A 72,089-nucleotide genomic window follows, 5' to 3' on the forward strand; every position below is an offset into this window, starting at 1 on the left:
GTGCTTTTATTTGGAAATAGGTCTTTGCAGATGTCATCAAGTCAAGATGAGGTCATACTGGATTACAGTGGGTCTTAATCCAATGGCTGGTCTCCTTATAAGAAGAGAGAAATGTAGACAGAGGCACACAGAGAGGAGAATGCCATGTTAAGACAGAGACAGCAATTGGAGAGACCTGGAGTGATGCGTCAACCAGCTAAGGGTTGCCGGCGACCATCAGAGGCTATGGAGGGGCGTGGAGAGGAGTCTCCTCTAGAGCTTCCAGAAGGACCCAGTCCTGCTGCACCTTGATTTTGGACCTGTAGCCTCTAGAATAGTGAAAAAATAAATTCTTGTTGTTTTAAGCCATGCAGTTTGTGGTATTTTGTTACAGGAGCCCTAGGACTCTATAGCCCTCTTCCAGACTTTGCTAGCCAGGTCTGAGGCTGCCCCCAAAGGCCGGAGAGGCAGGGCTCTTTCTGGTTTGGGGCTGTTTCCCACCTCATGCCCATCCCTGCTCTTGGCCATATTGATGGTTGAAACATAGTCTCTCTCTCTCTTTTTCTTTTAATCTTCATTTCATTGATTACTATTTAAACATCTTCTTATATTTACTGGTCAATTGAATTTCTATATCTGAGTTGCCTATTTAGATTTGTTGTCTGTTTGTAAATTCTTTTTCTCATTGTTCAGAAACCCTGTAAGGTTAAGGTGTACAATGTGTTGATGTGATACACTCACACATTGCAACTTATATACTGAGTTGATTTGTGTGTGTGGTATAAGACAGGAGTCCAGTTTCATTCCTTTGCATGTAGCTGGCCAGTCTTCCCAGCACCATTTATGGAAGAGACTATCCTGTCCCCATTCTAATTTCTTGGCTTCTTTGTCACGAATCAACTGACCATGTATGTGTAAATTAAATTTTAAAGGAGACAAATTAGAATTTTTTTCCTTTAATATATATATATATATATATATATATATATATATATATATATATATAAGAAAGGCTTTTCTACTCCAATACCTTAAACATCATTCTCCTATACAATTTTTTTTTCTTATTTTCATAGTTTTGTATTTTATATTTAGGACTTTAATCGATGTGAAACATTTTTTTTAAATTTGCTTATTTTATTGAAATATATTTGATATACAATGTTGTGTTAGTTTCAGCTGTGAATGTTGTAATCTAGGAATTTAACATTTTTCCCCCAATAGCTTGCTAATTTTGCACAAACCATTCATTACCTGTCCACAATTCCTTTCTTCCCTTCCTTCCCCCAATTTGAGGTAACACCTTTCACACAGACAGTGCACTAGAATATAAGCCTCAGGAAGGAAGGGATTGTGTCTATTTTCTTCACTGCTGTATTCCCAATGCAAAAAACACAATGGCTGTCAATTTTTATTGTTATTTATTCTTGAGTGAACAAATAGATGAGTTTCTGGGCTTTATCTGTTCTGCTGAGATACTCAGCTCCTCCTGAGTCCACCCATCACTATATAAATTTGAAATTTTTTAGGCAGAGCATATATGGTAGAGCAAAACTCCCCTCTCCATTCCTCTTTTTAAAGGTCCTAGCTATTTTAAAGGTCCTGACTATTTTTACACAATTACCCTTCCATTGTACTCTTTTTTTAAAAAATAGATCTTTATTGGAGTATAATTGCCTCACAATACCATGTTAGTTTCTGTTACACAACCAAGCGAATCAGCCATATGCATACACATGTCCCCATACCCCCCTCCTTCTTGAGCCTCCCTCCCATCCTTCCTCTCCCACCCCTCTAGATTACTGCAAAGCACTGAGCTGATCTCCCTGTGCTTCCCACCAGCCAACCATTTTACATTCAGTAGTGTATGTATGTCGATGCTACTCTCACTTCGCCCCAGCTTTGCCCTCCTACCCCATGTCATCAAGTCCATTCTCTATGTCTACCCCTTTATTCCTGTCCTGCAACCAGGTTCATCAGTACAATTTTTTTAGATTCCATATATATGCGTTAGCATATGGTATTTGTTTTTCTCTTTCTGACTTACTTCACTCTGTATGACAGACTCTAAGTCCATCCACCTCACTACAAATAACTCAGTTTCGTTTCTGGTTATGGCTGAGTAATATTCCATTGTATATATGTGCCACATCTTCTTTATCCATTCATCTGTTGATGGACATTTAGGTTGGTTCCATGTCCTGGCTATTGTAAATAGTGCTGCAATGAACATTATGGTGCATGTCTTTTTGAATTATGGTTCTCTCAGGGTATATACCCAGTAGTGGGATTGCTGGGTCATATGGTAGTTCTATTTTTAGTTTTTTAAGGAACCTCTGTACTATTCTCCATAGTGGCTGTATCAATTTACATTCCCATCAACAGTGTAGGAGGGTTCCTTTTTCACCACACCCTCTAGAGCATTTATTGTTTCTAGCTTTTTTGATAATGGCCATTCTGGCCAGTGTGAGGTGATTCCTCATTGTAGTTTTGATTTGCATTTCTCTAATAATTAGTGATGTTGAACATCTTTTCATGTGCCTCTTGGCCATCTGTATGTTTTCCTTAGTGAAATGTCTATTTAGGTCTTCTGCCCATTTTTTAAGTGGATTATTTGTTTTTTTGTTTTTGTTTTTTTGATTTTGAGCTCCATGAGCTGTTTATATATTTTGGAGATTAAGTCTGTTGTTTCATTGAAAATATTTTCTCCCATTCTGAGGGTTGTCTTTTCATCGTGTTTATGGTTTCCTTTGCTGTGCAAAAGGTTTTACGTTTAATTAAGTCCCATTTGTTTATTTTTGTTTTTATTTCTTTTACTCTAGGAGGTGGGTCAAAAAAGATCTTGCTGTGGTTTATGTTAAAGAGTGTTTTTCCTCTAAAATTTTTATAGTGTCTGGTCTTACATTTAAGTCTTTAATCCATTTGGAGTTTATTTTTGTGTATGGTTTTAGGTACTGTTCTAATTTCATTCTTTTACATGTAGCTGTCCAGTTTTCCCAGCACCACTTATTGAAGAGGCTGTCTTTTCTCCACTGTATGTTCTTGCCTCCTTTGTTGTAAATTAGGTGCCCATATGTGCATGGATTTATCTCTGGGCATTCTATCCTGTATCATTGATCTATATTTCTAGTTTTGTGCCAGTACCATACTGTGTTGATTACTGTAGCTTTGTGGTATAGTTTGAAGTCGGGGAGCCTGATTCCTCCAACTCTGTTTTTCTTTCTCAAGATTGCTTTGGCTATTTGGGGTCTTTGTGTTCCCATATGAATTGTAAGATTTTTTGTCCTAATTCTGTGAAGAATGCCATTGGTAGTTTGATAGGGATTGCATTGAATCTGTAGATTGCTTTGGGTAGTATAGTCATTCTCACAACATTGATTCTTCCAATCCAAGAACATGGTATATTTCTCCATCTGTTTATGTCATCTTTGATTTCTTTCTTCAGTGTTTTATAGTTTTCTGAGTACAATATTTGCCTCCTTAGGCACGTTTATTCCTAAGTATTTTATTCTTTTTGTTATAATGGTAAATGGAAGTGTTTCCTTAATTTCTCTTTCTGATTTTTTGTTGTTGGTGTATAGGAATGCCAGAGACTTCTGTGCATTAATTTTGTATCCTGCAACCTTACCAAATTCATTGATTACTTCTAGTAGTTTTCTGGTGGTATGTTTAGGATTTTCTATGTATAGTGTCATGTCATTGGCAAACAGTGACAGTTTTTCTTCTTCTTTTCCAATGTGTATTCCTTTAATTTATTTTTCTTCTCTGATTGCTGTGGCTAGGACTTCCAAAACGATGTTGAATAAGAGTGGCGAGAGTGGACATCCTTGTCTTGAGTGGAAATGCTTTCAGTTTTTCACCATGATGCTTGCTGTGGGTTTGTCATATATGGCCTTTCTTATGTTGAGGCAGGTTCCCTCTATGACCATTTTCTGGAGAGTTTTTAACATAAATGGGTGTTGAATTTTGTCAAAAGCTTTTTCTGCATCTATTGAGATGATCATATGCTTTTATTCTACAATTTGTTAATATGGTATATCACATTGATTGATTTGTGTATATTGAAGAATCCTCTCATCCCTGGGATAAATCCCACTTGATCATGGTGTATGATCCTTTTAATGTGCTGTTGGATTCTGTTTGCTAGTATTTTGTTGAGGAGTTTTGCATCTATGTTCATCAGTGATATTGGTCTATAATTTTCTGTTTTTGTGTTATCTTTTTTCTGGTTTTGGTATCAGGGTGATGCTGGCTTCATAGAATGAATTTGGGAGTTTTTCTCCCTCTGTAATTTTTGGGAAGAATTTGAGAAGGATGGGTGTTAGTTCTTCTCTAAATGTTTGGTAGAATTCACCTGTGAAGCCATCTGGTCCTGGACTTTTGTTTGTTGGAAGATTTTTTTTTTTTGGAAGATTTTTAATCACAGTTTCAATTTAATTACTTGTGATAGGTCTGTTTATATTTTCTAATTCTTCCTGGTTCAGTCTTGGAAAATTGCACCTTTCCAAGAAATTGTCCATTTCTTTGTGGTTGTCCATTTTATTGGCATATAATTATTTGTAGTAGTCTCTTATAATCCTTTGTATTTCTACAGTGTCAGTTGTGATTTCTCCTTTTTCATTTCTAATTTTATTGATTTGTGTCCTCTCCATTATTTTCTTGATGAACCTGGCTAAGGGTTTATCAATTTTGTTTATCTTCTAAAAGAATCAGCTTTTAGTTTCATTGATCTTTGCCATTGTTTTCTTCATTTCTATTTCTTTTATTTCTGCTCTAATCTTTATGATTTCTTTCCTTCTACTGACTTTGGGTTTTCTTTTTTCTTCTTTCTCTAGTTGTTTTAAGTGTAGGGTTAGATTGTTTATTTGAAATTTTTCTTGTTTCTTGAGTTGAGATTGAATTGCTATAAACTTCCCTCTTAGAACTGTTTTCACTGCATCCCATAGGTTTTGGGTCATTGGGTTTTCATTGTCATTTGTTTCTATGTTTTTAAAAATTTCTTCCTTGATTTCTTCAGTGATCTCATGGTTACTTAGTAGCACACTGTTTAAGCTCCATGTACTTGTGCTTTTTACAGTTTTTTCCTGTAATTGATTTCCAACCTTATAGCGTTGTGGTCAGAAAAGACGCTTGATACAATTTCAATTTTCTTAAATTTTCTGAGGCTTGATTTGTGACCCAAGATTTGATCTATCCTGGAGAATGTTCCATGTGCACTTGAAAAGAAAGTGCACTCTGCCACTTTTAGGTAGAATGTTCTATAAATATCAATTAGATCTATCTGGTCTATTGTGCCATTTAAAGGTTGTATTTCCTTATTTATTTTCTATTTGGATGATCTGTCCATTGGTGTAGGTAGAGTGTTAAAGTCCCCTACTGTTATTGTGTTACTGTCAATTTCTCCTTTCATGGTTGTTAGCCTTTGCCTTATGTATTGAGGTGCTCCTATGGTGGGTGCATAAACATCTATAATTGTTATATCTTCTTCTTGGATTGATCCTTTGATCATTATGTAGTGTCCCTCCTTATCTCTTGTAACATTCTTTATTTTAAAGTCTATTTTATCTGATACAACTATTGCTACTCCAGCTTTCTTTTGATTTCCATTGGCATAGAATATCTTTTTCTATCCCTTCACTTTCAGTCTATATGTGTCCCTAGGTCTGAAGTGGATCTCCTGTAGACAGCACATATATGGGTCTTGTTTTTGTATCCATTCAGTCAATCTGTGTCTTTTGGTTGGGGCATTTAATCCGTTTACATTCAAGGTTATTATCGATATGTATGTTCCTATTACCATTTTCTTAATTATTTTGTGTTTGTTTTTGTGGATCTTTTTCTTCTCTTCTGTTTCCCACTTAGAGGAGTTTCTTTAGCATTTATTGTAAAGCTGGTTTGGTGGTGCTGAATTCTCTTAGCTTTTGCTTGTCTGAAAAGCTTTCGACTTCTCCATCGAATCTGAATGAGATCCTTGCTGGGTAGAGTAATCTTGGTTGTAGGTTTTTCTCTCTCATCACTTTATGTATATCCTGCCACTCCCTTCTGGCCTGTAGAGTTTCCACTGAAAAATCAGCTGATAACCTTATGGGGATTCCTTTGTATGTTATTTTTTGTTTTTCCCTTGCTGATTTTACTATTTTTTCTTTGAATTTAATTTTTGTTAGTTTGATTAATATGTGTCTTGATGTGTTTCTCCTAGGGTTTATCCTGTATGGGACTCCCTGCGCTTCCTGGACTTGGGTGACTATTTCCAATGCCATGGTAGGGAAGTTTTCCACTTTAATCTCTTCAAATATTTTCTCAGACACTTTCTTTTTCTCTTCTTCTTCTGGGACCCCTATAATTTGAATGTTGGTGCATTTAGTGTTGTCCCAGAGATCTCTGAGATTGTCTTCAGCTCTTTCCATTTTTTTTTCTTTATTCTGTTCCTCGGCAGTTATGTCCACCATTCTGTCTTCCAGGTCACTTATTCATTCTTCTGCCACAGTTATTCTGTTATTGATTCCTTCTAGTGTATTTTTCATTTCAGTTATTGTGTTGTTCATCTCTGTTTGTTCTTTAGTTCTTCTAGATCTTTGTTAAACATTTCTTGTATTTTCTCAATCTGTGCTTCCATTCTATCTCTGAGATTCTGGATCATCTTTACTATCATTACTCTGAATTCTTTTTCAGGTAGATTGCCTATTTCATTTTCATTTATTTGGCTTTGTAGGTTTTTACCTTGCTCCTTCATCTGTGACATATTCTTTTGCCATCTAATATTTTCTTTTATGAGTCGGATTATGTTTCTGTTTTACTGGTTGTTTGGCCTGAGGCTTCCAACAGTGGAGTTTGTAGGCTATTGGGTAGAGCTTGGTCTTGGTGCTGAGATGAGGACCTCTGTGAGACCTCACTCTGATGAATATTCCCTGGGGTCTGAGGTTCTCTGTTAGTCCAGTGGTTCTCTGTTAGCTCCAGTGGAGCTCCCACAGCAGGAGCTTCCTCCTGACCCTGGGCTCATGAATCAAGATCTTGCAAGCCGCATGGGGTGGCAAAAAAAAAAAAAAAAAAGAGAGAACAATAGCATAGTAAAAAATAAAATTAGACTAGGAAACTAACAGGTATGTTAGAAAGAATATAAAAATAAAAATGTAGATGAATCAATAACTGGAAGGTACATCAGTACCACAAGAGTAAAAAAGAGGAGTAGGGGCTTCCCTGGTGGTGCAGTGGTTAAGAATCTGCCTGCCAATGCAGGGGACATGGGCTCAAGCCCTGGGCTGGGAAGATCCCATGTGCCATGGAGCAACTAAGCCCATGTGCCACAACTACTGAGCCTGTGCTCTAGAGCCCACGAGCCACAACTACTGAAGCCCGTGTGCCTAGAGCCCATGCTCTGCAACAGAAGCCACCACAATAAGAAGCCCATGCACTGCAACGAAGAGTAGCTCCCGCTTGCTGCAACTAGAGAAAGCCCAAGTACAGCAACGAAAACCCAATGCAGCCAAAAATAAATTAATAAATTAATAAATTAAAAACAACGAAAAGAGGAGGACGGAAAAGAAAAAAAAAATGGGCGGGGGGAGACCTTGGCTGTGGAGGGAGTGGCCTAAGCAAGGGTGCGGGTTAGGTGGTGGACGGGGCCAATGCTCAGGACCCACAGGGTGGAAAAGGCCTGGGGGCTGTGGGGGGAGGGGCTTAGGCTTAACGAACAGAAGGGGCCCATGTGTGCCCCCCACTGCTGGTATCAGAGGGCAGGGGACCTCACCTGGGAGACCAGCAGGCTTCCTGTGCCTGAGTGGATGGTGCAATCGCTCTCTGCTCCTCTCCCTCTCCTCCTGGAGGGCCCCTCCCATCTGCCTCTCCTGATCTCCCCAGACTCCCTCCTCCGCCCCCAGGACCCACGCTACCTGGAAGGGGCTTTGGAGGTGGTGAGGTACCAACCTGGGAGCTCAGCAGGCTCCCCGGCCTGAGTGGGCCAGGCGATTCCCTCCACTCCTCCCCTGCTCTTCCCGGGGAGTCCCTCCCACCTGCCTCTCCTGATCTCCCTGGCCTCGGGGGCACTGATCCTGTCTGGCCTCCACTTCTCATCTCCCCTCAGTCCCCCTACATCCTACCGGTTCACTCTGGGGTTCCTCCCATCTCCTTGGGCATCAGAGTCCCCCAACAGCAGCTGGCAGGCGCCCTAGTTGTGAGGAGACCTAACTCTGCATCTTCCCACACGGCCGTCTTGACTCCACCTCCCATTATACTCTTAAACTCAGCTTGTTCAGTTGCTTTAAAACCTTTGCACTGTTGGGTCTTTTCATTTGTGAACAGTCCATCCCATAATATATTCTGGTCTTTCAAAAATGTCTGTCCATAAGGTCTTATGGTGCTCTCTGTAGAAGTCGTACCCAGTTCTTGTTAAGTTTATTTGTAGATTCATTGTTTTAATTTTTATTAGTCAAGAGACTGTTCCTTTCTATTACACACCTAATTGGTTTTTTAAAGTGTGTAGAAAACTTGATATTTAAAAACATGTTGATCTTGACTAGGACTCTCTTTATAGCTATTGTTTCAGATACGATGATCTATTTAAATGCTATTTTCTAAGGGAAATTGTGCAGATTTTACGAGGCAGTGGAACCCCAAACAGTCAGGCTTGCACACGTGGTGAAGGAGTTGCACCGTGCAAAGATGTAGGGCGAATGCAGGAAGCAGAGGGACTCCTTTTTGGAGGGAGGGGCTGGATAAGATGGGAGTTCACACTGGGAGACTGTGGCATAAATGTGTCCTCTGACGCCTGGTTCTCAGACGGGTCGGGATGGGGGGAGTGTGGGGAGCCGGGCACCCTGGGAGCAGGGAGATCAAGGTCCCCTCCAAAAGAGGAAGCTGGAAGCTGGGTGAAATCCCATCGCGTGATCGACTCCCGCTGTTCTAAAACACCCCAGTTGGTGGCTATGTCTGTCCAGGGCTCCAGAAGAGCTAAAAAGCAGAAGGCGGACCAGTGCTGTGGTCCCCGTTTTAGAGATGGGGAGAGCCAGGCTGCGAGAGGGCACATCGCCCGTCCAGGACCGCTGGGGGTGAACTCCACAGCGCCTGAGTGCAAAGTGCCTGCCACTGTCCCCACTCTGAGCCCCCGGCACACACAGACCCTGCAGCTGGTCACCATCGGAGTCCAGCTTTAAGGCTGCACTTCTCAGGTTTGCTCAGTATGAAGAATCCCTGGAGCACTTTCTAAAAACGCAGACTTGCTTTTTTGATTCTAGAGACACTAATTCTGTGGGTCTGGGGGTAAAGCCCAGAGCTCTTCATTTCTAAAACACACCCCAGGTGATTCTGAGGACGGCGCTTTAAGAAATCCTGGGTTAAGTTTCATTCTCTTTGACAATTTAAAGGTGAATTCTTAATTTGGCAGGTTAAATTGAAAGATAAGACAGATATGACACATTAACCGAAAGATGCCTTATGTTTCAGAGAACTGCTATCTGGTTCATCTGAGCTGTGCTAATAGTGATGCCACAAATGACAGGAATGAAATAAAGCACCTAGTGTGTGCAAGAGGGGGTTTACAAAGACTGTAATGGACGTATAATTTGCCTACTTAGTCGTTGCCAAAAAGTGAGTTGACTTATAATAGGGCAATTTAAAAAAGACCATGGAAAGAGGCAATGAATAAGGGATGCCAGGCGCCCACAGTGAGTGGGGCTTAAAATCAGTTTTCTATCTCTTTGCACCGCTCCACCCACCCGCCCACTAACTCTAGGCCACAGCAGAGTATGGGCTCCCATGGAGGGCAGAGCCAGGGTGCGTGTGTGTTTATGTATGATGTGGTTTGGGTGTGTGGTATGTGTGTTTGTGGGGGGTATGTATGGTGTGTGTGTGTGTCTGTGTGTGTGAGGTATGCCAGGGCCCACGGACTAGGCAAACAAGTGTCATCTGGGCTTGTCTAGAAACACTCAGTGGCCGTTCTCATCTTGGCTACACGCCAGTTGCTTCTGGTCTTAAAAGAAATCAAAGAGAATTACATAAACATTCCATGCACAGCATAAATTATGGATGACTATTCAAATTTCTGCTTCTGAATGGAAAATAGTGCATATAAAACACTGCAAAGAAGAGGCTGAGTGTGGAGACAGATGTATTGGAACAATCTAGAAAGCAAGGAAGAATGGGTTGGAAAGCTGCCTATAGCCATGGGATGATGAAATGGTGGGGTCAGAGGTCCCCCGGTGTCAAACAGTCCTGCCTCGCCCCCCAACCCTCCCTGTGCGCGTCTGTGTGCTCCCCCGGGGTGGAGACGGACACCTGCCTGGGAATGTCTCCCTGCCTTCTGACCCGAGCCCCTCCTGCTGCAATGAGAGCCCCCAGCCTACCAGCACACGTCACTTACTTAACCGAAGATGCAGGGCTTTCTTCTCAAAAGTGCAGCTCTTGAGTGCGTGCGTTGGTGGTCATGAGGGTTCCGGGAACCAGACACTCTGGGCAGAGATTTTGACAGCTGCAGAGATGAGTGGGCAGCCCCACCCATCCTGCACCACCTAGAGCATCACACAGGGGAAAATCCATTTGGAGACGTCTCCGAGGACCAGAGGTCTGCTGTTGACACCTTAGAATTTATTTTCTCAGAGTATTTGGGATTGGGCTAAATTGAAACATGGAACTTTCAAGTAACCATTATTTGCTACAATAGAACTGCATGTGTCCTCCTCAACTAAATTCTCAAAGGCCAAAATTTAAATATAATTAACTATTACCATTTTCTTAATTGTTTTGGGCTTGTTTTTGTGTGTCCTTTTCTTCTGTGTTTCCTGCCTAAAGAGTTCCTTCAACATTTGTTGTAAAGCTGGTTTTGTGGTGCTGAATTCTCTTAGCTTTTGCTTGTCTGAAAAGCTTTTGATTTCTCCTTTGAATCTGAATGAGATCCTTGCTGGGTAGAGTAATCTTGGTTGTAGGTTTTTCTCTCTCATCACTTTAAGTATATCCTGCCATTCCCTTCTGGCTTGCAGAGTTTCTGCTGAAAAATCAGCTGATAACCTTATGGAGATTCCTTTGTATGTTATTTTTTGCTTTCCCCTTGCTGCTTTTACTATTTTTTCTTTGGATTTAATTTTTGTTAGTTTGATTAATGTGTGTCTTGGTGTGTTTCTCCTAGGGTTTATCCTGTATGGGACTCCCTGCACTTCCTGGACTTGGTGACTATTTCCTTTTCCGTGTTAGAGAAGTTTTCCACTCTATTCTCTTCAAATATTTTCTCAGACCCTTTCTTTTTCTCTTCTTCTTCTGGGACCCCTATAATTCGAATGTTGGTGCATTTAGTGTTGTCCCAGAAGTCTCTTAGGCTGTCTTCAATTCTTTTCACTCTTTTTTCTTTATTCTGCTCAACATCAAAAAAATCTAGAAACAATAAATGCTGGAGAGGGTGTGGAGAAAAGGGAACCCACTTGCACTGTTGGTGGGAATGTAAATTGATACAACCATTATGGAGAACAGTATGAAGGTTCCTTAAAAAACTAAAAATAGAACTACCATATGACCCAGCAATCCCACTACTGGGCATAAGCCCTGAGAAAACTATAATTCAAAAAGACACACGTACCTCAATGTTCATTGCAGCTCTATTTACAATAGCCAGGACATGGAAACAACCTAAATGTCCAATGATAGATGAATGGTTAAAGAAGATGTGGTACATATATACAATGGAATATTACTCAGCCATAAAAAGGAATGAAATTGGGTCATTTGTAGAGATGTGGATGGACCTAGAGTCTGTCATACAGACTGAAGTAAGCCAGAAAGAGAAAAACAAATATTGTTATTAACGCATATACATGGCATCTAGAAAAGGCATGCTGGGTGCAAAGGGGCAGGAGCCGCCCACCTCTACTACTGCATTGCTGAATGCAAGGCAAGCATTGCTGTATGTAAGGCAAGCATGACCAATTTTCCACTTTTTAAGGACAGCCTGAAATCTGGAATTTTGTGAGACATTTTCTAATTTTTATGTGTTAGAAACTATAGGCATATTTTTTTTTTATTGTGTTTTGCTTTATTGCAGTTCACAGACACTGTGTTTTTTACAAATTGAAGCTTTGTGGCAATCCTGCGTTGAGCAGGTCTATTAATGCCATTTTCCCAATAGCATTATTTTTAATTAAGGTACGTGCATTTTCTTTTTTAGACATGATGCTATCACACACTCAATAGACTACAGAAGAGTGTGAACATAACTTTTATAAGCACTGGGAAACCAAAACATTCCTGTGACTCACTTTATTGCCATATTCGCTGTTGCAGTGGTCTGGAACTGAACCTGCCATATCTCTGAGGTCTGCCTGTAGTTAGAACATTTGTAGACCCTTGGCAAGCCAAGCAAAGCAGAATAGCAGCTCAGAGTTGGACCCAGGCTTATAATTTACCATGTTTGTTCTTGGGTTATCATGGAAAACCTTATCAATTTGAGCCACCAATTCAATGGGTTGCAGGTGAGAAAATGAGATGATTAGGATAATCTATCACCACTCCTGGCAAACCGAGTTCAGTCCACGGTTGACCAATGGCAGGTCTGTGCATCATCTCACAGGGGGAGGACACTTCATCGTCACAATATGATGTGCAATCATTTACCATTGGAAGACCTCGCAAGGAAGCCCATGAGTCAGGCTTCCCTGGCCTCTCCCAGGGACCCCCAGCTGGTGGTGGAACAGGTATTGTATAAAGAAAGGTGATTCCCTAAAAATAAGACATCCGTCACTAAATACAAGAGCTTTCATGCTCTCAGGGTGGGTTTGATCAACATACACCAGTTATTTTCAGTGGGGATGATTCCTCCCACCCAGGGGCATTTGGCAATGTCTGGAGGTATTTTTGGTTGTTACAACTGGGGGGCTGCTCTTGGCATCTCAGAGGTGGAGGCCAGGGATGCTGCTAAACACCCTGCAATGGACAGGGCAGACCTCTACCACAAAGAATGATCTGAACCCAAATTCCAGCGGTGCCCAGGTCGAGAAGCCCCAATCTAGAGCTATGGCCTGGATTGCCATGGTAATAAAGCCAGGTGCAGAAGTGACACATAAGTCTGTGTTCTATTCAGCGAGTGCAGTGACATTGAGCATGGTTGGTGGGCTCTAGAGAGTCAGTTTAATTCACTAATTCTTAACCTCTTTTGAGGAACAATGTTGCCTTTGATGTGTTCACAGCCTATCAGGAAAGCTGGGCCAGCTGCTACATCCTGGTACCCAGGGGCTCGCACCCCTACCCTGGGGGGAGGCGGACCCACAGAGGAGGGAGCACCACATGACTGGGGTCAGGGATCTGGCCTCTTGAGCAGTTTTGGAATTTTACTTCATTCATTTAATTTAATGAAAATGTCCACTGTTTCAAAGGATTTGCTTAAACTTTATATGTGAACACAATGACTTGCAGGGAGCAATGGTTGAAAGTGAAAACACCAGTGACAGGATGAGTAGCAAGTTGCTTTGTACATGTGTCGGTGGAACGTTGGGGGAGAAGCTTCAGTTCTCTCTGGCCCCAGGTGCCACTGGGGGCGTGGCCACCACCGAGTTCTGCGGGCAGGACTTTGATCAGTGCTGTGCGAAATAGAACAGACCATGGAGAGGAGAAAAAACCTCTCAGTCTGTCTCATTTTTCCATCCCTATTGAGTTTATAGTATAAGATATAACTCTTTTTCTTGGACTTATACACTGTCAATGAGACAAGAAAGTCATTTGAGGGAAATGTACTGGCAAAGAGAATTTCATTCACTTCCCCAGGAGAATCACTGCGTGTGTGTGTGTGTGTGTGTGTGTGTGTGTGTGTGTGTGTGTGAGAGAGAGAGAGCAAGTGTCTGCACAGATTAAAGACAGGAAGTGAAAGAAATAAAAATCTTTATGTTGGAGCTTCAAACAAGCCAAGTATGACCTGTTTAATCCCAGGCTACTTGTAAAACAGTGTTTGGGGGAATTCCCTGGTGGTCCAGTGGTTAGGACTCCGAGCTTTCACTGCTGAGGGCTGGGGTTCATTCCCTGATTGGAGAACTAATATCCCACAAGCCACATGGCTCAGCCAAGAAATAAAAAAAAAAAGAAAAAAGAAAAAAAAATAGCTTCATCTTATTAAAAAAACAAACAAAAAATAAAACAAAGAAACAAACCAGTGTTTGGGATCCACAATACTGGTTCCCTGCAACTGGGGAGTAAACATCAATCAATACAGCTGATCAAGTTATCAGCCATTTGCTACTGACATCAGCTTAAATCCTACTTTTGATTGTAAATGTGATGTGCATGTTCATAATAGCACAGTTGGAACATATAGAACACTATAAAGATTACCAAAACCTCCTAGAAGTCCAACATGCGTTGATAACCATTGATAACTGTTAATAACTGTTGGTGTATTTTAGGGCATGGCTCAGTAAACTGTGGCCCGTTGGTCACATCTAGCCTGCTGCTTGTTTTTATAAATAAAGTTTTATTGGGATGCAGCTACAGATATTTGCTTACGTATTTTCCAGGGCTCTTTTCAAGCTGTGGTGGCAGAGCTGAGTGGTTGTGACAGACACTGCCCACCCAGCAAAGCTTAAGTTATTTACTCTGTGGCCCTCTGTAGAAAAAAAGCTTGGCCACCCCTGCTTAGGGCAGTCTTTATCTTGGGGGGTGGGGTGTGAGTACACATGTGACAGACACATTGAATTGGAGACGAGGAACCAGGAACCAGAAACTAGTTTCAAGATTTCTGGGGACACCTGAGCTGAGTTTTGGCCATGCTGGGTGTGAGGTAGGTGCCCCGGAGAGAGCTGGGGAGATATTCCTGGGGAGTGGAGCCAGGAGAGTGGTCCGGGAGGGCATGGAGTGTCCTGGGAATGGTGGAAGCTGGGGGCGTGAACGAGGATGGACCTTCAGAGTGAAAGGAAAGACCAGTGACGGGCTATGGGGTTTCGATGTGGTGAGCTGTTCTTGTGCAGGAAGTGGGTCCGAGAGGAAGGGGACAGGGAACCCTACCTCCCGGGAGGGGAGTGTCACCAGCAGTGACAAATGCTGCAGACAAGGCAACGGAGCTGAGTGTGCAGGGGCCGCGGGACTGGAAATCAGTGGGCGGTTAGCGAGATGTGTGTTCACACATGCTACACAGAAATGCCTGCCAGATGGCGGTGAGGAGAAGGGTGCACAGATGAGGAGGTGGTAGGAGCAGCCAGAATGTTCTGGAAGACAGTACGTGTTTCGTGGAATAAAAAGTGTGCTGAACAATTGTGTGCCCAAAGCGTAAAAATCCACCCGTAAAAGATTTCTTCCATGGGGCTAAATTCATTTCTGTAATGGTGCTAGCCCCTGATTCGGTGGCATTAGCTACTGGAAGGCTCCTTTCCCATTACTTTAGTATCGATCTGAGTGTAGTCTTAGTGATTTACAGATCTATTTAGAATCAAGATGCTGCTTCATATATTAAGGAATTTTAATATGGTATTATTCATTGATTTACATATAGGTTCTGTTGCCTCAATGTGCATATAGATAAAATCTATATTTTTAATTGCCATAAAGAATCACAAACCCTAGGGAGAGAAATTTTCATACAAATCATTTTACAAAGTTGGTAATTGCAACCCAATTTTGTGTGAATCTGTATTTTAGCATGGAGTTTGACTTAAAGAGATGCATATCTTAAGAAGTTTAGGTGGTAAATGCTTAATTTTAAAAAGGCATTGAAATGAACTTAGTTTAGGATTTAACGAAAAATTTCCCCCCATTTAAAATAAATAAATGGTGGTCCAGTGGTTAAGACTCTGCACTGCCACTGTAGGGGGTGTGGGTTCGATCCCTGGTTGGGGAATTAAGTGGCCCAGAAAAACCCCCAAAAAACAAAAACTAGAACTGGATGCCAGTATTTTGAATGTTTTAAATTTAGGGCCACCTAATGAGGTAGTTGTGTGATTTTTTTTTTTTTTTTTTGTGGTACGCGGGCCTCTCACTGCTGTGGCCTCTCCCGCTGCAGAGCACAGGCTCCGGATGCGCAGGCCCAGTGGCCATGGCTCACGGGCCCAGCCGCTCCGCGGCATGTGGGATTCTCCCGGACTGGGGCATGAACCCACGTCCCCTGCATTGGCAGGCGGACTCTCAACCACTGCGCCACCAGGGAAGCCCCAGTTGTGTGATTTTTAACTGTTCCGTCATTTTTCTTAGATCAAGTGTTAAAGGAATAGTAGTTTTTAATTTTTAAAAACCCCTCAAGGCCAGCAGGCCAAGTAGAGGGGTCTCAGGGGTGACTCTGAGAGAGGAGGGATGTATGTGAGGGGTCAAATGTCTCTACCTGTGGAAAGAGCTTAGTGGGGGATGGGGGATGGAGGATGGAGGATGCTTTAGAGAAGCTCCTTGAGGAGGTGAATACCTGGAATTTCACCACCGAGAGCCCACTTTACATTCATCGTGCAGTCAACAGGCCTTGAGTTTTCTAATGATGCCACCACAGGATGGGGTGTGCTGGGACTGGACTGGGAGAATTACCTGAGCCCTCCCTCCCTGAGGTCATCAAGAGGGGAGGGCTGCAGAGAGGTGGCCAGGAGGCAAGGACGCACTGTCTCACCTGCCGTGGTTTCCCAGGGAGCTAGGAGGAGCTGGGGAGGCACCAGGGCGACTCCTCCAGGCCCGGCTCCCTCCTGGCTCCGTGGAAGAGCCTGTGAGGACTCTGGGCCACCTGCCAGGTGGGTGTCGCTCTCAGGACCCCAGGAGCAGGGAGGCTCTGCAGGGGCTTCCAAGGGGTCTCCAGCCCAACCCAGAGACCAGACTCCACAGGGGTCTCACGGCAGAGTCCCTAACCCCGTCCGGGGTGAGGACCCTGAGCCAGTCAGGAGAGGTCCAGCCAGCAGGTCCCTCCCAGGGAAGCTACCCCTGGCCTGGGAATCTCTCCCGGTGGCTAAACCCAGAGATGGCGTGCAGTGGCAATGCCAGCTCATCCCTCCCGGGAGCGGGAGACATGGCCCAGGGGCTGCGTAACTGCTGGGTTTTGGCTGAAGTCGGATGTTTAGGTGTGACTCTCCAGCCTGGGAATTCTGGGTGTCGGGATGCGCAGCACAGCCGAGTCAGCGCCGTGCCTCTGTGGAGAGATCTGCAATCTTGACTAAATTTATCCAGAGTTTCCTGCTGTGGCAGATCCATTTCGACTTTGAACTTTAAGAAAACAGCTTCTCGGGTTATGTAACTGGCATCGCACTGGATGTGGGATGGAAGGAGGTGAAAGGAAACCCTGGACACGGAGTAGAGAAGCTGTCCTCCTGCTGCAGGGCCGCTGGTGACGGGCTGCTGACCCCGTGGGGCTGGGATCCTGATGCCCCGCCCCCGCCCTGGTCAGGAGCCTCTGGGAGGCAGGGCCCCCATGTGGGTGGAGCTCTTCCACTTCCCACAATGCTCACTCCAACAAAACTCACCCCTCCACGGCGCAGGGCTCTGCAAAGGGGCTGGCAGATGGTTTTGAAAGGAGCCGAAGTTAAGGCTGTAAGAATGTGATGCATCCGTTTTCTCATCACACTCACCTGGGGAGCTGGTGATGCCACTGCTGCGGGGCCTCATCATCAGAGACTAGGATGGAATCAGGTTGAGGTTGAGCCTGGGTGTCAATGTTTCAAAGCATTTCTGCTGTGCAGCTCGGGCTGAGCCCCACTGATCCGAGGCGTTACTTTCCCAGATAACATTTGTGGATCCACAGACACCTCAGAGCCTCAGCTTAGGAATCTGCAAACTGAGGATCTCGGATCCTGTGATCTCCCGAAGTGGCTAGTCCCAGTGTTTTATGATCCTGATGTTCAAGCGCTATGGGAATCCTAACAGTGCTGGAGGCCACAAAACTTCCCCAAATGGCATTTTAATTTTGGCTGTATTAAGAAGCCTACAGGGGAATGTCTAAAGTCCTGGTGAGCTCATTTATGTGTTGTTTCTTATTTCCCTGATCATCGAGCATGCGGCCCCGTGCATTTTCGCATACTGACAACATGCATGTCCCTATCTGCTGGCCAGAGCAAGATATGAGCTTTGCCAGCCCCCAGAAGGAAAACCAGACATCTCAAGTTAAGGAATTTAGCACTTTTCTCTATATGGGAGGATGCAAGAGTCTGGGCTTACTGAAATCGTTCCTTTGAGATGCACCTCAGCTGTCTGGGGCCAGTAACCTGTGCTTTCTCATCCTGAGTTTCCTCAAGCTGCACCCCATTGGGGGTGGCTGCAGTCTGATGACTCCTAGATGGTGGGCATTCCTGTTTCCATCCTGAGTTCCCTCAGGGCTCACTGTTGTGGGTGGCTTCAATCGCTGATGGCTGAGACATCCTTTGTTTACTGATGTGGCAGGCAGCATTCTTAGTCCATATTTGTATCCCCCCAAAACTCATATGTAGAAGCCGAAATCCCCAGTGTGATGGTATGAGGAGGAGGGGCCTCTGGGAGGTGATTAATTAGGTGATAAGGGTGGAGCCCTCCTGAATGGGGTTAGTGCCCCCATAAGGAGATGAAGGGACCAGAGCTCTTGCTCTCTCTCCACCATGTGAGGACACGGTGAGGAGTCAGCCATCTGCAAACCAGGAAGTGGAATCTCACCAGTCACAGGACCTGCTGGCATCTTGATTTTGGACTTCTAGCCTCCAGAACTGTGAGAAACAAATGTTTGCTGTTTAAGCCTCCCAGTCCGCTGTGTTTTGTTATTAGCCTGAACTGACAAACATATTATGCCATACTCCATTGTCTGAATATTCCAGAATAGATTTATCCTTTTTATTTATTTATTTGGTTGCGCCGGGTCTTAGTTGTTGCAGGTGGGCTCCTTAGTTGCAGCTCACAGGCTTCTTAGTTGTGACTCGTCAGCTCCTTAGTTGCGGCATGCAAACTCCTAGTTACGGCATGCATGTGGAATCTAGTTCCCTGACCAGGGATCGAACCTGGGACCCCTGCATTGGGAATGCAGAGTTTTATCCACTGCGCCACCAGGGAAGTCTCAGATTTATCCTTTGTCTTGATGTACATTTGGGTTGTTTCCAGTTTGGGGCTGTTTTAAAGCTGCTAGTAACATTCTTGCATTCATCTCTAATTTTTAGCAAACAGTATTAGCCTGGATTTGTTTCATTAGAACTTGAAAAGCTGGTCTGGACATTTAGGAAGATTGTACAGGAAAAGAGCCCACAAGAATTCTGTTTGGTTTTGATGCAAAGTGCAGAATGAAGCATGATCACTGCATTCAGATTTAATTGAGCTGCTTAGTGTTTTTTTTTTTTTTAAACATCTTTATTGGGGTATAATTGCTTTACAATGGTGTGTTAGTTTCTGCTTTATAACAAAGTGAATCAGTTATACATATACATATGTTCCCATATCTCTTCCCTCTTGCGTCTCCCTCCCTCCCACCCTCCCTATCCCACCCCTCCAGGCTGTCACAAAGCACCGAGCCAATATCCCTGTGCCATGCGGCTGCTTCCCACTAGCTATCTACCTTACTACATTTGTTAGTGTGTATATGTCCATGACTCTCTCTCGCCCTGTCACAGCTCACCCTTCCCCCTCCCCATAACCTCAAGTCCGTTCTCTAGGAGGTCTGCGTCTTTATTCCTGCCTTACCCCTAGGTTCTTCATGACATTTTTTTTCTTAAATTCCATATATATGTGTTAGCATACGGTATTTGTCTTTTTCTTTCTGACTTACTTCACTCTGTATGACAGACTCTAGGTCTATCCACCTCATTACAAATAGCTCAATTTCATTTCTTTTTATGGCTGAGTAATATTCCATTGTATATATGTGCCACATCTTCTTTATCCATTCATCCGATGATGGGCACTTAGGTTGTTTCCATCTCCGGGCTATTGTAAATAGAGCTGCAATGAACATTTTGGTACATGACTCTTTTTGAATTTCGGTTTTCTCAGGGTATATGCCCAGTAGTGGGATTGCTGGGTCATATGGTAGTTCTATTTGTAGTTTTTTAAGGAACCTCCATACTGTTCTCCATAGTGGCTGAACCAATTCACACTCCCACCAGCAGTGCAAGAGTGTTCCCTTTTCTCCACACCCTCTCCAGCATTTCTTGTTTCTAGATTTTTTGATGATGGCCATTCTGACTGGTGTGAGATGATATCTCATTGTAGTTTTGATTTGCATTTCTCTAATGATTAATGATGTTGAGCATTCTTTCATGTGTTTGTTGGCAGTCTGTATATCTTCTTTGGAGAAATGTCTATTTAGGTCTTCTGCCCATTTTTGGATTGGGTTGTTTGTTTTTTTGTTATTGAGCTGCATGAGCTGCTTGTAAATTTTGGAGATTAATCCTTTGTCGGTTGCTTCATTTGCAAATATTTTCTCCCACTCTGAGAGTTGTCTTTTGGTCTTGTTTATGGTTTCCTTTGCTGTGCAAAAGCTTTGAAGTTTCATTAGGTCCCATTTGTTTATTTTTGTTTTTATTTCCATTACTCTAGGAGGTGGGTCAGAAAGGATCTTGCTGTGATTTATGTCATAGAGTGTTCTGCCTATGTTCTCCTCTAAGAGTTTGATAGTTTCTGGCCTTATATTTAGGTCTTTAATCCATTTTCAGCTTATTTTTGTGTATGGTGTTAGGGAGTGATCTAATCTCATACTTTTACATGTACCTGTCCAGTTTTCCCAGCACCACTTATTGAAGAGGCTGTCCTTTCTCCACTGTACATTCCTGCCACCTTTATCAAAAATAAGGTGTCCATATGTGCATGGGTTTATCTCTGGGCTTTCTATCCTGTTCCATTGATCTATCTTTCTGTTTTTGTGCCAGTACCATACCGTCTTGATAACTGTAGCTTTGTAGTATAGTCTGAAGTCAGGGAGCCTGATTCCTCCAGTTCCTTTTTTCGTTCTCAAGATTGCTTTGGCTATTTGGGGTCTTTTGTGTTTCCATACAAATTGCAAAATTTTTTGTTCTAGTTCTGTGAAAAATGCCAGTGGTAGTTTGATAGGGATTGCATTGAATCTATAGATTGCTTTGGGTAGTAGAGTCATTTTCACAATGTTGATTCTTCCAATCCAAGAACATGGTATATCTCTCCATCTATTTGTGTCATCTTTAATTTCTTTCATCAGTGTCTTATAATTTTCTGCATACAGGTCTTTTGTCTGCTTAGGTAGGTTTATTCCTAGATATTTTATTCTTTTTGTTGCAATGGTAAATGGGAGTGTTTTCTTGATTTCACTTTCAGATTTTTCATCATTGGTGTATAGGAATGCCAGAGATTTCTGTGCATTAATTTTGTATCCTGCCACTTTACCAAATTCATTGATTGAGCTGCTTATTTTTTGTTGTACTACTAAAAAGTGGATGAATGGAGTTGGTACGGAGCAAGGAGTAACTGTGGCATTGCTGTGGCTTATTCCCACTCCCCTGGACCTGGGAGATGAACAGGTTGGAGCCAGAAGTGACACGTAAGATGGGGCAAAGGCAGAAGATAAATTCCACCACTGGAACACGTGTGGATTATGGATGTGTAGCCCACAGTACATGAGGGCAACCCCACAGCTCAGACTATGCTTCCTGCTTGAGTTAAATTTTGCCTTTTGAAAAATAAAATGAGTGTTTAAAGATGAATTTTGAAAACCATATAGTTAAAGCTAATGACTATATTTTCTAGAAGTTTTCCAGGTTTATGGCTGCATTGGGAAAAGTGGAGAGACCTTTACTCTATAATCCTCAGTCACTTATTTAACAAAGGAAGTGTGCGGAAACCTCCTTAGATGAAAGGGTGAAGCTCTTTTTGTCATGGCTCTCCTTCGCCAACTGCTGGGGGCACTACTGCATGCAGTGTTCTTTTTTTTTTTTAATTGAAGTATGGTTGATTTACAATGTTTCAGGTAGACAGCAAAGTGACTCAGTTACATATATATATATATATATATATATATATATATATATATATATATATATTCTTTTACAGATTCTTTTCCATTAGAGGTTATTACAAGATATTGAGTATAGTTCCCTGAGCTATATAGTAGGTTCTTATAAAATAGATAAATATATCTATTTTATATTTAGAGTGTGTATATTTTAACTCCAAACTCCTAATTTGTCCCTCCCCTACCTGTCCCCTTTGGTAACCATAAGTTTGTTTTCTCTTTATGAGTCTATTTTTGTTTTATAAATAAGTTCATTTGTATCATGTTTTTAGATTGCACATATAAGTGATATCATATGATATTTGTCTTTTTCTGACTTAACTTCACTCAGGATGGATCTCTAGGTCCATCCATGTTGCTGAAAATGGCATTATTTCATTCTTTTTTATGGCTGAGTAGTATTCCATTGTATATATGTACTACATCTCCTTTATCCATTCATCTGTTGACATTTAGGTTGTTTCCATGTCTCAGCTTTTGTAGCATGCAGTGTTCTTTGCTTCTAATGATCCTTCAATAAGGATTCAGCAATCAATAATCCTTCTCTGTCATTGAAAGTTAAATCATCAGATTGTCTGTGTGTTGATCTGATTGATGGCTTTTCCAGTGCAGAGGGTGCTAGATTGGATTCCTTCAGGGTCGAGTTCATTGAGACCCACCCAGGGAGTGACCCCCAGTCGTCCCACTTTGCCTCCCACAGAGCTTGACTCTGCTGTTGCCTGAGCTGCCATATTCAGAATGAGGTTCCTAGGTATTTTGTTTTCTCTTTGGAATCCTCTTTATCACATTTTGGTGTCATGTTGGCCTCATAAAACAAGTTGAGGAGATTTCCACTTTTGTCTATGGTCTGGAAGAGTTAGATAACATTGGAATTCTTTTCTTTTCTTTTCAAAATAACAGCTTTATTGAGATATAATTCACATACCATAAAATCCCCCCATTTTAAAGTATACAATTTAGTGATTTTTCCCCCCTAAGATTGTAGTACATTTTTTTTTCAGTTACACATATACACATATCTATTCTTTTTCAAATTCTTTTCCCATTTAGGTTGTTATGTAATACTGAGCAGAGTTCCCTGTGCTATACAGTAGGTCCTTGTTGGTTATCTATTTAAAATATAGCAGTGTGTACATGTCAGTCCCAAACTCCCTAGCTATTCTCCCCCTCCATCACATCCTTCCCTCCGGTAACCATAAGTTTGTCCTCTACATCTGAGAGTCTGTTTCTGTTTTGTAGATAAGTTCATTTGTATCTTTTTTTTTTTAGATTCAGCATATAAGTGATATCATACAATATTTCTTTCTCTGACTTACTTCATTCAGTATGACAATCTCTAGGCCCATCCATGTTGCTGCAAATTCCTTGCTGTGTTTGGATAACATAGGAATCCCTTCCCCAGAGGCCCACACCGCTCCCTCTGTCACTTCGCTTAGCTAGCAGATGGGTGTCAACGTGCAAACGGTCCTGGAAAGCCGATGCGACTAGCACTTCCTCTAGCATCTGTGCCCCTGTGATGTCTGCCTTCCTTTTAGCCTTTACAACCATCTGCCACGGTGTGCATCCATTCTTCCTGCCCTGTTTTCTCTGACTGTATTAGAAATGATACAAGACAAAGGATTTAATTTTGCTTATTGCTCTATCTCTAGTGTCTAGAATAGAAGTGGCATATGGCAGGAGTTTAATAAATATTTGTTTGAGTGATTGAATTCAGCTGTAAAACCATCAGGCTCTAGTCACCTTTTTTTTTTTCAATTATAGAACTTTTATAGACTATTTAACAATTGTAATTCTTCCTGGGTAAATTTTTATTTTTATATTTGACCAGAAAAGCATCCATTTCCTCCAGTGTTAAATTTATTGATATAGCATTGGATGAGGTATTCTCTTGTTTCTTTAAAGCTCTTCTTTATCTATGGGGATGACTTCTTTTTTTATATCTAATCTTGCTTTTTTTAAAATTAATAAGCCAGTCCTTGTATATCTGGGATGCTTTGCAAATCTTTACAAGTAAACTACTTTTCTCTTTAAAGTGGTTTTACCTGAGTTTTCTTTTCATGTGTAAGATCTGAGCCCTCCTCAATTTTGGCTCCTGGTTTGATCTCCTGATGATCCTACTTTCCCACCCTATAGCCCAAGTACCAAATCCGTCAGTCTGTGCAATTCAAGACTAACCTCTTTAGAAAACTTTAGAAACCAATTTTTGTTCATCCTCTCGGTCCATAATATCCCAGGCAACCCTGGGTGGACGTGTCAGGAAGTTCACTCAATGTACCTTATGACCCCATCCTTCCTACCCCATAGAACAATGGGTGAAATCTAACCCAACAGGCACAGCCCTTGCTTACAATTAGATTCTTTCTGTTAGGAATTTGACCTAAGATGCACAGAAACCATAAATCAGCTGGAGCAATCCCAAACGTTGGCAGTACACTCAGGCAGCTTGGAAGAGAAGCAGGCTTCATGTATTAGAAGAGGCACTAAGAGAAAAAAAGACATGTCTGCAGTTTGTGACCTGCCTTAACTGGACAGAGACCAAGGCCCTGATGACGTTGGTACGGTTCTGGAGCCCGAGCAGGACCCTGCACCCCAGAGTGTGGAGGAGCTATTCGGGCCCTGTTCGTGCACGTACTGTGCTTGTTTTGCTACTGTCATTGAGGGAGATCTTCAGCAACTACTGGACACTGCTGACTTGCATTAGTGCCTTTAGCACATCATACCTCTTCCTGTCTCAGTTTCCTTATTCATATGTTAGAGCTGTTAACACCTCTCTTAGAAATGAGACCATGAATGTTACTTATAAAGTACAAAGGGCTCTACAAATGCACGTTATTATAATTTAAGTAAGCAATCAACCAATCCATCCATTCATCCATCAGTCTTGACCTAGGCCCTCTCCCATCTCTTTGTGTGAGTGTACTTTAGTATGTTTTTTTCAGAAAATCAATCTGGCAGTGTGATCAAGAGTCTTCAAAATACAGAGAGCAGCCAAGATAGCAGAATAGGAAGACACAGAAAAACCTGAACAAATTTTCTGGTCAACTCAATATATATATATATTGGGTTGGACCTGGATGGACCTGGAAGGTATTATGCTAAGTGAAATAAATCAGACAGAGAAAGACAAATACTGTATGATTTAACTTATGTGTGGAATCTAAAAAACAAACAAATGAACAAACATAGCAAAACAGAAACAGAGTTACAGAGAGCAAACAGGTGGTTGTCACAGGGGAGGGCAATGGGGAGAGGAAAGTAATAGGTGAGGGAGATTAAGAGGTACAGAGTTCCAGTTGCAGAATAAATGAGTCATGGGGATAAAATGTACAGTGTGGGGAATACAGTCAAGAACTAGGTAATATCTTTGTATGGTGACAGATGGTAACTAGACTTATCATGTTGATCATTTTGAAATGCATAGAGATACCAAATCACTATGTTGTAGAACAGGAACTAACGTAGTGTTTTAGGTCAGTTATACTTCAAAAACAAACAAACTCACAGAAAAAGAGACCAGATTTGTGGTTACCAGTGGCAGAGCGTGGAGGGAGGAGAAATTGGATAAAGGCAGTCAAAGGGTACAAACTTCCAGATAAATAAGTACTAGGGATGTAACATGCAACTTGATAAATAAACTTACCACTGCTGTAAATATGCATATGTTATATATAAAATAAATATATATTTTTAAATTTCTTTATTTTTGTATCTATACAAGATACATATTTAATATACATCATACTATCTATAATTTTTATTTATTCTGTTAGAATTGGTTGTATTTTTTGAGAAATTTGATGTCATCCAAATTGTCAAATTTTTTGGAGTAAATTTGTTCATAATATCTTTTTAATGTTAGTAGGATCTATAGTTTTAGCTCATTTTTTCTTATTTGGCCATTTGTGTTTCATTCTTGTTCTATATTGCTGGGACTTATCATTTCAAAGAATGAACTGTTGGCTTTGTTGATATTTTAATTGGATTACAAAATTTTTATTAAAGCTCTGCCCTTAGCTTTCTTATTACATTCCTTCTTAAGTGAGATTTGATTTTTCTTTCTAGGTTCTTGTGATGGAAACTTAAATCTTTGACTTTTCAGCTTGCCTTCTTCTAATACATGCATTTAACATTATAAGTCCCCTCCCTCCTTTTTGCTTTTATCATTTCTTTTGAGAAATTGCTATTAGTCTTATCTTGACTTGTTTGAAGGTAATGTGTTACTTCTTTGGCTGCTTTTAAGATTCTCTTTCTGTCTTTGATTTTCAGCAGTCTGACATTGATAACATGCCTACATGTAGTTTTATTTGTATTTGTTTAGCTTAAAGTTTGCTGAACTTCTTGAACATGTGGGTTGATGTCTTTCATCAATTTGGGCCATTCTCAGTCATTATCTCGTTGAATATTGCTCCTGTCTCATTTTCCCTCCTCTCTTTCTGGTAATTCAATTATATTAATTTAGGTCTTTTGAATATGTTACACCTATCTCTCAAGTTTTAAAATAAATTTTCTTACTTTTTGATCTCTATCCTTCAATTTGCATATTTTTTATTTAGCACCTTTCAGTTCATTAATTCTGTGTGTTTTCTGTGTGCAATCTGTTGTAACAACTCTTCATTGTATTCTTAACTTTGGATTTTGTATTTTTCAGTTCTGCCATACCCATTATTTGAAAAAACAAATTGCAGTTCTCAATTGCAAATTGCTATCATTTCATGTATGTTGCCTCTCATTTCCTCTGTTTTCTTGTACATATTAATCATACTTATTTTTAAAGTAATTGTCTGCTATTGTTACTGAACCAAATGTGGGTCTGCTTGCCCACACGCAGTAAAGCCAATCTCCTGACACCGGGTTGTGATGAAGGAAAGTACAGCGTTTATTGCAGGCATCAGTCAAGGAGTCCAGGGCAGCTAGTGCTTAAAAGACCCCGAAGGCTTTCAGGGAAAGGTTTTTAAAGATAAGATGAGGGAGAAGGGGTTGCTAGGTGTGTGATCAGCTTGTGAACATTCTTCTGATTGGCTGGTGCTGAGGTAATTGGGAGTCAACATCATCAACCTTCTGGTTCCACCTGGTCTGGGGTCTACGTGTCTGTGGACAGCAGACAGTTAACTTCCTCCACCTGGTGGGGGTTTCAGTATCTGCAAAACAGCTCAAAGGACACGACTCAGAATATTATCTATAGTCCTTGAGGAAGAACTAGAGGACCTTGACTTTGTTTAATGGCTAAACTATTATTTTGTCTTATTTGACTGTTTTCCCTTCTTTCTACATTTTCTCACTTCTCTGATTAAATTTACTCTTTGGAACTCAGGGAAGACCTAGGAGGCTACAGATTTTTACAAACAAGAGGCGGGTGGAGGACACGGGGGCAGGGGTAGTCTGTTCTGGGAAGGCCCATAGGGTCCCGTTCTGTTACACTATCTCCAGTATCTGGGTCAACCTGGAATCTAATGCTGTTGATTTTTTACTGTTTAGCATATGGTCTTTCTTTTCATACACCTCGTGATTTTTCTGTAAGCTGGATATTGTATCTAAAATACTGTGAAAGTAGATTGGGAGAGGAAGTCAGTTTCCAAACTCTAATCAGGGATTGAGTTCTATGAGGGCTGAGAGTGAGGGGGTCAGGAGTGCAGAGAGCTGAACTTAAGCCTCTCAAGGGCAAAGCTGAGTCACCCACAGCCTGTCAGAACTGAGGAAACAAAGATTTTCCAGCCTCTCACAGAGGCAGATTGAGTCTGATCAATCATAACTTGGCAAATGTCTTGATGGATAGAATGGTTACATGTGTGGTGCCCTCCAGTCTCTAATTTTGTCCCGCTTGAACATCAAAATCCTTGCTGATTTTTCTGTTTCCCAGCAGCCGGTTTTTGCCAGTGGCTGAACCTTGATTCTCAGCCTAGAGGCAACACCACAATTTGACAAGTAGCTAGAGTTCCTGCTGTCAATTCACCATAGGCTTTCATCTTCTGTCTGTTCTCTTTTCAAACCCCTTCCCTCAGGAGATCTTTGATCCTAATCACCTCAACATTCATGGCAATTTTATTCTCCTTTTCAAAAACTTTCTGCCTAGCTCTTTAGGCTCCATCTCCCTGACCACTCAGCCAAAAAGGAGAGCAAGCGTCTTGTGGATGAAATCAGCTATACATTTCAGACCCCTCACCTGTAGCCCTACACCACCACTAACAGCTTTTCTCTTTCTCTTTCCCCAGCAACATCCTCTACCTGGCCCACGTCTGATCATCAGACTTCTATCTAGACCTGGAAGATGCTTCCAGGGAAAAGTGGGTATCAATCATACACTTTTCTCTCTCTGGAATTTTAGTTCATTTAGTCCTTTTTAATTCCACTGCTCTCCAATGCTTTACAATGATTTTTGTAATTTATTCCTTAAAAAAAGTTTTGAGAGCGGGAGCATTGGCTGTGACCTACCATATCCTCATTAGAAGTGGAAGTTCAGGGCACAAGTTTTGGCTTTCTTTTCCATAGTTTGATGACTTGATTACAGATCAGTATACTCTATACTCTGCATTATTCATGGGACTCCATACTTTTACTTGTAAAACTATTGCATTGGAGGCATTTTCAGTGGTCACAGGCTAGGATTTTCTTTGTGAAGTTGAGTAGTCCTTAAAAGACTGGAACCTTTGAAACTAACTTTATCAGAATTATGACATCATTCTCAACTTTTGGACCTTATAGCTCAAATTGGGGCCTGATTCCTTAAAGATTCTCCACTTCATTGTAAAGTCATGTCGGGGTCGTGCCCTTTGATTACTGCTGTTCCTGGAGTTTTTACCTTTTGAAGTTTTTCCTTTTAAGGCATGAAGATGGAGGAGGGATTTGACTAGGGTTTTGGGCTTTTGGTTTGTGTAATTTATGAAGATTGGGGGAGTAAGTGTAAGCCTAGGGAATGTAGAGACGGAGTTAGATCCAGTCTGCGCAAACTTTTCATGTTGATTCAAGCAGAGTTCACTTTTCCTCTTTTCCTCTACAGGCTGGCTCTTCACTGAGCCACCTTCATTGCCACTCTTCATTTTGGAATCAATTAGATATTTTTTTTTCAATTACACTTCAAGAAGAACTGATTTCACCACCTGGGTTACAGTCTTAAGCAACTGAAATCTTATTGGATTATTTTATAATCCAGAAGAGCATGTAGACTCATCTTTTCAGTAATGTTGTCAGTGAAGAAGCGGAAACTTCAGGGAAGGTTCTCTTAGGGTGTAAAAGAAGGAGCCAGCTGCAGTGGGACCAAGTCTATATGATGGTATGTGGTGGCTACTGCAAGGTATAGAGAAGTGGCTTGAGTTCTGGACACGAGGGCTACACAGTTCGTCTGAGAGGGAAGGGAAAGAGGCTGGACTGGTGCTCGTGGGATGCCATCCCCCGTGACCAGAGGGCAGGGGTGGCGAGCCGAGGGAGTTCCGTGTGCTGAGACTGTGTGTCTGTTCTTCGCACATGCCATCCAACTAGACAGAAATTATTCCTCTACTTCTATCTTTCACATTTGGCTTGGAGCAACTGACCCTGCATCATAATATCTCCCGATTCCCCAGTTGACAGACAGTCCTTCCACTTTTTCACTCCTAAAGCACGTGGTATTATTTATGTATCACACTAGCTGTCACTGTACTCAGGGGTAAAAATCCTATCTATCTACTTGGTGGTAGAGTGTCAATAGGGTAGTATTTTCTAGTTGTTGTAAGAATGAGCTCTAGATTCAGATTTCCTGGGTACAAATCCCTGCCTCTGCTCTCAATAGCTAGTATTTAAGACAAGGTAAGTTTTCCCATCTGTAAAGTGGGCCAGATCTTGGTAACAACTTCAATAAATTTTGTGAGGATTAAACAAGTCATTATGTAATTAATTAATATGTACAAAGCATTTAGAATACACTGAGTACTCAATAATGTTAGCTGCTACTTTTCTTACTACTTCCATTGAATTAATATACACAGAGCATTGAGAATACATTTCCCTTTAAATAAATGTTATTTTTCTTACCTGATTGTTAGCACTTTGGTAACAGAGATTGTGTCTCAGCAGCAGTGAAGGACACCACAGTAGCTGCCCTTACACTGGAGTGTTAATAAAGCCATGAAGAGCATCTTTGTAAAAGGGCCTCCAGGATCCCAGTGAAAATATCAAAGGGAATTTTGTAAATGATAGTTAGGCTTCCAGATTCACATGGATCTTACTCATGAACTATGAGAGCCCAAGGTCTGCAGGTCTAAAGGGGTGTGTGTGCTCACTTACAGACTCTCCTGTTTAGTTTCCTGAAAGAACTGCAAGAATTACGATGCCCATGGAGGGGTGCCTGGAGGATTGAGGGAAGGGTAAGGAGCTTGCAGTCACAGTGAGGAACTGGATGGGAACAGGAAATAATGCAACTGCCATGGCACCCTGCGCCAGAACTGGCCTCTGAGGCTGGTAAGTGGAGGAAACACACAGCCTCCTGTTTCACCTTCCATGGGACCCATCGTTGATGATCAAAATGAAGTGGCTGAATATATGAGTTCAATGACCTGAGGCTACACTATTATTCAGGCTCTTAGGAGTCAGCCCTCCCCTGACTCCGGCAGCTGCGAAAAAGGCTTGCATGTCACTCACCCTGTATAGAGGGTTGTCTCAGGCAGAAACCTGAGGGTGGTGGCAATGCCAGTGCAGATGGGAGAGCCTGGCTGTTTGCATGACACTTGCAGCTCTGCCCTGTCACAGTGTCAGCCGCTGGACAGCTGTCCTCATGCCAAGGAAATGAGTTTACATAGTGAGGCAAATCAAATTGTAGAGAACAATGTGATTAGAGAAAATAAATTATCTTGCAGTCCCAGGATGTGATATATTCATGGTTCAGGACTTTTAACAAAGAAATAATAATAATAAAATCCTCTAGAAAAACAAACTGACAAACATTTGTAAAATATTTATAAGATGCAGGGCCTTTTTATATACAAGAATTTATTAACTAATTTTTTATTCCATGAAGAACTATTTTTGGAATCAATGACATTGTTCTGGAGAAATACATAAATTGGTGAAGATTTAAAAAAACACAAGACAGCCAAGACTTTAATTATTGTGACAATTATATTTCAGGCAGGAAAATTATGCAAAGTTATTTGCACTTTTAATATTTTACCAACTGTTTTTTTTGTTTTCCACATTGGTGACAAGGGTGAACTCATTCAACCTAGCAAATAAAGAAAAAAAAATCTGGGAAGGAATCTGGCTAAGCTAAAATTGCTTGATCTCTAATTCTTTTGCGATGTGAACCCTGAGTAATGCAGATTTATATCACCCAATGAGTAAACATCCTGATTTGTAAAATGTTTAAAAATAAATGGTGTTTATTTCTCCTTGTCCAACTTTGCGTGTAATTACTGCAATTTCTGAGCAAGTTACTTGATCAGAGACATTGGCAAAAGGGAGAGAACAGAGTAGAGAAACGAAGGGATAGTGGGTGATTATAAACCATTTGCAAAAGGAACAGTTGAAGAAATGGGGTTCTTTACATAAAGAGTGGATCACTGGGTGGGGACTCATGGGCCGCCCTGCAATGTATGAGAGTTTCAACGTCTCCCATCTCTCACTGTCCTCTTCCTGGGAGGAGCTCTTGGCCAGATGGATAAGAGAATAGCGCATACAAGTCATGCTATGGAATGTAATCAAAAGTACCAAGAAACATGTGTGTCATGTGGCTGCTTTATCCTAAAGAAACATAAAGCCTCAGTTTTCCATAGAACCTGACATGTCTGTTGTTGGGATGGACATCGAGGCCCCCTAAGAGATCTCACAGTAGTCTACAAAGGGGGCCACACCAAGATGGATTTAGGAGTTTATGTAGCTCAACCAGCCTCAAGCCATGGAGGGAGGTTCTTGTGCCTTCTTGCAGGCACCCCAACCTCTAGGAGTGATTCCTTTGGAGTCTTCCGTGATTTTCCTTAGATGGGAATGTGGAGAAGAAAGGCACATCCCTCCACACTGGACCACCAATTGCTCTCCTGGTTTTCTTCAATCCTCTGTGTACTTCTAGTCTTCTCTTACCTATGCTGGGGATGACTGTAGGGGGCATGATACTGACCAGCAGGGGTGCATTTGTTATTTTTCTGCAAGTTGGTCGTAGATGTGTTCATGCCTCTCTTTAGCAGGTAGTTGTACTTACTGCTTCCTGTCCCAAGCTCTGTGGATTTAGGCAAAATTCTTAGAGACTAGGAAATGGCCCATTTAACACCCTGCTACATTAGGCTCTAACTGGCCAATGCACTGCTCTGTATGGTGATCGGTTTATTTGTGTGAGTTAACAGAAGTGAGAGTCACTGAACTCAGTGAGGTGTGGTTCAAGCTCTACTGAGTCTCGAGGTCTAGCAGGTGGTCCCCTAGTGTGATGTTGCTTTGTTCTTAGGACTTTTAGAGACAGTTTTTGTTGAATTCACCTACTGGGTGGATACTGGGTTTGCTGATCTCAAGAGCTTTTTTATCAAGCTTCTGGGACTCTGACTAAGCAAAGAGCTGTCTGTCCTCTGTGGTGATCCTTGTTCTTTGAGACACGTGGAGGTTTTCTTGGTCAGTTATTATCTACGATTGATTATCGTAAAAGTGCGCTTGAGAAAAAAGTGTTTTAAAAATTGGGAGATATAGAACTTTGTATCTGTCCATTAGAACAAACTTCTTAATCATACTGTTCAGCTATTCTTGCTGAAATTTTTTGCCTGATTGATGACCAGTAATTACCATATCAATCCAATATGATGGTGAATTTATCAACTTCTTTCTGTGGCTTTAACACATTTTGCTACATTTTGTGAATGTTTTTTAGGTATGTACATTTAACAAAATTGTTATATTATTTGAATAAATTGAATCTGTTTTATTAATGTTGTGATCAGGGCTGTCTCCCTAATGCTCTATTTTGTCTCAGTGTCTCTTATCTAGAATGATTACATCTATATTAGCCTTCTTTTTTGTTGGTAGGCATTTATGTCTTTCATCCTTCTTTTCTACATTGAACCATATAAAATTGGCAATATCTATCAGTTTCATATGATTTAACCAATGCTGTCAAACTTTACAGGTCTCTATGCTTTAGGTGGGTCTTCTGTATATGTAGAGCATCTATGTGGACTTTGGTTTTTATCCCTTCTTTCAACCTTTATCTTTAAACTATGAGTTTAATCCATTTACATTTACTATAACCTTGGTATATTTGGACCCACTTCTACCCTCTTGATATATTATTTCTGCTTGTTTTACCTCTCTACATTTTTAATTGATATTTTTATTTCTTCAATAATGAGACTAGAACTCTTGTATTTCCACACATTCACTGGTCTCATCCTCTTACAAATGCTGCCATCATGATGTTCTCTCTTTCAGTGCTGGCTGATGGAACTTTCTGTGGCAATGGAAATGTTCTATATCTAGGATGTCCAATAGGGTAGCAGCAGCTATACTGGGCCTCTGATTGGCAAACATCTCTAAGATCTTGTAAGCCTGGTGATATTCTCATTTGAATGATGGTTTGACAGTATGCAACAGTCTAGGCTATTCAATGTTTTGAAAACACCGATCCATTTTTCCCTTATATCCAATGTTACTATTGAAAAATCTAATGTTGACCGAGTTCTTGATCCTTTGTATATGATCTGTTCTTTATCTCTGGAAGCTTTAAAAATTTTCTTTTTGTCTGATATTTTGAAATTTCATTAAATGTGTTTAAATTCTTCTTCTTTTTTGGCCCTTTCAATATCAATTTTTTTATTTCTGGAAAATTTGTATTTCATTTTTTCAAATTTTACTAGTTTCATTTTAATTTTTCTCTCCGCTCACCTGGGGGTCCTTTTATTTGAATTTAGTGCATCTATTTCCTTTCTTCATACCACTTTTATTTTTTTCCTGCACTTTCTAATTCTTTGTCATTTCTTTCTTCTTTCTGGAATTGATATTCCAGTTTGCTATGTTATTCCTCAGCTGCATATTTATTGTATCTGTTATTATTATCTGTTCATTATATCTATTATCTATCCTATTCAGTCGATTCTCTATTTCAACTGTCATATTTTTCACACCAAATGTTTCTGTTTGTTTTCTATAATTTTTTCTTTTTATTTCATATTGCTAATATCTCTTTTCAAATGTTTATTAGTTTAATTGTAAATCCTTGGCCTAATATTATTTCTGCTTCAGAATCTGTCATCTAGTACTTTTTTTTTTTTTTTCTGTAAAGGGTATACCCATCAACGGTCTTGCTTTTTTTTCCTTTTTATCCTGAAGTGTATTTTTCTCTGGGATGTCAGCTACCCTCTCAGCCAAGCAGATGGAGGAGGCCTGACTCCATTGCCTCAGCCCAAGTGAGCTGGAAGCATGGGGGTAGATAAACCTTATGGACAAGAACCTGGCGCCAGAAAACACAGTCATGCCCCCACCCCACAGGACCACACGTCAGCTCAGGCCTTCACCTCCTACCCTACTGGGAGAGGCAGCATTAGGGAGAGGTGCTCTTAGATTAGAAGTTACCAGCCCTGGGGAGATGGGCAAGCTACTACCTGAAGTTGGTCAGTCTCAGCTCCTCGTACATACAGAGCATCTGGACCTCCCTGAATTTCCTCCTGTGGCCATCTGGACCAGAGATCAGAGTTGTCCAGTTATGGTTCCTCTTCTATTTTTATTCTCCCACAGTGTGCCAGGATGCCCCTGACATGGGTCAAATCCATCACCCCATGTTCAAATCAAAACTGTCCCCACCCCATTTCTTGATGTTTTATCTCCAGAGTTCTCCAGCTTAATCTTGGCCAGGGCAACCAGGGTCATGCTTGTTCAGCATTTGATAGGAACCAGAATCCTTCTATACAAAGAAAAGATTTTAAAACTTAAAGTCTCATTTGTTTGTATATAATTAAGGGCTACAAAGACTCTTTTCCCAAACAGATAAACATAGTTGGGACCAATCCAGACTCAAGCCTAATTCAAAATGTGAATAATTTGGATAGAATTTGAGATGTTTTACAATATGTTATCTCTTTGAATGTTTATTTTTAACAAAAACGAAATGGCATATTGGCCATGGTCAGTCTCAAGGTGATTTATATGGAATAGTATGAAACAGGTCTTCCCTTCAGATAAAGGTGGTGGGAAAATGTCTCTCCCTAGGACTGACAGTTAAGCTTATGGAAATGACTTTGAAATGCAATTCGATAGCTTGGGTGTGGTTTTAGTTCCTGGTTGCCATTAGTTAAAGCTTAATTTTGGTCTCAAGCAAATAGTTATTTTATCTATGAGATAATTAACAAAACGTGAATTTTGCAGGGCAAGAAGCAAGACCGTATTTCTGTTTCTAAATTTAAGCCTGGAGACAGTTAACTCAAGGAGATGATGAAGAACACGTGTAAGACAACTTCAAAGACTTCTGTGAGATCACCATTCAAAAAATCTATGACTTACTTAAGATCATAATGTTTACATTTGAAGATTCAGAAACTTAGAGAAAGTATGGAGGCATACACATCCATGGTTTAGCAATTGTTAATACTTGGGCACTTTTCCATCATGTCATTGTTTTTATATTACGTATAAAATATACATATTATACATACATAATATTTTCTGTACTTAAAGCATTAAAAAATGGTCACATAGAATGTTACAAAGGTCACCATGGTCGTGAGTTCGGTGAATATTCTTCAGCGCTGCAAAGACAGACACAGAGCAAGGAGGCAAAGACCTAGGGGTCTGTCCATTTGTGGATGGATGTGTGTCTCTCTGCTCGTATGGAGACTGCATTGGTTTGGTAATCACCTAAGAACATACATCAGGTAACCTGGGAAGATTTTAACATGGGATTGTATAATCTCAGTGTTTGAAGGGCTTTGGGGTCACTTAGTCTGACACTGCGGTTTCCAGATGGGGAGGGAAGCTGAGGCAGGGAGGTGCAACGATGCTAAGAAGGTTGTATTATTCCAGTAACACAACTTTGTTCCCTGAAAGTCACCTACTGAATAAATTGAAAATTATAGCCATGGTTTGGGAAAACATTCGGATTCATGAGGACACCTTGAGAATGTGTTCTAAACGGGAGATTTGGAATAATTTATTTTCTAAATAACGATGTTGAAACTGTTCTGTTGTGGCATCTCAAATGCACAAGCCAGAGACTAAAATCAGTCTGAGCTGGAGCCTCTCAACATTCTCTCCCGGGAACTTTTGGGGGTTTAAAGACATCAATTATTCGTAGGTGAAAGCATGGCCTCCAGCAAACAGAGAGTGGCTTGCGGTAGTCAATTTTTGTGCATGTTTGATTAAGAAAGTTATTTAAAAAAACAAAACAAAAACAACTGTGAGATTTTCAGATGCTTCAGACGACAGCGTGCAGTGCTTCCCAAACTCACTTAATCTGAGTTCCGTTTCTTGTAGTACATTACAGGGTGGTGCCCCATAGAATATAGGTTAGGAATGTCCTAAAGGTAAGAAGATGTCAGGAGGGGGATAGTTCAGGCTTTAGATGGAATTACCAAGTTGTATATAAAATGCTTTACATGCAACAGAGCACTGAGTCTTCACAACAACTTTGCAAGGCAGATACCGGGTCAGGTGAGGACAGAGAGGCATGGAGGTCCCTTAGGATTCGTCAGTGGTGGCTGCACCTAAGTCAGCTCAGCTCCGGAGCCCAAGCTGCTGAGCCCAGACCTCTGTGGAACTCCTGGGCTCCCAGGCCTGCCTGTTTCTGGGAGTCAGATCTACCCCACCCCCATCCCTGCACCTTCACGCTGAGCTCTGGACTTTTGGCCTCATTTGAATTCCTCCAGTGAATAGTGCAGCCTCTTCCTCAGGGCCTTTGAACATGCTGTTCCCTCTTCCCTTTGTTCCCTGTTAACACCTATTCACCCTTCAGGGTTGAGCTCAATGTCACTTTCTTGGGATGCCTTTTCTGACCCATCAGACTAAGTTTCGTTCTTCTGTTGCCCATCACCGTGTCACTTATCACCGGTCTTGTAAAGATGTGAATAGGGCCGTGGACTGATGCCCTTCCCCTCCCCCACGGGCAGGCAGGAAGCAGGGCTAGTTTGTGGCATCCATGTACGTGTGTGGTGCTGAAAGCAGGGGATCAATTAATACAGCAAAGATGAGTCTCCCTTCCTACTGGTTAGTCTCTCAGATTTACAATAATGCAAGAGACTGGAAAATTCACTGGTTGACTGACAATGCGTTTGCCTTGTATCCTGGAATAGTTGAAGCATATTTAATGTTTATTATGGTTTGTGGTCTTAAAGTCTGTCTCTTCCAAGTGGAGAATAAACACACGTGACTCTATATTTCTCTGGTTTTAAATAACGAAAGCTATGTCCCAAAGTACAGCTCTCTTTGACCTTTACTGTTGATGGTATTTTTAGACGTGAATTTTGGATCTGGCTCCTATATAGTAAGAAACAAAACACCATCACCCTCCTGTTAACAGAGCTGACAGAAAATACTTCTCCCTATTAACAATCTTCAAGAATGGCGTTCTGAATAGAATGAAAGAGTTGTCACTTATTTCTAGCTTTATTTGCTATTACGAGATCTTTCTCTAAGGGTCAAGTTACTATTTTACATATTGCTCTGAGAAAATAGGAATGAGCACGGCTGACCCCAACCTGCCGTGATTACGAGCAGTAACAAGGAAAACTGGTTGGAAAGCGCTTTGCAGATGCCAGATGTTACATAAATGCTAAATGATTAATTGCCACTGTTCACTCCCCATCGTGAACTCTCTCTGGCAATGGTAATTTTAAGATGGGAATTTTTCTTCATATGATTTAGGGAAAGCTCAAAATCAAAATCTAGCTTACAAATGTCTTTTATATTTGAAAAGTGTCTTCACAGGGTAATATGGCATGTTTTCTTTTCCTCCCACGTCTAAGGCAGAATGACAAGGTTATCAAGTGTCCCCGTTCTCTGTACGCTTTGAAGCTTTTGTCTGTCTGTCATTTCTGCAAAGATGGTCTCTCTCACTGCACACCATGGCCAACCCTCAGGACCTAATGGAAAGTACACCTATGATGCCCAGCTGTCTGATGTCCGGACCTACCACTGCTTGTGTGTGTACCTAAGAGTCCTAGGTGGGATCCCCAAGAAGAGTGAAAGGCAGCACCAGCCTGGGGGCGGGTGGAGATAGGCATCTTACACAACACACCCCCGTGGAAGATGTTGTTTCTACTTTCAGACTTGCCAATCTTCTCCGTGTCTTGGTGATCAGAAGCCTTCCCTCACCAATAAACCAGTGTGTGGCGTGTGAATCACTGACCTCAGGTATCAGCAACATCTACCTTTAATCCCAACCTGTTTACTCCTGCTCTTGGGTGCAGGTCATGTGTTTATAGCTCAAGGAGACGAGATGAGGTCCTTCTGAGCCATCTTCAGTTGGTTGCTCCTGAAGACCTGGAACTCAGCACCACCCTTGGAAAAATGATGACTCTTTGGTTAGTGGATCCATTGTAACTGAGTGAGGATCTTAATGACAGTTGCCATCTAGTAGAAAGATCAGCTGAAGAACCTTGGACTTCCAAGAACCTAGGAACTGCAAGAACCTTGGTTGGGTCTTGGGAATTTGAGATCAACATTGGGCTCATACAGGCATACAGGTGTGTATACACTGTGTACATACATGTAATACATATGTGTTTAAATGACCCTGTTGACAATTTGCAGAGAGAACACCCAGATACAGAGAAACTATATAAATACTAATTAGCAATTTATTACATTTGAAATGCTTTTAACTTTATTTCCACAGTTTCAATTAAAAAAAAAATTTACGTAGCTTTACTCTGACATTCTAGGTCTCGATTAAAGCCTTGATCAAAAACTGTAATTTGTGTGCCCTGCCCCCGGGCACAGGTGTGCTGGAACAGGCCCCCACTGGTTCACCGGAGCCACAGTGAACGTCTCTTCCCAACTCCATGTTCAGCAACGTCAAGTCGGTAGCTTGAAATAGGCCATGGTAGCAGTATTGACAACATGGCAGTCAGCACACGCTGCACATCAATCAGGTCCTTTTACCTCCAGGAGAGCCTGTTGTTAAACATTTACCAGCACACCACTGCTTCCAACTTCTGGTATTTGGAAGAGCCCAATTTCAGTATGGAGGTTATAACTTGTATATGTAAAAGCTTGAAGCTTCTTCAAGGAAAGTGGTCACGAAGGGTGATTAGGAGTACCTGCAGCAGAAGACACCCTTCTAACACCTGGGACACCTTGCCTGAGAGCCAGGGAGGCCACTGTCATAGGCTGTTCTTTGTCCGCAGCCCTAGCACTGTCACGCCAACCCTGCGATGACTGGAACATAAATACATGTTATCTTTTTTTTTTTTTTTAATATCCTCAAGGTTTTCATTTCATTTACTTATTTTTGGCTGCATTGGGTCTTCATTGCTGCACGCGGGCTTTCTCTAGTTACGGCGAGCAGGGGCTACTCTTCACTGTGGTGTGCAGGCTTCTCATTGCGGTGGCTTCTCTTGTTGCGGAGCACGGGCTCTAGGCGTGTGGGTTTCAGTAGTTGCGGCACACGGGCTCAGTAGTTGTGGCTTCCAGGCTCTGGAGCGCAGGCTCAGTAGTTGTGGCACACGGGCTTAGTTGCTCCGCGGCATGTGGGACATTCCCGGACCAGGGCTCGAACCCGTGTCCCCTGCATTGGCAGGCGGGTTCTCAACCACTGCGCCACTAGGGAAGTCCCAATACATGTTATCTTGTGTTCCACAGCTCCTTTTTAGTGCCTGAATGACAATGTCAAACAATAATGTTTTAGTACCTGAGGGGAAGAGAGTTTTGCAAATAAGACTCACTGATAACCCCGGATGCTTGTTTGAACATCACAGGAGCTGTGAAATGTAACTTTCCCTCTCATTTCGCGGTTGAGCTGCTGGCGTCTGCACAAGCTGTCTGATAAATGGAACAGAATGGATGTTTCTTGTATAGGCTCATGTCGAGGATGCAGCGACTATGTGGGAATGAATTTACCTGTAGGTATATGGGCACTTCTACTTTCCTGTGACACCAGAGTTTAGTAATACAAATGAAAGTTAATTTAAGAAGGAACCCTCTAATGAGTCTTAAAAGCATGTTTATAATGCACCCTTGAGTATAGTTCCCTGTGCTATACAGTAGGTCCTTGTTGGTTATCTATTTTATATAGAGTAGTATGTATATATTAATCCCAAACTCCTAATTTATCCCTCCTCCCTTTTCCCCTTTGGTAACCATACATTTTTTACATCGGACATACTACACTCAATATTTTGTAATAACCTATAAGGGAAAAGAATCTGAAAAAGAATAGACACACATATATAGGTATAACTAAATCACTTTGCTGTACACCTGAAACTAACACAACATTGTAAATCAACTATACTCCAATAAAAAAATAATGCACTCTTGACCAAATAGCCATTGTTTGCAGGGTTTTATTTTCTGTTATAGATTTACTGAATTATCATTTACATAACATGCAATTCACCCACTGTAAGTGTACAGTTCAATGATTTTTTTTAGTAATATACAGTTGTACAACCATCACCACAAAACAGTTTTAGAACCTTTTCATCACACCCTTGCCATCCTTCCCCGGCCCTGGCTGGATACATTTGTAGATCCTGCACTCAGGAACCACCAGACAAGAAGTGGGAATCAGTTCTTTATTTCCAAATACATGCCTACCCTCCTGAGTTGTGTGTGTGTGTGTGTGTGTGTGTGTGTGTGTGTGTCTACAGAAACTGCAAGAAGGAAGGAAATTAGAACTCATTTCATGTCTCATGTAAATTACCAGAAGATAAAACGTCGCAGCTCACTCCATCACACTTCTATTTGATCACTGTTTTATGCCAGTCAGCTCTGGACAGGAGCAATTTTCTTCTGAGCCATCCTTACAAATTTTGTTTTCTTTATTCACTCATGACCTTCCTTCCCTCTTCTGCCCTACTTTGCTGGCTCCCTTGTGGAATATCTCCACAGCACGGACTATCATGTGATTTCACTGCATCTTTTTTTAGTGGCACTGATTAGCTCCAAAAGTTACTTGGAAAGTCATTTGTGATGGACAGTTATGTAAGATCGTGGTTCACCAGTTCTTCTGGAAGCAATTTAAAATGCCCAGAAATGTATTAGAGTTCAACCATTGCAATAAAACCAAGATTTGGAACTCCTGTGTTTATGAGGGAATTGCAAGTTATATGAGGAAGCATCACTTGGAGGTGCTATTTCTCCACTGAGCCTAAAAGGGGCCGAGCAACCAGACTCTTGGCTTTTACTCCTCTCTGTTCATAAATGTGTTACATTGTAGTTCATGAAGGATTGTTGAAGTTCTTTCTCAGTGGATTATTACTGTCTGTTACTTTTCTTATTAGTTAAACCTTGCTTCAGATGTCCAAGGTCATCCAAACTGATCTCTTTATCTGAGAAGTGGTATGTAGCGAGCATTCTTCTTCTAGGACTTTATTTCGAAGGAAGCTGCTTTTTCCTCTCCCTATTTGTATTTATTAAAGTAATACAGCAGTTTACAACTGATTAAGCTTGCATTTTCTCATGGATAGTGCTATAAGTGGGTTGAAATTCTGGGATAGATCCACTTGTCCCTCAAAAATATCAAACTTAAAAAAGTTTTGAACTATGTGGCAGAGACATTTACTGTTCACTGATTATCCATATGATACCACAGATCCCAGCCCCTTGGGGCCAGGTAGGTCCATGTGACAAGTTCTGGACAGTGGGCCAGAATTATAAGCATCACTTCTGGACCTTTAGAGCACTTGAGAGAGGATGTATGACCCTACAGTTCTGTCTTCCATTGATGCAGTGAACTGGAAACCATGGGACCCAGATGGTGTAGCTGTAAGAAGCAATTAGCCTGGATCTCTGAGTTACTGTTCAGAAGTAAGAGTCCCTAGAAAGTGGCTGAAATCACAGAAGACTTTGTGAGGTAGACAAATGAACCTTTACCTATAACGCCCCTAAGGTTTCCAGATTAGTTTATTCCTGAAGGATAACCTACCCTATTCTGGCTAATACACGAAGCATTCAAATGCTAGAAAATAAGACATCTGCAATAACTAATAAATGGACTAGTGCATAAACAAAAGAGGTAATCAGTGATTTAATAACCATTTACAAAGTTGAAATCCTGGTGCTTAGGAAATAGAATTTGTGAAGTTTCTGGGAAAGGGTTTCTTAGGGGAGAATCAAGCGTTAGCAGTTAGTGATGTTGTTTGATTTCATTTCAAATGTCTCAACTTTGTTACCTCCATGCAGGTTTCAAGCATAATTAGAGTCATTTTAATATTTTAATTCATAAGTAGAGATAAAGGAAAATATTCTCTCTAGACAAGAATATGAAAGTGTGAGAAAATGATTGTCTTAGGTGGAAATACCTTGGGTTTGGGCAGTAACAGAAGAGAAAGGAAAATCTCTGTCTGTTCATTGTTCTAATCATGATTCTTTTAAAGATCCTGGAGATGTTGAAGGGACTTAAAATTAGACAGTTCTCTTTAACAGCCTCAAGAGGGCTCCACCATCCCAGTACCGCTTGGTTGTGGAGCGTCTCCGGACAGGTGAGGTTGACCACGGGACTGGTCGGAGTAGAAAGAATATAAATGTCTTAGGTTGCTGTCGTTTTTACATTCTGGAAATAATTTTTCTACGTAGCAGTTTTAAAAATTAAAGTTAGAGAATGCAGTTTAAATTCCCCTCTAAATTTAGATATTTCCTTTCCTAATAAAACTCAAAAGTATTTGCAAAAGTACATACCAAACAAAACACAAATCAGGGAGTGACTGTATGATTTAGAAAGTAATTCACATCAGAATTTCTTTGAACTGTAGCCTTCTTACTTCATTTAATATATTTATAATAATTTCTTTATATCAACATTTTAGAAGTAGATTTATTTAATAAGGCAAAGTGTATAAACATAGCACAAATGTGATTCACCTTGATATTAAGTTTCCTGAATTCTGTAGACTATCCAGAGTCATAACATAATAGGAACTAATCCTTTGGTAACTTCCCAGAGGCATCTTTTGTTAATGCAATTTTGGAAAGTTTTCTTGCTCATTTTGAAAGCGTAGTAGGTGCTGAACACTTTCTAGGTAAAGGTTGCTGAACATTCATGTGCTGTAAACATTTTTTGTTTTTCAAAATTTCCTTCAAAAACATCTTGAGATTAAATAGGACACACACACATACATATGATGTATGTGTGTATGTTTATTTCAAAACAAGTTTGCTTCTTTCAAACAGTGGGAAACATTAAGACTGTTTCTGGGGTAACAGCCTTCCTTTAGAAAGTTTTTAAGGGTCTGAGAACTACAGAGATGAAGTATTTCTTCACCTGGTCTCCTGAGGGGCAGGATTATTTCTTAGAACTGTTGTTTTCCTCTCCCTGGGGCATCTTGTTAGGTTTCAGACTGTTTCGTGCCCTGAGGAAAACATGAAGCGGGATGTGCTGGAAAGATTTAAATCATATCAAGCAGAATGGGGTTTGGAGATGGAACCTAGGTTAGGGCTTTCCCCTCTGCCTCCACTTCAACCCTGTCATCCACCTGGGGAAGTTGACCGCACAGCTGAGCTTGCTTTGATGTGTAAAACGTAGACACCCTGCTTGGGGTGAAGGTGCCACAAGACCAGCTTTCAGAGGCTCTCTGGGGAGGAGTCTTGGGGTCTGCTGTTGTGCTACACAGATGGTGCTACAGGGGAGGATGTGATTGTCGTGACCATGTCTGTTAGGTGGGATCTGAGCCAGGGGCTGGATGATGGAGTCAGTATGGCATGTTAAGAGGTAAGGGGTCTGAAAAAATGCCTGCTTGGGTAGAAAAAGAGCCCGCACTTCCTGAAACACACGCTCACTTAGCCTCCTGATGGTAAAAAACATGGGGTCCAGACCCTAAACTGTTGCCTCAGCCGGCAACACGGAGTAAAAGAGGACCAAGTAAGCCATGTGGTGATGGGCAAAGCACCTTAATATTTGCAGGTGGGGCACAGAAAAGATGCTGATATTTCAAAGGTCTTGTAACTAGAATAAGTTTGCAAAGTAACTGAGGTTGGACGACCTACCCTCATTTCAGGACTTATTACCCTCGTTTGGCGTCTGGGAAATAATAAGCTGTTAGTGTTTACCAAGTAAGATGAAAACACAATTACGGAATTTCAGCCATTTTCTCCTTTGTAATTGCACAATAAAAGGCTTAATCCATGTTTTAGGAAGACCCCTTTTTAGACCAGTTTTTGAGGTTTAATACGTAACACAGGTGTCCTTGACTTGGGGCATCAGCGTCCTTGTGGTTTGGGGCCAATGTAGGGTCATTCCCAGCATCCCTGCAAATTCTTGACCTTTTCTGCTCAGCTTTGTCAGTCGCCACTGAAGATGCTCCTGCAAGATTAGCTCCTTCTTCCCCCCGCCCCATCCCGAACCGTGAAACCGTGGCCGCCTTCCTTAGGAAATCCAAGCAAACCAGACCTCTCTGGATGTTTGTGGGGTTTCTCAAAGGTCCACGAGACCCTGGTGAGGGCCCCTCAAGCAGTACAAACTTCTGCTGCACTGCTGTCTCCAGGCGCAGAGCCCTTTCCCCTGTTGCCCTCCGGCCCACAGTCCAAGGCTTCCGGTCATCTGGCTTCTGTTGGGTTAGACCATCGGGCCGCACAGAGGGGAGAATGGAAGGAAAAGCCCCACTCCATGCCTCTGCTCTGGCGATGTCTCCAGCAGGACCCGTGTCGCCTCCCGTGACTCTCACCTCCATTAGACAGACCTGCTGTAGTTCCAGTTTTCCTTCCCATAGGGCTAACCATGGACCTCTTCCATCTGTCTCTCCAGCTGGGGATGGTTATTGTTCTCTTTTGTTGTTTGTCTGTGGCTCGTTTCACAGCCCGGTTTGGCTTCTCAGCCCCTCCATCCCGTGTAACCAATGCCCCGCATTAATTTCCCTCTGTGTTAAGTGGGTCAGCTGTTCACTTACCCTTCGCACACAGTTGCCCCTGCACTTTCATGCCTCTGAGAACCCTAGTCCTGAGAGCATTCCTGTCCCTGTGGGTGAGCAGCGCAGCCTGAGTTTTAGAGAATCCCCTTCCTCTATCTCGTTGCAAAGGAGTTGGTGGTTTGCTGCACGTAATCAAACTGTTCCCTGGACATTTCTTAGTGGTTAATTATGTTCTTTTAAAGTTAACACATTTTTACAACTGAGTTTACAATCTGGAGCTTAATTCCAGGTTAGAAACCCCTCTTTCCAGTACAGGAAAAATGATGAATTTTATCATTAAAATTTAAGAAATGAACCTGGATATACCTTGTTGAGATATATATATGTGTGTGTGTGTGTGTGTGTGTGTGTGTGTGTGTGTGTGTGTGTGTGTGTGTGTGTGTGTGTGTGTTGGTCAAGCACATTTGATCTGCATTTATTCTGGTTTCTTTTTGCAAGAACGGTAAAGTTTCCATCTGTTGGGCATCCTTTGTTTATTTTCTGTATCTATGTTTTTAATCCAGTCTTTCTTTCATCTTACAGGACATTTTTCCTGCATTCTGGGTGATTTCATGAAGCGTGTCATAGATGGTACTGATTCTGTTTCCTCCCCAGTGTTAATTCTACACTTTATATAACTTTTTGTGTGTATATTTTTCATACCTTACATGTGTGATGCGTGTTTATGTTCCGTGTGGCCTCATTTGGGGCGTAACCTCTTCCCGGGGTGAATAGATTCCTTCTCTTCCTGTTCTCTGATCTCATCAGCTCCTTTTTCATCCTTTATTTTGTGGAGTTCACCTGAGCTTCTCCAGCCTCAACAGCTTCCTACCCCTTCAACTGCATGCTTCTGAGTTCAGACACAATTCCAGGTGTATTTCTGTGCTTTTGAAGACTTCAAAATGTACATATGCGATACATCCTCTGTGATTCCATCTATATGACATTCTGGAAAAGGTAAAACTATAGAGACAGTAAAAATATCAGTGGTTGCCAGGGGTTGGGGAGGGAGGGGTGAATAGGTCAAGCACGGGGGATTTTTAGGGCAGTGACACTATTCTGTACGACACTATAATGGTGGATACGTGTCATTATGCGTTTGTCCAGACCTATAGAATGTACAGCACCGAGAGTGAATCTTGATTCAAACTACGGACTTTGGGTGATGATGAGGTATCAGTGTAGGTCCATCCATCGTAACAAACGTACCGTCTGGTGGAGGGAGGCTGTGTGTGTGGGGATGAGGGGATTTAGAAACCCACTGTACTTTCCACTCGTTTTGCTGTTCTAAAATATAAAGCCTATTAAAATATATATACACGTAAAAATTCTCTGTGTAATTAAAAAATAATAACAGAGGCTTTATAATAAAGCATAGACATTGCATGCAATTTTCTCCTTTAGATGATGCTTGAGGGTTTTTCCCTAGGAGGGAAATTCTGTCTGGAAACTTCCAGATCCTAGTTTCTATGGCTTCACAGGCACACACACACACGCATAATTATAACAAGTAGATAGGACTATTCCTGTTCTTCTGTAGCCCTTGATTAGTATTATTATTATTTTTACTATCAATATATCTTAAACCCCTTTCCATGTCAGAACATACATTTTAAATTCATCCTTTCTCACTGGTTTATAACATTTGCTCCTTTTTCATCTTGAGTGGTGAATGATTTTTCAACACATCTTCTGGATATTAATCCTAGCCTGTTGTATATGTTGTACATATTTTCTCTCATTTTTCCAATTTTCCCTTGGTATAGGGTGTGTTTTTAGGCTCACATGTATGTTTTAAAGTTTCATGTAGTCAAACTGTCAGTGTTTCCTTGATGACTTCTGAGTTCTGTGACTAGCTTGGAAAATCCTTCCCCATTCTAAGATTATAACATAATTCTGATATTTTCTTTGTATTCTTTTAAAATCATTTAGATTTTTTTTGGTCATGGTATAAGGATCTAATTTTATTTTTTTTCCAAAATGATGGCCAGTTACTTTAGTACCATTGAACAGACCATTCTTTCTGCACTGATCTGAAATGCCACATTAGTGATATTTTTAGATTTTCTGTTCAGTTCCATTGATGTATTTTCCATTCCTCCACAAATATATATTATTATAATTTCTACAACAAGACAGTATGTTTTGAGATCTGGCCTGACTCTTCCCTTTCTTTGCATGTTTTAAATTAGATTTTATTAGTTATTCTGGTACATTCATTTACGCTGCTGAATGAAAGTGAGAATCAGCATGTCAGGCTCTAAAAAAACATGCTGTTGCATTTTGATCAGGATTGCTTTGAATTTGTAAATGAATTTTGGGAGAACTGACATAATTTTAGTATCTATTCAGGTGAGTGTTATGTCTATTTATTCAGTTTTTTAAATTTCTGCAAAAATATTTTACAAATTTTTTCTTTAAATATTCTATAACTTTTACAGGTATATTCATATAGTTCTTGCACATTTCTTGCTAGTGGCATATCTAGGCTTTTTTTTTTCCTATTGTTATTGTGACTGGGATCTTTTTTTCCCCATTCCACTTTTTAATTGCTTGTGACAAGTACATAGAAAACTGTCTTGGGGTAATTCATGCTAGATGCTGTAACAAACACCCCAATATTTCAGTGATTTAACACCAGAAAGTTTTATTTGTCGCGGATGAACAATCTAAGTTGGGCCTCCTTCATCTAAGCAGTGATTTGGCATACCAATTTCTTTCTATTCAATCAGGCAAGCCTGGGAATTTCTGGACTCTATTCTCTGCGATTACTGTGCATACACGAGCCCCTCCTTTTCCGAACTCATCTCTTTCTTGTAATGGCTTTGCGAGTGAAATTATAGCCAAGACCCTCCTCTAACACTCTCTGTGCATCTTCATCTCCAGACCTACAAGATCCACTAGCACGTGACCTGCCTTCCAAAAAAGAAAAGCTATGTTTTACCAAATGTCTTGCCACAAGATAACGTTGACCCATTTTCCCATCTTGAATATAACTTTTCTTACCTCTTGCCATCCAACTGCTAAAATAATGCTATAAATTTTAGGTTTTATTATGTTTTTTAAATAGCAAGAATCCTCTTTCAAGTTGCTTAGTTTATTAGGATAATCAAAGTGAGCCCATGTAACAAACAGTCTAAAAAGCTGAGTGGCTCCGTCATTGAAGCTGTGTTTCTTTCTCATGTCATAGGTCTAATGGATTTGTTCTGTTTTGAAACATGTTTTTCCTTTGTCATTTCTAGGAACTTGGGGCAAGGGCGAGGGGAGAGAGTTGTACCTTGTTCAGTCTGCCACCTTGATCTGATGTTTTCTTGTGAAGTGATTTTTATCACATTAAAAGTGTGACTCCCAGAAAAAAAACACTCCGTGCCTCTGGCTCCACCACCTTTTGAGTCCTTGGGCATCAGTTATCGGGCAGGAAGTATATCAGCAGTTCCAACCTTACCAGCTGTGAGACTGGAATAACTATACCTCGATGCTGGTACCCTCAGCATCTGGTGTTTCTGGCTTGAATGGGAAACCCAGGAAGACTTGAAATTATATATTTCCTACTCCTATCCCAATCCCTCACCAGCAGCCTTGCCCCAGTTGGAAGAACTAGATTATTCTTATTTCCTTTGCTACCCCACCCAGTTCTGCGGTGCGAGAGAGCTCTAGACTAACCCCAGCCCACTTGGCTTTTGCCATCCCTGGCACCTGCCAGCCCCTGGGTGTCCTGTGCTCCTGCAGCCTCTCACTGCTACACTCTTTCCCCCCACTTTTGCTGCCCCCCCAGGCTGCCGACTCCTGCCAGTGCTGCTTCTGTCCTTTGGAAAAGGGGTTCACCATGGTTGTCGAGTACATACTGGTCATGGTTCTTTTCCTCACGAGAAGGCGTCTCCTTAGAGGGGGTGGCTGCTCCTCGGGCTCAGCTGCTGTTCCTGCTTTTCCTCCATCCGTTCATCAACCACCCACCAGCCTTGAATGAGGTGAGGGGTTCTGTCCTCTCTGGCCCCTTGGACTGGCAATTGTTTAGGACGCTGAAGCTCTCGACAGAGGGGAAAAATTCACAGAGGAGTAGGGAGACAGGTGAAGTCACTCCTTTCCGTGAACACTTCAGCTTAAATTAGTTTTCTCATATGAATGATGCAAAATCATAAATTGGTACTGATCAAATCTGGGCACACAGCAAAGCCTCTTTTATGCAGTGAGAGTGTTCACTTAATTGAATTTTGCATATAACTGGAGGTTTCTCCTTCCACTGACACATGGGGAAGGATTTCAGTGATAGGCTCTGAAAATAACCAGAAACCATTGAGGTGGGGAGGCCATGGGGAAGGGATGAAGCTCAGAGAGAACAGCTGGTCGAGGAGGGGGGACGCCAGAGTCCACCAAGGTGAAATCTTGGCTGCCTCTGAGTTTCATTTCCAAAGACCATTAGGAGGATGATGAATTGCTGTCTGTAAACACACCCTTTTGCAGGAACTTTCGTTGAGAGAATTGTCCACAACTGGGTCTATGTCATGTCAAAGCCTTAAACATAATCAAACACAACTGCATTTAATAGAGTCTTTATGGGGTTACCTCAGTTTCTTTATCACAAGAGGACACATCACAACATTATCACCACTGAAATTATGACTGCATTTGATTTTCCTGGTGTCAACCAAAAACATGAGGCTGGATGTGCTAAGTAATTCCTTTTGTGTACGTGGGAATTCTCATCCATGTGTCACCCATGAGAGCATCCGGCCGCTTCATCCTCACTCACAAGACAAACTGAGTGAATATAACCCTTGGAAGATTATGGTAGGAATTGTCACCTTCTTTTGTGTTCAGAGCCCTAGACGTTTAGAGTGAAAAAAACAACACACCCTATGGAAAACAGTGTGTAAAAACACATTTACATTGTATGTTTTATATAAAGATAAAGAGAAGAAGATAAAGAGCTTGTCTTGATTATACGTGGTTCCTCCAGAAGATGTTTTGAAATAAGAAAAGCAAAAGATCATTTTTTTTAGATGAGTGATGTCTGTAAGTAAAATTGAAAAGAAAGATTGAAACAACCCTCTAGATACGGGGCTTGAAAAATATGTAACAAATCCAAGGAACATTTTTATGTTTTGTAAAAATTTTACATCTGATCATATTTCTTCCTGAGGTTTCATGAATATATACACAGATGAGAGAGATTAAAAACCTGAAATACTTGTGGAACAGATGAGGATGTAGGAAAGAAAGCCCTTTTATTCCATGTTTGTTTTTTTTTTTCTCAGAAAAATTTATAGTTTAACATTTCCCTTTCTGGTTTCCCCCGGAAATCAGTTTTCCTTAGAAATTAAATGAGTGGGGATCATGAGTTTGCCTGAATGTCTTTTTTGGAAACTAGTACTTTGCAGTGTTCCCACCTCAAACTTTTGTCTCTTGAGTTTACCTTTTAATTCTTTAGTCTGTGAAATTGTATCAGTTGGCAAAGATGGATAAAGGAAAATTAAGAATCAAGTTAAAAAGGAACAAATCGGGGGTCAGCAGACTTTTCAGTAAGGGGCCAGAAAGTCAATCTTTTCTGTTTTGTGAGCAGATGGTCTTTTTTGCAGCTCGACTTTGCCGTTGTCACCTTAGACAGTGGGGGGAATCCTCTCACAGTGTATCCATACATGCGATCATCACCTGGTGCACTTTAAACCTCTTGTAATTTTATTTGTCAATTAATTTTTTTTCCAAAAGCTGCCACAGAGAAGAGATAAAAGAATGGGTGTAGCTGTACTCCAGTAAAACCTTATTTTTAGGTTTCAGTTTCACGTACTTTTCACATGTCCTGAAATATGAATCATTGTTTGACTTTTAAAATCATCTTAAAATGTAAGAACTATTCTCAGCTTATGGGTCATATTAAAACAGATGATGGGCTGGGATGTTTGCTGACTTCTGTACAATATCATACCCTTGACCTAGTTTACCTTTTAGTTTTACCTTTAATTTGAATAAACCCATTTATTTATTTATTTTTCAACTCTTCTCTTGAACAACCTCTAACTGGGTATAATATTCTTGGCTCACATTTTCTTTCCCTCATTACTTTGCAAACATTTGCTCCATTGTCCTTTGGTATCAAATATTGCTACGGAGAATACAGTTAGCCAGATCAAAAAAAAAAAAAACCCTTAATGTTGATTTGCTTTTTCCTGAAGGTTTCATTATTTATGCTTGACATTTAATAGCTTAGCTAGTGTCTTAGTCATCTCTTGCTGTGTAACAAATCATCCCAAACTTAGCACATTGTTGTCTCACGGTTTGTGTGGGTCAGGCATCCAGGCAGAGTGAAGGTGGCTGCTGTGTTTCATGCTGTCCCACAAGCTGCAATCACGGCGCCAGCCCAGGGTCTGTGGTCTCATCTGAAGGCTCATCTGGGGAGGGGCTGGCTGCCATACTCACTCAGAGCCTGCTGGAAGCGTTCGTATCCTTGTTGGATTGAGGGCCTCAGCTCCTCGCTGGCTGTTGCCTGGAGTCTGCTCTCAGTTCCCTGTTATGTGGGCATCTTTCATATGGCAGCTTGCTTTATTAAGGTGTGCAGGCTGAGATGGAATAGAGGACTCTGCGGAGAAAGAAGTCAGAGTCTTTTATAACCTAATCACCGAAGTGGTAGGAAATCATCATACCCTTGGCCTTGTGTACCTTGAAGTTCTAACAAATACATGTACATAGTCAAAAATGGGAAGTAAATTCACCTGTTTTATTGAATACTTTTACTTTTGATTAGTGACCTTTGTCTCAGCTTTAAAGATACCATAGACTTAATCAAAACAACCTGGGCTATTTACTCTGACTATGCATCCCAGGCAAGCAAGGACCACGCACCTGAGGGTCAGATGGCATGTTTTGGCAGTAACCACGATAAGAGCAGCTGATAATGAAGTAGGAGTCATTGTGTTTCCGGGCGGGACTCTCTGGAGTAATTTCCAGCCTCAGTTCAATGAATCATCACAACAAACCCATGAGAAAGGCCCCAACATTCTCACTGTGGAACTGGGAGACTCACTGACCTGCTCAAGGCCACACAGAGTGGTGGCACCTGCTCCCTGCTCAGATGGGCTGGAAACAGGCTGTGCTGACCCCCCCGTTTACAGAGGATGATGCCCACCTGCAACAGCTCATCCTGGAAAAGGAGAGCAAGGAGGTGAAAATCTGAGAAGGGCACTTGTACATAGCTGCTCCTTCAAAGAGTAACCTGTGATTGATTTTGAGTAGAATTTTACATTTTGTAAAATTACTGGTCCACATTCCAAATGGGGCCATACAGTGTTTTTCTTCTCATCTAAACAGACAACAAACAAAGCTGGAAGGAGCAGCTGGCCCACAATGTTTAAGAAATTCTACTCATCAGTTTTTTTTTTCAGAATTACATTTTTGTGTCCCTGGACATAAATGTCATGCATTGGTGACTCTTTTTTCTTTTTCTTTCTCTTTCTTTCTTTTTTTTGAGCAGTGTTCTCTCTGCAGCACAAACTTTGGAAGTCAATGTGGGGCTGTAGAGTTAATCCATTCAAAATCCTCATTCTGAGCTGGGAGGCTGGTGGCCAGGGTGGTCCCCCCACCCCGGACAAAGCAGGAGAGAACCAGGGTGAGTCCTCTTCATTGAGCCGTGTGGTCCAAAGCATGAGACTGGAAACACTTGTGGTTTGTTACTACTTCTTGCTTTGATAAGTCTGTTTTATTACACATATCAATGAATCCCTCGGCAACCTGCTTCTTGTGAGATAGAGACAGGAAGCGATAAAATCACCATCCTGGGAACAAATAAAGTGAATCATAATACTTGGAAGTTATTTAACTTTTACTGCATAAACAGGAATGCACATATCTACACATTTACATTTTGTGGAGGCTCTATGCTCTCCCTTCTTCTCGGACAGGATTTTGTTTATTTCTAATTGCAGTATAATTTGACATATAACACTATATTAGTTTCAGGTGTAGAACATAACGATTTGACACCTATATATTGTGAAATGGTCACCCCAATAAGTCTAGTTAACATCTGTCACCACACATGGTTATAATTTTTTTTTCTTATGGTGAGAACTTTTAGGATCTATTCTCTCAGCAATGTTTAAATATGCAATACAGTCTTATTAACCACAGTTACTGTGCTGCACATTCCATCCCCAGGACTTATTTATCTTACAACTGGAAAATTGGATCTTTTTATCGCCATCATTCGTGTTCCCCTCCCCCAGACCCCACCTCTGGCAACCACCAATCTGTTCTCCACATCTATGAAGTTGAGAGTTTTTGTTTGTTTCTTTAGACTCCACATATAAATGAGGTCACATGGTACTTGTCTTTCTCTGTCTGACGTATTTCACTTAGCATAATGCCCTCAAGTATCATCCATGTTGCAGATGGTAAGAGTCACTTCTTTTTCATGGCTGAATAATACTCTGGTGTACATATACACTGTATCTTCTGTACCCATTCATCCATCGATGGACACTCAGATTGCTTCCGTATCTTAGCTATTGTGATTAAAGCTGCAGTGAATATGAGGGTACATTGGACAGGACGTAATTGATTAGAACAGGTTCATAATGCTTATGTGGATCAAGCGATACTATGGATCCATGATATTCACCATTATTTTAATTTGTATGTTTAATGACTATATCAGCTAAATAGTTACATAGGGCTACGAGGTGCCAGGATCTATTTTAGGCTCCTAACATAAGTTAACTTAGTCCTCACAAAAACCCTTCGAGTAGGTGTAACTCCATCCCCATTTTACAGATGAGGAAACTGAAGCACAGAGGGGTTGAAGAACCTGCCTCGGTCCCCACAGCTGCAACTGGCAGAGCAGCGCACTCCCGCTGCTGGATGAGCACTTCCTGGTCGCTCAGGGTGTTAGGCTTTCGTGACCCAGCAGGAAACAGGAGGCACAGATGGAGCTCCATGCAGCTGCGGCCAGTCGGGTGGCTCTGGACACCCATACCCATCAGAAGGTGGAGCCACTGGGGCTGGGGACCTGGAGGCTAAGGTTTCACAGCAAGAGCAGAAAGGATGCCCTCAGGCCTGACTCTTCCACCTGCCTGATGAGGGGCTTATTTTCTGCAGCACCTGGAGTCACGTGGGCAGCCCCAGGCAGGACTAACCCAGACCTCATCGCCCCACCCACATCTGGGCGGAGGTGGGTGCACCGTCAGAGCCCCCAGGGTGTGTGTGCCTGTGCCCCCCGGGCCTGCGCGAGGCAGAGTGAGCCCTCTGCCTAGGGGGATAGAGCAGGAAGCCCCGCTCCCGGCTTTTAGGGGCCCGGGCGTCCAGGTGCCAGGAATGTTCCCTCCTCCAGCTCACAGAGAAGTGCTCTGTGGTCCAGAGTCACCTTAAATATGAGTGAATGAGTCTTCGTTTGATTTCTAGAAATACTTACACGCTTTAAAGGGTTGAAACACCCTGGGAAGTCTCCAAAGGCGGCTTTGGAATCACTGACCCAGAACGAGAAACTGCTAAAGCTACTTTGGGCGCAGTGGCACCTCCCCCCCTCCCCCCAGGACTCCTGTGGCTGGAACTAGGCTTCCCAGCCGAAGGGAGGGCCCTGTGCTAATCTGCGCAGCCCTGCAGGCAATTCCCCAATCCTGTGAGTAGAGTGTGATTTCATGAAAATGCAGTAATTAAAAATAACAGGAAAGCCTTTCTAATTATAGATGGTTTTATAGGCACTCTTTTAAAACAATCCCGAATTTGGCTCCAGTGATTCGGCAATGGTTTTTCTGGGCCCTACGTGGGTTTTATTTTTAGTGGTGCAGAAGGATTTCTAAAGGCATTCAGCTGTAATAATAGAAGAGGGCAACAGGAGGCCTTTGCAAAACACCAGGCTCCTTAATTTGAGGAGAGTGGCCGAAAGTAAAAAGGTTACTTTTAGCTACGGTGCTCATTCCCTGGTAGATAACTTTTGTTCATCAATTTCATATTATGTGATGTAAGATACTTCATGTATTGAATGCTTTGTCACTGCTTACAATAATCCTTGAAGGAAATTGGAGGACATTTTTGTCTTCTTATTTTTATGTATAGATGGGGAAACTGAGTCATGATGGACCAGGATAGGGATCAAAGCTATCTTGAGGCTTGGTGTCAATGTCTGCCCACCATGAGATGCTACGGGGTCACTACAACTAACCTAGATAAGAAACGCTGGGTCTTGGCACCATTTGTTCCTTGTTGTCCAGAACCTCCTGGATTTTAGAGGATTCTTGGCTATTTCATTTACCAGATAAGAACAGGGTTAGTTTGGGTTTGATATTTGTTGATGATGATCCCTGCAAATAAAGAAGAGTAGCAACTTTTCCTTTCTTAAAGCTGTGTTGGTGTATATGTTAAATAAACGAATGTCCCCATTTTAGGAAATTCACTTGACATCAACAAGGTCTTTTTATGTCAATAGAGAAATAGAGTGTGGGAAGAGGGCTAAAAAGAGAAGCATTTTGTATCAAAGATTCTTTTTCCTATGGAAAAGCACAAGATAAGACAATGGTCACTGTTGTTTAGTGTGGAGTGGTAAAAAAAATAAAAAATGACCCAGAGATAAAGATCATGCCCAAAGTATAGACTGGAGTGATGTGGTGGATTCACTCAGGTGGTCCATGGGCTCATTCAACTCGTGAAGGTGGGATGGATATAAGAAAGGAAAAGAAAGGCTGTTCATTTTTAGGGTCTTGATTACAAGAAAGATGCTAACCACAGCTTGAGAGAGAGCTCTGGGAAAACCTCTTACTTCCTCTCCTCTTATAAGAAGGCTTCTAGCAAATGTGCTTCCCCAAATTGCCTTTTTTGTCCTCCTTCTGGGTGTCCCCCGTTGTATTGGTCAGTGTTCTCCAGAGAAACAGAGCCAATGGCGCATGCACGTGTGTGTGTGTGTGTGTGTGTGTGTGTGTAGACAGAGACACACATACACACAGATTTATTTATTTATTTATATTAAGAAATTTGGTCACATGATTGTGGATTCCCTGGAGAATCAGGGAAGAGTTGCAGTTCAGCAGTTCAGGTCCACAGGCCATCTGCTGGCAGAATTCCCTTCTTGCTGGGGAGAGGCCAGCCTTCATTCTATTCAGGCCTTTGACTGATTGGATGAGACCCACCCACATTATGGAGGACAAATCCACTTTACTCAGTGTCCACTGATGTAAATGTTAATTTCATCCAAAAAACACCCTCAGAGAAATATCCAGAATAATGTTTGGCCAAATATTTGGGCACCTTGGCTCAGTCAAATTGACACGTAAAATGAACCATCACATCCTTACTCGGAAGCACAGAACAAGTTCAGGAACACCACGGCAGACTCTGCTCACCTGCTATCGATGGGTTCCTACATTTCCTAGCTCCCTTGCTGTTCAGCGAGCATCTCTTCCATGTGAAGGATTTCAGAGTCAGTACTCTTCCTCAGCTCATTGCTTCCTTGTCTTGGAGGTCAGGGAGTTATGTGTTGAGATGGCAGAGTTACAAGATTGAATCTCCTTGAGACTTCTGCCTACGTGGGTGAGAAATAAATCGTTGTGTATTAAGCCACTGAGATGTCAGGGCGCGGTAGTGAATACAGTGAGTATTGTTACAAACTCATCTGGATCTCCTGGAGGATCTGTTCTCACTCAGCCTCTCTGGAGGTCAGTCACACCTGTCATATATAAATTCCACCTGGAATCCCTTCTTTGGCGAAGTCTCATCCTAACCCATGTGTCCTGTGGGGCTGGGAGTCATGCCCCTTCTCCCCAGGTATCGTGTTGACTACATGATAAGTTGGAAAGATAAAATCATAGTATCCACAGTGTTCACTCTGGGTAGATGTTTTACCAAAGCTAGGCTAATTGGAGCACCTCTCTGGATTCCTCCCTGGAATTGGATGGGCGGGGGTAGCTCACAAGCATGTAGTCTGGGCTGTCAGAGCCATCTTGCCACCCACATAGACATTGTTTCATTGCAGTGAGAGTCAAAGAGACCAACACACGGAGTGGAACAGAGACAACAGAGCTGCAAGGTAGAAAGAATGGAGAGGGTGTCCTGACAACATTCTTTTATCCTCTAGATTCCGCCTCATTGGAAATTCACCATAGATTTCTCCCTTAGGTGAGTGGATATGTCCCTTCTGTGGCTTTGGCTAGTTGATGCTGGGTTTCTGTCAGTTGCCAGAAGTCCCAACATTTATGGCAGTATTCCAAGGACATGAGCATGTTACTCTTCCTACCATGGGCTGCTGTCAAAGTGGGGTGCCAAGAGTCAGGGAAAGATGAAGCCAATTCTAAACAAAAGAAACCTCACGCATTGAGAAGAGAAAAGTAGACCTTTTACTTTTTTCCTGATTGGCTGTTCCTCCATTTCAATGAGTGAAGTTTGTTTGTCAGTGCCACTTAATTTCCTTTATTATATTTTGGGGGGGCGTGTTTAATCAGCACATCCTGGCTTTTGCACTGATTGCACCTGTCAGGTACTGAGTGCAGGTGATATTTGCTTGCCTTTGAGTCTTTGTTAAGCGGAGACCTGGCATAAGTCACTTCTAACATGTTATTTCTAGGGCTTCCCTGGTGGCGCAGTGGTTGAGAGTCCGCCTGCCGATGCAGGGGACACGGGTTCATGCCCGGGTCTGGGAGGATCCCACATGCCGCAGAGCGGCCGGGCCCGTGAGCCATGGCCTCTGAGCCTGCACGTCTGGAGCCCATGCTCTGCAATAGGAGAAGCCACAACAGTGAGAGGCCCACATACCGCAAACAAAACAAAACAAAACAAAATAAACATGTTATTTCTATTTGAATCTGATTTCCCAAATTTGTACAGAAGATAGCCTTCTGAGGCTGTCTTTTTTCTGACCAGACTCTTTCAAGGTCCCTTGAGATAGATGGAGTTGCTTTCACATCATTGTGTGATGAAGATGCTGCAGGATGTGGCCTTGTGGGTATCCCTGGAGCTCCTGGAATGCTCTGAACTTGTCACCTGGCGCTTTCTCCATAAGTGGTCCCTGGGCTGTTCCAGTGCTAGAAAATTTTCTTCAAAGGGATGTTGCAAAATCTCATTTATGAATTACTGAAGCCCCAGAGGCACTGTTTTCTCCAAGCACCCGCACCTGTGGCTAACATTTTACTTGTGATAGTATACTAGATCTAAAATTCAATTTATTGGTACCCAGATGTAAAAGCATGATGACGCAGGTACCATTAGGTGAGACCTAAGAAGCTTTTGGCAGCGAGCAAGTCTCTGTATGATGGGTTGAAAAGAATGGACTGAGCAAGACGTCATGTAAAGAAAGCTAAAGCACTGAGTTATCCCTTCCTTCTAAAAAGAGTACTGATGACACACTTTTGTCGAAGAATTTTTAAACACCATGGTTAGGTGCTCCTTAGGTTTCTAAATGCTTTGTATGGTTACATCTGTTTGTAATTTGAAGAGACAGTTGACCACTTGACATTGGCCTTGGTGCCCCCGTCTGTCTTGACTGGACCCTATGTCTTATCTCTAAATTACTGAAAACCTTGACATCACAGGGATATCTCGTATTGTTCACTGGGTGGCTCTTTGCCCCAACTGCCGACCAAGGGAAGCTTCTGGACACCTGAAACACGAACTCCTTAGCTCCACATGGAATCGTAGCATTCTTAGAGTCGGAAATGGCTTTAGGGAATAGTTTTACAACTGTTCCCTATTCACAGATGACAAATGAACACCTGGAGAAGAGGAGCCCCTTGTTGAAGTTCTCAGTGCTTCCCATGGGGGAGTTGCTGGGAACAGAGGATACAAAGGGAAAGGGAAATGTCTCGGGGAGAAGAGGGTGGGCATGCGCACCACGTACATCTGGGACAGCGTGGTCCACAGCCGGGCTCTGTCTGTTCTGTGCTGGGGCTCAGCTGAGGCCTGCGAGGTGGAGGGCTGGGGTTCTTCCCACCCTCTTGTCATTGTGACGAGCTTAACGTGGTGCCTGCTGATGCAGGAGGAATGTTTACAGGGCCGGGTCTGTATCACAAGCAGGTGTGGAAGGGTGGATCTGGGGCTATTTATTAACCAATTCCACAGTGGTACAGCGGTGAATAAAATAGACCAAAAGCCTGGCCCTTGGGGGGCTTGCGTTCTCGCCACAGGAGACAGAGTGTAAACACGACAAAATAGTGCAACACACTCATGTGGGTGCTGAAAAGTGTTGAAGAAAAATACAGGATGAGGAGGGGTTGGGAGTACGTGTGTGGAGAGCTTCCATGTGGATCCCTGGCGAGGCCAGGAACAGACTCACTGAAACAAACTCCGGACAGAGGTGGGGAGAAGCATGTGCAAAGGCCCTGAGGTGGATGCACTCCTGGAGTTTTGAAGGAAAACAAGACAGTGTGACTGGTGTGTAGTGAACACAGGAGAGATGACGTCAAGGAGGCATCAGACAGAGGGAACATGTGTGCATGTGTGTGTGAGAACATACGTGTGATAGATGTGTATACGAGTGTGTGCATGCATCCATGTGCGTGAATGTGCACGTGTGAATGTGTGCACAGCTGTGAGTGTGTGCATGCATGTGTGAGTGTGTGTGTGTGCATGTGTGTGCATGTGCACATGCACGTGTGTGTGTGTGTTGTGGACAGGATTGAAGGGCCTTGCACAAGAGCACTAGAGGAAATTAACTTGGACTCTGAGGGGACAATAAGCCTTGTGCCCCAGTAAAGCGGAGGTTTTGAATGGAGGAGCAGTGGAATTTCCTGGCATTCCCAGTTGCTGCAGGGAGCATTGGCTGTGATGGGCAGGGGTGGCAGCAGGGGACCAGTGCAGAGGATTCTAGGGGGCCCTGGGGGTGTGGACCAGGGTGGAAGCATGCAGATGCTGAGGGGTGGGCGGGCTCTGCATCACCAAAGGTAGAGTGCGGCTCCCAGATGATGTTTTGCTCGTGCTGGCCGCTCTCTCTTGAACTTGGCCATGGGACCTGGAGGGCTCCAGCTGGACGTTGACATTTAAATTTAGTGCTCGCCACCTTCTCACTGGGGGGCTGTACTGTTCCCTGGACAAGAGAGTTATCTCCCTACGAACGTGGAGAATAAACTCAGGCAAACCAAGACCTCTGCACTTCCAGGAGGCAGTTCCTGTCCTTCCACCAAACCCATTAGGAATGTGCCGAAGGCCGAGGAATGATGTCTAGGGGAATGTTTGTCCTCCTGCCGACTCCTGTGAATCCCCGGTTACAGGTGTGTCCTTGATGCTCAGATGAGAAGTCCTGCCCCCAGTTCGAGGACCAGAGGTGGCATCTCTAAGTGGTGCATATTGTCAGGAGTGAAGACTCCAAGCAGGCTTTTTGGAAAAATTAAAGAGAGAAATAAGAGCATTTCCTGGGTGGTGGGCTTGCGAGGGCCCAGGCAAATGTGTGTTCATAAGCCGTGCGCCTCTTCTCTTCTCTGTAAACCACACACGTCTCCTTCCCTGTCGCACTGAGTCCTCAGCCCCTCCCGGCTCAGCCCTCTGCTCGATGTGCGGATGTTAGGATCCTGATGTCACCCCAGGGCAGGTTGTCACGAGCTTCCACCTTAAATGGGAACATTTTTCATCTGTGTGAAGGCGGGAAGGCAAACACAGTCTGTCCTCCTCAAACGAGGCCTTTGCCATCTTATCAGGACCGTTGAGCTGCTCAGATTGCAGGACTCAGTGTCACTCAAATGTTACTGCAAGCTAAGCGTCCATCGACAGAGGAATGAATGAAGAAGATGTGGTACTTATATACACTGAGTATCACTCAGCCATTAAAAGCTATTTGCAGAGATGTGGATGGATCTAGAGAGTGTCAGACAGAGTGAAGTAAGTCAGGAAAAGAAAGACAAATATCGTAAAATATCGCTTATATGTGGAATCTAGAAAAATGGTACAGATGAACTTATTTGCAAAGCAGACGTGGAGTCACATATGTAGAGAACAAATTTATGGTTACCAAGGGGGGAAGGGGGGTGGGATGAACTGGGAGATAGGAATTGACATATATACGCGACTATGTATAAAACAGATAACTAATGAGAGCCTACTGTATAGCACAGGGAACTCTACTCAATGATCTGTGGTGACCTATATGGGAAAGGAATCTAAAAAACGGTGGAACTGATTCACTTTGCTGCACAGCAGAAACGAACACAACACTGTAAAGCAACTATACTCCAATACAACTTAATAATAAAAAAAAAAACTCTTAATTGTCACTGCAAATTGCTTTTCCAGACTGAATACAAGCAATCTTTTATCATCTACTATTTTGAATTAGCTATGCCTCTCTTCTCCAGCATCAGCAGAGATAATTGAAAATTGGCAGCCCTTAAATTCATGTTTTAAAAAAACGGCTCAGAAAGCTTGTTAATGTCTTAAGACCACTGGGGCGTCCTTTATTCCTTCCCAGAAGAGTCTTCCAAGCTCCGTCGACCCAAATGTAGGATCTCAAAATACCTGCCTCCTCTGGCCTCCCAGAAGACCCAGGTGACTTTACTTGTCTTGTTTTGGGTGTCTGGTCATGACCCAGGTCCCTTCTGTGCTAAGGAAAAGTTTTCCTTGAGTGAGAGCCTCTGGGACTCATTGGAATGACTCGCAGCATCAGCTCAGCCCTAGAAGCTCTGACGGCCACCAGCGCTGGTGCCCAGGGGGTGAAAGGTGCTCCTGTGTGGCAGGCCCTCTCCAAAGTGTGTTGAGTCTCCCTCTAATTTCAACTCAGTTCAGCTTGGTAGTCAGGCTGGCGCTCAGGGTGGATTGAGAGAGAAGCACTTTGATGCTCCTGCCTAGTGAAGGTTCGTCATGTGTTAAGACTCTTAAGTGGTGAAGCCAAGCACTTCTATTAATTAGAGCTGATAAAAGCATTAAGGAAATATTTAATCCCCTTGTTCCGGGAGCTGGAGATTTCCACAGGCTGACATTTGTGCTCCAAACTACTAGTCTTAATAGGTTTAGCATGGCTGCAGTTAGTAATGATTAAAGGCACTGTTGGCTGGTCCCCTGATGAGCTAGGCTTCCACCCTGGAAGGTCTTCTGGGGGGGTGGTCATTTTATGACTGTCACTGGCTTAAAAGGAACACAAACACTCCTGGAAAATTACTGTTCAGAAAGACTTTTCCGAAAATTTACCCTCAAGTGGTCATTTCTCTTAGGAATAAGGGGTCAGGATTAGCAGTAAACACAGTAGCTCAATTCTTAGATACTTTCTCTATTAAATCTGTTCTCTATTGGTTAATTTTTATTTTCCTCCCTTTAAAATAATTGCCTTTTAAAAAGTGTCACACCATACTATCAACTTCTGAAAAATAATGTTCATTATCCAATAATTTGCCTGATGTGGTTTTTGAAGTCAGACGTTTTTCATCAAGAAGCCTTGATAAACATGCTTTTGAATCCAAACTATGTTTATTGGGTGAGGTTGTAGCTAAACCCTTGTCTGTAACCCTCAAGAAAACATTTGTGTGGCTTGCATTTTGTGTGTATTCTTAAAGCTGGGAAGAATCAGTGGAGCCATATGGTAGTTCTGTTTAAGCAGCCGCAGAGCACAGGGAGATCAGCTCGGTGCTTTGTGACCACCTAGAGGGGTGGGATAGGGAGGGGGGAAGGGAGACGCAAGAGGGAGGGGATATGGGGATATATGTATACGTATAGCTGATTCACTTTGTTATACAGCAGAAACTACCACAACATTGTAAAGCAATTATATTCCAATAAAGATGTTAAAAAAAAAAATCAGTGGAGCTGGTCGCTGGCAAAGGAATTCACAGCATGCTCATATCCATGGGGACTTCGGTGAAAGCAGTGAGTAGAGGTGACGATGCATTTTAATAAATGTGCCTAGAAGTACATTCTTCATTGACATTGGCTGTGACCTTGGGCTGTTGATCATTGATGCTGCGACACCTGCGTCTCAACGGTTCCCAAGGCTGCATCCTTCAAGCATGATTGGGCTAAGAGTTTGGGTCTCTCACTTCTACCCCTTTCCATCATTCTAGTGCCATGTCACCCACGCTTCAGAAAGAGAAACTCTCTCCCATTCTCTTTCCATCCTATTTATAGCCATGGTCACCAAGATTTCCCTATAAAAGTCTATTTTTCCAGTCCCTGGTGTTTCTTCATTGAAATCCAGGTACTATAATTTCTCACGAAATCCTTATAAATAATGTTTCTTATGTTTTATGCATTTCACCAAATGGCTTGAGCAGACTGGGAGAGACCCATCACACCCAGTGCCCTGATACCTCTCTGAAGATTTACTTTTCTTTCACTCTGTTTTTTCTCTGGTCTCAAATCAGTCACAGTGAAACACAGGTATATTTACCTCTAACAACCAAGACATCCTGTTAGGATAGGATCAAGTTTTAGTAAGCTGGATGATATTCCAAAGTGATGTCATTAACTTTATTTAAGGGAATGTATTTCCATGGTTCAATGGGTGGGGTGGTAGCTAGGGAAGAAAGTATGATTCTACTTATAACCCTAAGTCAGAAGCTCCCGGGTTTTTTTTTTTTTTTTAAGTTTACCTTCCTCCTGAATTTGTTATTTGCTTTTCTTTTTATTCTTTTTATGTTTATTGGGTGAATTTGTAGCTAAACCTGTATCTTTAACCCTCAAGTAAGCATTTGCGTGTGTCGAATGCAAAATTTTTGCCTATCAAAAGCCATTTCTCCCTCCCTTCCCTTACTTCTCCTCTGCTAACAAAACCCCAATCTGAAATGTGTGAAGATCTTTGATCTCAGGGGAGGCTGGTCCCAGGAGAAAGACCATGATTGGCCTAAGCCAGCTGTCATGACCCCATTCCTCTTTGCCAGTGACTGTGGGCATATGACCTAGTCCTGGCCTATGGACTTGTACTAGTTACCTATCCTTGCACAATAAATCACCCTAAACCATGGTGGCTTAAGTGATGATGAATGTTTGTTATTATTCCAGTTTCTGTGGGTAAGGAATTTGAAAGTGGCTTGGCTGGGTGCTTCTGGCTTGGGATCTCTTATGAGGTTTCAGTCAAGATGTTGGCCAGGGCTGTGGTCCTCTGAAGACTTGACTAGGGCTGTAGGATCTACTTTCAAGGTGGCTCATTCTCATGGCTGACAAGTGGTGCTGGCTGACACCTGGAGGCTTTAGTTCCTTCCCATTGGGCCTTTCTACAGTGTCTTTAAGACATGGTGGCTGGCTTCCCCCAGAGCAAGCAAGCTGAGAAAGGGAGAGGGGGAAGGAGAGGGAGAGGTGGAGAGACGAGAGAGAGAGAGAGAGAGAGAGAGAGAGAGAGAGAGAGAGAGAGAGAGAGGAGCTAACCATTTTATGACCTTACTACCTTATGTAGTCCCATAGCATCACTCTACTAGTTATATGTCATTATGTAAAAAATTCTCCTAATTTAGCAGCTTAAGAAAACACACATTTATCATCTCACAGCTTCTCTGGGTCAGGAATCTTAGCGGTTCCTCTGATTCAGGGTCTCTCATGAGGCTGCGGTCAAGGTGTCAGCCAGGGCTGGATTTCATCTGAGCCTCGATGGGGAAGGATCTTCTTCCAAGTTCATACGGTTGTCAACAAGATTGAGCTCCTTGCCAGCGGCTGGCTGCAGGCTGCCCTCCATTCCTTACCCTGTGGGCCTCATTAACAAGGTCATTTTATCAAAGTCAGCCAGGGAGAATGTCCGTGAGAGTCCTCTAGCAGGACAGAAACCAAAATCTTAAGTAAAGCAATCACAGAAGTGATATCCCATCACCTTTGCCATATTCTGCTGGTTAGAAGCAAGCAGGGGGTGGGAGTTATACAAGGGCATGAAAGTCAGGAGGCGGGATCGTGGGGCCTCCTGGAATCCATCTGCACGGTGCCGTGCCTTCTGCCACACCTCCTGCTCTATTCACGTAGAGCGAACCACTAAGTCTGGCCCACATCCAAGGGAGGGGGACGAGGCTCCACATTTTGAAGGGAGAGTGTCGGATAATTTATGGGCATATTTTCAAACCCTTGCTTTCTTGACAGAGCAGCATATGTACTTGGCTCTTCTCCCTCAGCCTTATCCTTGGCCATCAAGCTGACATGAAGCCTGGAGCTGTGGCCACCATGCAGCATCCCTTTGACCACAGGGAGGGGGACAAAGAGCCATAAGCAGAGGGAAAATAAGGTAGAAAGGGCTGGGGTCATCGACAGTGTTGTGGAACACCTAAACCCAAATCAGCAACTGCAACCTCTGGATTTCTAATTGTGAGTATGACTAAATCTTCTTTTTTTTTGATACAGTGTTTGTTTTTTTCTTTAGTCATACATTTTATACATATCAGTGTATACATATCAATCCCAATCGCCCAGTTCATCACACCACCACCACCACCATCTGCCTCTTTCTCCCCTTGGTGTCCATACATTTGTTCTCTCCATCTGTGTCTCTATTTCTGCCTTGCAAACCGGTTCATCTGTACCATTTTCTAGGTTCCACATATATGCGTTAATATACAGTATTTGTTTTTCTCTTTCTGACTTACTCCACTCTGTATGACAGTCTCTAGATCCATCCACGTCTCAACAAATGACTCAATTTTGTTCCTTTTTATGGCTGAGTAATATTCCATTTATATATGTACCACATCTTCTTTATCCATTCGTCTGTCGATGGGCATTTAGGTTGCTTCCATGACCTGGCTATTGTAAATAGTGCTGCAATGAACATTGGGGTGCATGTGTCTTTCTGAATTATGGTTTTCCCTGGGTATATGACCAGTAGTGGGATTGCTGGGTCATATGGTAATTCTATTTTTAGTTTTTTAAGGAACCTCCATACTGTTCTCCATAGTGGCTGTATCAATTTACATTCCCACCAACAGTGCAAGAGGGTTCTTTTCTCCACACCCTCTCCAGCATTTGTTGTTTTTAGCTTCTCTGATGATGCCCATTCTAACTGGTATGAAGTGATACCCCATTGTAGTTTTGATTTGCATTTCTCTAATAATTAGTGATGTTGAGCAGCTTTCCATGTGCTTTTTGGCCACCTGTATGTCTTCTTTGGAGAAATGTCTATTTAGGTCTTCTGCCCATTTTTGGATTGGGTTGTTTGTTTTTTTAATATTGAGCTGCATGAGCTGTTTATATATTTTGGAGGTTAATCCTTTGTCCGTTGCTTCATTTGGAAATATTTTCTCCCATTCTGAGGGTTGTCTTTTCATCTTGTTTATGGTTTCCTTTGTTGTGCAAAAGCTTTGAAGTTTCATTAGGTCCCATTTGCTTATTTTTGCTTTTATTTCCATTACTCTAGGAGGTGGATCAAAAAAGATCTTGCTGTGATTTATGTCAAGAGTGTTCTTCCTATGTTTTCCTCTAAGATTTTTATAGTGTCTGGTCTTACATTTAGGTCTCGAATCCATTTTGAGCTTATTTTTGTGTATGGTGTTAGGGAGTGTTCTAATTTCATTCTTTTACATGTAGCTGTCCAGTTTTCCCAGCACCACTTATTGAAGAGACTGTCTTTTCTCCATTGTATATCCTTGCCTCCTTTGTCATAGATTAGTTGACCATAGGTGCGTGGGTTTATCTCTGGGCTTTCTATCTTGTTCCATTGATCTATGTTTCTGTTTTTGTGCCAGTACCGTATTGTCTTGATTACTGTAGCTTTGTAGTATAGTCTGAAGTCAGGGAGTCTGATTCCTCCAGCTCCGTTTTTTCCCTCAAGACTGCTTTGGCTATTCGGGGTCTTTTGTGTCTCCATACAAATTTTAAGACTTTTTGTTCTAGTTCTGTAAAAAATGCCATTGGTAATTTGATAGGGATTGCATTGAATCTGTAGATTGCTTTGGATAGTATAGTCATTTTCACAGTATTGATTCTTCCAATCCAAGAACATGGTATACCTCTCCATCTGTTGGTATCATCTTTAATTTCTTTCATCAGTGTCTTATAGTTTTCTGCATACAGGTCTTTTGTCTCCCTAGGTATGTTTATTCCTAGGTATTTTATTCTTTTTGTTGCAATGGTAAATGGGAGTGTTCCCTTAATATCTCTTTCAGATTTTTCATCATTAGTGTATAGGAATGCCAGAGATTTCTGTGCATTGATTTTGTATCCTGCTACTGTACCAAATTCATTAGCTCTAGTAGTTTTCTGGTAGCATCTTTAGGATTCTCTATGTATAGTATCATGTCATCTGCAAACAGTGACAGCTTTACTTCTTCTTTTCTGATTTGGATTCCTTTTCTTCTCTGATTGCTGTGGCTAGGACTTCCACAACTATGTTGAACAACAGTGGTGAGAGTGGACATCCTTGTCTTATTCCTGATCTTAGAGGAAATGCTTTCAGTTTTTCACCATTGAGAATGATGTTTGCTGTGGGTTTGTCATATAAGACCTTTATTATGTTGAGGTAGGTTCACTCTATGCCCACATTCTGGAGAGTTATTATCCTAAATGGGTGTTGAATTTTGTCAAAAGCTTCTTCTGCATCTATTGAGATGATCATATGTATTTATTCTTCAGTTTGTTAATATGGTGTATCACATTGATTGATTTGTGAAGAATCAATCAATTGAAGAATCTTTGCATCCCTGGGATAAATCCCACTTTGTCATGGTGTATGATCCTTTTAATGTGTTGTTGGATTCTGTTTGCTAGTATTTTGTTGAGGATTTTTGCATCTATATTCATCAGTGATATTGGTCTGTAATTTTCTTTTTTTGTAGTATCTTTGTCTGATTTTGGTGTCAGGGTGATGGTGGCCTCATAGAATGAGTTTGGGAGTGTTCCTTCCTCTGCAGTTTTTTGGAAGAGTTTGAGAAGGATGGGAGTTAGCTCTTCTCTAAATGTTTGATAGAATCCACCTGTGAAGCCATCTGGTCCTGGACTTTTGTTTGTTGGAAGATTTTTAATCACAGTTTCTTAATTGTTTTGGGTTTGTTTTTGTAGGTCCTTTTCAGCTCTTGTGTTTCCCACTTAGAGAAGTTCCTTTAGCGTTTGTTGTCAAGCTGCTTTGGTGATGCTGAATTCTCTTAGCTTTTGCTTGTCTGTAAAGCTTTTTTTTTTTTTTTTTGATTTCTCCATCGAATCTGAATGAGATCCTTGCCAGGTAGAGTAATCTTGGTTGTAGGTTCTTCCCTTTCATCACTTTAAGTATATCATGCCACTCCCTTCTGGCTTGTAGAGTTTCTGCTGAGAAATCAGCTGTTAACTTTATGGGAGTTCCCTTGTATGTTATTTTTCATTTTTCCCTTGCTGCTTTTAATAATTTTTCTGTGTCTTTAATTTTTGCCAATTTGATTACTATGTGTCTCGATGTGTTTCTCCTTGGGTTTCTCCTGTATGGGACTCTCTGTGCTTCCTGGACTTGGGTTGCTATTTCCTTTCCCATGTTAGGGAAGTTTTCAACTATAATCTCTTCAAATATTTTCTCTGGTCCTTTCTCTCTCTCTTCTCCTTCTGGGACCCCTATAATGCAAATTTTGTTGCGTTTAATGTTGTCCCAGAGGTCTCTTATGCTGTCTTCATTTCTTTTCATTCTTTTTTCTTTATTTTGTTCTGCAGCCTTGAATTCCACCATTCTGTCTTCCAGGTTACTTATCCGTTCTTCTGCCTCAGTTATTCTGCTGTTGATTCCTTCTAGTGTAGTTTTCATTTTAGTTATTGTATTGTTCATCTCTGTTTGTTTGTTCTTTAATTCTTCTAAGTCTTTGTTAATCATTTCTTGCACCTTCTCGATCTTTGCCTCCATTCTTTTTCCGAGGTCCTGGATCATCTTCACTATCATTATACTGAATTCTTTTTCTGGAAGGTTGCCTATCTCCACTTTATTAAGTTGTTTTTCTGGGGTTTTATCTTGTTCCTTCATCTGGTGCATAGCCCTCTGCCTTTTCATGTTGTCTGTCTTTCTGTGAATGTGCTTTTTTTCCCACAGGCTGCAGGATTGTAGTTCTTCTTGCTTCTGCTGTCTGCCCTCTGGTGGATGAGGCTGTCTAAGAGGCTTATGCAAGTTTCCTGATGGGAGGGACTGGTGGCGGGTAGAGCTGACTGTTGCTCTGGTGGGTGGAGCTCAGTAAAACTTTAATCCACTTGACTGCTGATGGGTGGGGCTGGGTTCCCTCCCTGTTGGTTGTTTGGCTTGAGGCAACCCAACACTGGAGCCTATGTGGGCTCTTTGGTGGGGTTAATGGCAGACTCTGGGAGGGCTCACGCCAAGGAGTACTTCCCAGAACTTCTGCTGCCAGTGTCCTTGTCCCCACAGTGAGCCACAGCCACCCGCCGCCTCTGCAGGAGACCCTCCAGCACTAGCAAGTAGGTCTGGTTCAATCTCTCCTGGGGTCACTGCTCCTTCCCCTGGATCCCGATGCCCACACTACTTTGTGTGTGCCCTCCGAGAGAGGAGTCTCTGTTTCCCCAAGTCCTGTTGAAGTCCTGCAATCAATTCCCACTAGGCTTCAAAGTTTGATTCTCTAGGAATTCCTCCTCCCATTGCCGGACCCCCAGGTTGGGAAGCCTGACGTGGGGCTCAGAACCTTCACTCCAGTGGGTGGACTTCTGTGGTATAAGTGTTCTCCAGTCTGTGAGTCACCCACCCAGAAGTTATGGGACTCGATTTTACTGTGATTGTGCCTCTCCTCCTGTCTCACTGTGGCTTCTCCTTTGTCCTTGGACGTTGGGTATCTTTTCTGGTGTGTTCCAGTGTCCTGCTGTCGATGATCGTCCAGCAGCTAGTTGTGATCTTGGTGCTCTCACAAGAGGGAGTGAGAGCACGTCCTTCTACTCCACTATCTTGGTTCCAATCCTGACTAAATCTTTTTTTAAAAATACCTTTCAGTTTGAAATAGTTTAAGATTCACAATGGAATTCCTTGGTAGTTCAGTGGTTGGGACTATGAGCTCTCACTGCCAAGGTCCTGGGTTCAATCCCTAGTCAGGGAACTAAGATCCAGCAAGCAGCACAGCATGGCCAAAAAAAAAAAAATACTCACAAGAATTGGCAAAGAGAGTACAGAAATTCCTGCCTATCATTTGTGTGATTTTACATAACCATACAACATTGTCAAAACTAGGAAAATGACACTGCCACAATGCTATTAGCTCAACTATCAATACAACCTAATTCAGCTTTCACCATAAATTCCTATTTTTAAACAGCATGGTTGATTGAATTTGTCTCTAAATTGCAGCCTAAAGTATTCATAGCTGATACATTATGAAACTGTAAGTATATAAACATACGGATACACCAGTTTTGATATTCTGATTGGCTGGTCAGTAGACAGACACTTGGGAATGCTGACTGTTTAAAGAAATTTGAAGGGAGTTCCTGTCTGACCATCAGAGCAGACAGAAACAGACTTGTTTTGATGGTCATCATAGATCATAGGATATATGTACATCCTAGAACAGGATGTTTCCAAACTGTAACCTTTATAAATCTCCCCCATTAATTAATTAGGGTTCACCCTCACACCCACCTCCTTTGGTTCAATGTAAATGATTATTTTCAAATAATCCTGTTTGAGTCTCTGCCCTCTGGGAGCAAGGGCTCTCTAGATCCTGCCCCCATGCAGGTGTGGATCCTGATAAATTATCTTCCGTCCCCCATGTGCAGCAGGGCCTGGCATACAGTAGGTGATCAGTAAGAGTGTGTTAAGTCAGCAAGTGAATAAATGATGGGATTTCAATGGAATGTGGGCTTGTCTTCAGTGTGTAATGTGGGTGAGTGGGTGGGTGAGAAGATGGGCACCACTATGATGTCACCACTACGATATCATCTGAATAAAGCGCTCTCCTAGACGCCAGAGCTTCCCTTTGGGTGATTAACCCTCTATTTTACTTTCCATGGGGAGGATGGCTGTTCTGGGGGGAATTGGCCCATCAGGGCTTTGTATACGGCGAGGTTGTGTTGTCCATGGGCCGCCTATTTCTTGGCCCTGGGGTGCTCTGAGAGGCACTGGGAGGGCTTCCACCCTAACCCATCTCTCCCACTCAAGTACGACTGACACCTCACGTTCCACCACTAAGGGTCGTGCCACAAACCAAATCCCCATGAAAGCGTGCTCTAGGTTGGTTTAGTTTTAGGCCCTTTCAAAGCAGCAACAGGAGGCTGGGAGCTGCTCTTCTGGAAAGTGATGCTGAAATAAATCTCGTGGGGATGAGGCTGTCTCTGTGGAGAAAGACCTGAAGCTGGAGTAAGCCTGGGACAGGGCTGACCAGGTGAACCCTGCAGAGGATGGCATGGGAGCCCTGGGGCAGATCAGATGGTGTGGAAGGAGGTGAAGGCAGACGAGGCCCGAGAGGAAGATGGTGCAGTGCCGTGACTCCTGAAGACATGACGTGTCTCTCCATTTGGCCCGGGCCTGTCCGAATGGCACCTGCGGTTTACACCATGTTTTGGGTGTTTTCCTTGGAACATCCACTTTTGGCTGCATCAGTTAGGGATGATTCAGCACTAATAAATGGAAACTCAAAGTGACAGTGGCTTTCTAATCGGGAAGAACAAATCTAACTCCATATTGGATCTGTTTCTTTCGCTTTAACCTTTGTAGTCTATTGCTTTCGCTACAAGTTAAGAATGTTGTCTATAGCTCGAAATATACAGGATATCCCATTCTCAAGGCTCTGAGCTTTAAGGGTATAACACTTTATCATTTATATAGTGATAAAAAGCTGCAGACCAGAGAATAACATTTGTCTTGTTAGAGGTTTATAGGGACATCGAGACCTGACCTACATGGACAGCTGGAAGAATAAAGGATTCCAGCACCAAGAAGCAACAACCAACCCCACCCCCTCCCCTTTTAGTATAAAAGAAAACTGAATTCTAACTCGGGTAGAATGATTCTTTGGGACACTAGTCCACCATCTTCTCAGTCTGCTGGCTTTCTGAATAAAGTCTCTGTTCCTTGCCTTAGCAGTATGAGCTTGGACTCGGTAACAGCTTGAGCAAAATTTATTTCTATTTATAAGTAAATCCAGGCCAGGTATGATGCTTCATTACATCAGGGACCAGGACTCCTATCTTTTCATGATGCCAAGCAAGGTCCTCCTCATCATGGGCCAGGATGTGACATCAGCTATCACATCCATAGTCAAAGCAGAAGGATGGAGAAAGTGGTTGAAGATGGGGCACGGTGGAATGGCAGCTTTCCTCAGGAATGCTACTGGACGATGTCTCTCAATACTTCACTTACATCTCACTGGACAAAATGTAGTCACATGATCATACCTATCTACAAGGGGATCTGGAAAATGCAGTTTTTATTCTGCATAGCCACATGCCTGGTTCTATTTCTGTAGAAAAGAGGAGAAAACAGATTTTAAGAAGGGCCACCAGTAGCCTCTGCCTGAAGCATCATTTACACACTTGAGAGC

Source organism: Lagenorhynchus albirostris, chromosome 3, assembly GCF_949774975.1.
Source record: "Lagenorhynchus albirostris chromosome 3, mLagAlb1.1, whole genome shotgun sequence".
Taxonomy (NCBI): Eukaryota; Metazoa; Chordata; class Mammalia; order Artiodactyla; family Delphinidae; genus Lagenorhynchus; species Lagenorhynchus albirostris.